At 36.6% G+C, this 60,948-nt stretch overlaps 4 protein-coding genes across 16 annotated transcripts; 1 reads left to right on the forward strand and 3 right to left on the reverse strand.

Moving 5' to 3' along the window:
• Positions 1-5,279: 5,279 nt before the first annotated feature.
• Positions 5,280-9,578, reverse strand: LOC101898879 (brachyurin). Its single transcript, XM_011294172.3, has 3 exons — positions 9,197-9,578; positions 5,674-5,936; positions 5,280-5,609 (listed from the first exon to the last, which is right to left on the reverse strand). Exons 1-3 carry the CDS (start codon positions 9,457-9,459, stop codon positions 5,296-5,298), a joined length of 840 nt encoding a protein of 279 aa, XP_011292474.2. The 5' UTR covers positions 9,460-9,578; the 3' UTR covers positions 5,280-5,295.
• Positions 9,579-17,819: 8,241 nt separating this feature from the next.
• Positions 17,820-45,189, reverse strand: LOC101897810 (E3 ubiquitin-protein ligase Nedd-4). 13 transcript variants are annotated; one of them, XM_059121041.1, is made up of 19 exons: positions 44,858-45,189; positions 44,326-44,589; positions 35,731-35,813; positions 35,573-35,654; positions 35,457-35,495; positions 35,225-35,385; positions 34,542-34,680; positions 34,336-34,469; positions 31,272-31,374; positions 30,294-30,511; positions 27,819-27,941; positions 27,477-27,567; positions 23,296-23,403; positions 22,984-23,224; positions 22,792-22,916; positions 22,576-22,717; positions 19,348-19,504; positions 18,585-19,277; positions 17,820-18,519 (listed from the first exon to the last, which is right to left on the reverse strand). In XM_059121041.1, the coding sequence occupies exons 2-19, from the start codon at positions 44,503-44,505 to the stop codon at positions 18,417-18,419; spliced, it is 2,922 nt and encodes a 973-aa protein (XP_058977024.1). In that variant the 5' UTR covers positions 44,506-44,589; positions 44,858-45,189; the 3' UTR covers positions 17,820-18,416. The 13 variants fall into 13 exon arrangements, with proteins under 13 accessions (XP_058977024.1, XP_058977023.1, XP_058977020.1 ...); XM_059121040.1 differs by having other exon boundaries at positions 35,564-35,654; XM_059121037.1 differs by having other exon boundaries at positions 35,216-35,385; positions 35,564-35,654; positions 44,858-45,188.
• A 2,481-nt stretch (positions 45,190-47,670) lies between these two features.
• Positions 47,671-49,239, forward strand: LOC131801927 (putative RNA-binding protein Luc7-like 2). Its single transcript, XM_059121050.1, has one exon. The coding sequence runs from the start codon at positions 47,788-47,790 to the stop codon at positions 48,856-48,858; it is 1,071 nt and encodes a 356-aa protein (XP_058977033.1). The 5' UTR covers positions 47,671-47,787; the 3' UTR covers positions 48,859-49,239.
• Positions 49,240-55,843: 6,604 nt separating this feature from the next.
• LOC101898541 (enhancer of mRNA-decapping protein 3) lies at positions 55,844-60,371 on the reverse strand. Its single transcript, XM_005183362.4, has 5 exons — positions 59,452-60,371; positions 58,402-59,388; positions 58,176-58,330; positions 56,837-56,921; positions 55,844-56,775 (listed from the first exon to the last, which is right to left on the reverse strand). Exons 1-5 carry the CDS (start codon positions 59,847-59,849, stop codon positions 56,550-56,552), a joined length of 1,851 nt encoding a protein of 616 aa, XP_005183419.2. The 5' UTR covers positions 59,850-60,371; the 3' UTR covers positions 55,844-56,549.
• Positions 60,372-60,948: the final 577 nt, after the last annotated feature.

The raw sequence follows: 60,948 nt of genomic DNA on the forward strand, positions 1-60,948 counted from the left end.
GTCGGGCGGGGCCGACTTTATGATACCCTACACCACTTAGCTAATTTAGTAGAACTCCACATAACAATTAAAAGTTTTTATGGGAGAATTTAATCATACACGCTATGATTATAATTATAATTTAAAGTTCAAAGGACTAAATATGCGAAAGCATTTAGATCTTTTAAATTTGGACTTGTATTGCCCATTCGGTGCACAATTAATTTGAAATCGGATAAAAATATATATGGGAGCTATACCCAAATCGGAACCGATCTCGATAAAATTTGCAAAGATATTTCTGAGCTGTATTTGATATATTTCCCTGAATACCGTTGTTACTGAGTGCATATTACGGCTGTGGGTAACAAATACAACAAATCGGGTGAACAATATATATGAGAGTTATAGCTATATCTGAACCGATCTTCACCAAATTTGGTATACTAGCTTCTAGACTCAATTAGGTCGTATGTGCCTAATTCCATCCCATTTGGGCAAATATTAGACATTTGGTGCACAATAAAAGGTAAATCGGACGATGTTATATATGGGAGCTTTATCCAAATATGAACCGATCTCGATAAAATTTAGCAAAGGTATTTCTGAGCTGCATTTGATATATTTCCACAAATATTGTTGTTACAGAGTGTACATTACGGCTGCGGAAGACAAAAATAACAAATCGGATGAACAATATAGCTATAGCTATATCTGAACCGATCTCGATAAAATTTGGCATACTTATTTTCAGGCCTAATTTAGTTGTATGTGCAAAATTCCATTCTATTCGGGCTGATATTACACGTTTGGTGCACAATTAAGGGCAAATCGGACGAAGATTTATATGGGAGCTATATCTAAATTTTTACCGATTATCTCCAATTTCAATAGGGTTTGTCCTTGGGCGAAACAAATGATTTATGCAAAATTTCATCTCAATCGGATAATAAATGCGACCTGCATTTTATTCACAAGAATACATGGACAGACGGACGGACGGACAGACGAACTGACATGCATAAATCAACTCAGAAAGTGATTCTGGGTCTATTCCGGGTTTCTTAGCAAAATATTCCAAATAAACCTATACCTATAACATTTACTACTGTCCACTTGAAAATGTTATACTGAAAGTATAACAGATAGAATTCGCCTAAAGGTATGCTTTATCAAAATAAATTCTTAATTTTACTGGCATAGAAATTTGTACTAAAAAATAAGGTCTGATGACTCGATCATTGACAGACTATTAAGCTACACCACCACCAGTTCTTTTAAAGATCTCCCAGAAAGGATCAAGGGTACAGTATGTACTTTAACTAGAAAATGTAAAAGCTAATCGGTCTTCTGTTTGAGTGAAATTTTATACAGATTAAAAACATGGGTGATGTTCTCTACAGATAAAATATCTATAACTCCTCTACAAATAAAAAGGTCAAACATGTTTTATTGGATCCCAGTTATAGGTCCTGTTTGAATAGAATATTTTGAAATGTCTTTGGGAAGAACAACCTGAAATCTTGTAGAATAGAATATGTCTTCTGCAGATAGAACATCTCGAAATCTTTTATGTATAAAGTACACTTTGTGCAAAATTTTGATTTTTTCAATAACTACAGGAAATGTCCAGTAGATTTTGAAAATAGAACTAAAAATGGAAGACCCATATTATTACTGATAACAATACCGGGATTATATTGGTAAAAAATATTAAACCACAAGCGAGTCTTTTAGATCATGTTTTTGGAAATATGGCCAAAAACTTCCTTTAAATGGGATTGTAGCAGGTCAAAATATTCTACAAATTTATTTTTCAAAAAATTCTACTATAAGTCCCAGAAGACCTCAGAAATCTAAATATTACCTAAACGCCAGGAATTGATATATATTAAAAACTAATTTAAGGATTAAACCCGTACTTCATGTGAGTTTAGGCAAAAATCTCCCACAAAACTGTATTTTTTGAAGATTGAGGTCAAAGACAAAAATATTCCTTATCAAATTTCACTATACGTCACCTACCGAAAATATTTTTTATTTTATTATACCCTCAGCCATATGGCTACAGAGGGTATATATCATTTGATAGAGGCAAAACATTTCTCATCGAAATAAGGGCTTTAGACCCTATGTCTCTTTGGACCAAATCCGTTTCAGGACATTTGGATTCGATCTAGTGATGTCCGTCTGTCTGGCTGGTGCGCACGAAAACTCTCGAAGGGAGTATCTCATTTGGTCCAAACTTTGTACATCGTAATATTTTTGTCAAACTTAGATCGAGCTCGGAGATGGGCAATATCGGTCCACTTCTTCTGGTACCTCCCCCACAAAATGTCGACATTAAAGAAAAAAAAAAATACTGCACAAAAAGAGAAAAGATGATCCGATTTTGCTCCAACTTTGCAAATCTTAATATTTGTACCGTGCTAGGTCAGGTGAGAAAATGGACAATATCTGTCCACTGCAAGAAGTGCTTCCCCCACAAAGGGTTAAAATTTTGAAAAATTATAACTCTTATTAAATGTGATTTAAGAATGTGATGTCCTCAAATTACACACATCCCATTATTTCTACTAACACAAGATCTGCTGTGAAGATGGGATATATCGGTACACCCCTTCTGGTACTAATCATATTCTTGATCAGTGTAAAATTCTAAGACGATTTAGCACTGTCCGTCCGTCTGTTGTAATCACGCTACAGTCAAAACGAATTAAGATAGGAAGCTAAAATTTTGTACAGATATCTCTTTTGTCTGCAGGCAGGTCAAGTTCGAAGATGGGCTATATCGGTCTACGATATCGTATAGCCCCCATATAACGGTACCCCCCGATATTCGGTATTTTGATGATTTCAGCCACATTTCAATTCAATGGAATTGTCTGAAATTTCACACAAGGAGTCCCTTGTGAGCACTTTACCTCCTGAAAGAGAATTATCTATATAGGTCCACGATATCATATAGCCCCCATATAACGGTACCCCCCCGATATTCGGTATTTTGATGATTTACCCACATTTTTCAACGGAATTTTCTGATAATCCACACAAGGAGTCCCTAGTGGGTACTTTATACCTCGGAAGATAATTATCTATATAGGTCCACGATATCGTATAGCCCCCATATAACGGTACTCCCCGATATTCGGTATTTTGATGATTTTAGTTACATTATTCAAATTTGGTATTTGAAGTTCAAAATGGATACTACAGCCTAAGACAGGAAATTGTCTGTGCAGATCTACGTCTTCGTATAGCCCCCATGTAACAGTACCTTCCGATATTCGATGATTTAAGCGACATTATTCACCGGAATTGTTTCAAATTTGATATTTGAAGTTCCAAAGGGACAGTACAGCCTAAGACAGAAAAATTACTGTGCAGGTCCAAGTCTTCGTATAGCCCCCATATATCAGTACGAGTTTAGGTACAATACCCACCGATATTGTTTGATTCGTCGTATTTAAACTTCGTAATGGATGCTACAGCCTCTGGCAGAAAATTGTCTGGCTGGTCCAGGCCTTCACACAGCTCCGATATAACGGTACCTCCCCATATTCGATATTTTGATGATCTTAGCTACAATATTCACCGTATATTTCAAGTTATCGAATTTGAATATGGTAATAGCTTATGACAAACAATGCCTTTGTAGGTGCACGTCGTATAGAGAGAGTTGGACGCTTATTTCGTTTCGTTTTTTTTTTTTTTTTTGAGCCCTATGTGGGCCTAGTACCAGAAGAAGTGGTCCAATCTCTACAATCTTTATAATAGATTTTGTATTGATGGAAATATTGAGATTTACCAAGTCTACAATGGAATCGGATATGATTTTGCATTTTATAAGCTTCATGAATATTCAAAATCTGACCCTTTGTTTGAAGTACCAGAAGCAGTGGACAGATATATTCCATCTTCACACCAGACCTTGGTTTAATAAAAATATTGTGATGTGTGTAATTTGAAGGCGATCGGACATTTATGTTGACCCTTTGAAGAGAATTAGAGGCTTATTTCGGATTTTATAATATTTTTGGTTATTCAAAATTTTAACCCTTTGTAGGGAAGGTACCAGAAGGAATGGTCCGATCTCTACCATCTTCATAACAGATCTTGTGTTGACGGAAATATTGAGATATACCAAATCTGAATGGAATCTGATAGTAATTTCGTATTTTATGTGCTTAATGAATATTCAAAATGTTGACCCTTTATGGGGAAGGTACCAGAAGGAGTAGATCGATGTAATCCATCTTAACACCAGACCTTGGTTTAATAAAAAATATTGTGATGTGTATAATTTGAAGACAATCGGACTCTTACATCACATTATATAAGAGTTATAATTATTTGAAATTTTGACCTTTGTGGGGGAGGTACATGATGGAGTGGACCGATAGTGTCCATTTTCGCACCCAACCTAGCACTGATACAAATATTATCATTTGCAAGGTTGGAGCAAAATCGGATTATCCTTTTCTCTTTCTGTGCAAAAAAATATTTTCTTTGAAAATTTTTACATTTTTGGGGGAGATCCCCAAAGGAGTGGACCGATATTGCCCATCTCCGAACTCGATCTAAGTTTGACAATAATATTACGATGTACCAAGTTTGGATCAAATCGGACGGACATCGCTAGATCGACTCCAACTGTCCTGTTACGGATTTGGTCCAAAGAGACCTAGGGTCTAAAACCGTTATTTCGATAAGAAACGTTTCGGCCATATCAAATGATATATACCCTCTATAGCCATATGGCTGAGGGTATAAAAAAACCCATTTGTAGACTTCATTCAGTAACAAAACTCATCAACAAAAGAAAAACAATTTTGATTTTTAAAATTCAAAATTTCATTTATTATTTTACATGACAAAATTACACTTTTTCCGAAAAAAACACAAAAGGTTCAAGTGACCAGCACTTCTGTTAAAAACGAGCAATTCATATAAATTTAATATAAATTTCAACAAAAATAGAGATGTTGGCTGTTCACTTAAACGAATATTTTTGATATTTTTAAACTGAGATTATTTAAAGAACCAGCTTTTTTTGAAGTAATCAACCCACCAGGGGTTCAAAATAAGGGCATACATGTTCAAAATGAGTAGCTAAAAAATTAACAAAATACAAAAAAAAAATTATAGAAAAATCAGATTTTTAAAACTTTGCAAAATTTACCAGAAATTTTCCAAAAGCTATGCCCGTAAGACAGAAATACAATGCCCTCTTTAATGTCTCAACCATTTTCGAAGGCAAATTTGAAAACTTTTAAGGATGTTTCTATCTTAAATTCTAAATATTTAAAACTGAAATTAAAAATTTGCCACTCCCGATATCAAATAAATCCATTCCAAATAGGATGTCAAGCGAGTAAATACAGCCGGATATCCTTTGGTACAGCCCGAAGATTTGCCAAACGAAGTCAAACCAATTTGTATTGGACCATCAAAATCATCGTTGATGACCAAAGGACCACCGGAATCACCGCTGCAAGTAGACTGACCACCCGTTGTATCGATGCAAATATTACTCGTACGCACCGAATTGCCATAAACGAATTGACACTCGGCATTGGTGAGCGTATAGCGTACGACATACTTCAGATGAGAGGCTATGTTAGCAGATACTGCAACCAAAGCGACAATGGAAATTAATTATTTTCTTTTTCTCATATTTTTCAGAATACCTACCATCATTTTCACGACCCCATCCCGAGGTGATGGCCTCCCGGTATTCATATTCCGGATGGAAGGAAAAAATGCGTGGTAATTTTATGGGATGTATCGAATCACTGTAGCTGACCTTGGATGGCAAACGCAACAGGGCAATATCATTTATCAGCGATGCCATTTTGAAATGTTCGTGAATGTGAATATCGTTTAAGGCCACCCGATAGGTTTGCTTTGGCTGCAAACGATTCACCGATCCCAAGTAGACAATGACACCTGTGATGCTGGAATGAATAGAATGTAGTTATGTAAGTATGTGTTATTTTTTAATGAAGTAGAACACTGTGCGACAAAATCTGACTTTTTTCCATAGTTACAGGAAACCTCCATTGGATTATGAAAGTTAAGCTAATAAGAGGAGACCCGTGCTCTGGCGTTTTGAAAGATTACCTTGTAATGTAACAAAAAAAAGAGGGCGAAAGGTTCCCCCTCCTCCACAATTTTTGGCAATTTTCGGATTAAGATTCCTTGAAATCCGTTGACTTTAGGTATATAGTGTCTTCGGCAACATTGCAGATAAAAGCTGGAGGATCATTTTGGTGCAAACTTTTAATACTCAAGCGAGTGACCAAACTGGTATTTTTGGTCCTTTTTATAGCCTCAGCCAAAACGTGCCTCATCGAAATAACGGTTTTCTTTGGGCCAAATCCGTTTCAGGACATTTGAAGTCGATCTGGCGATGTCAGTCTGTCTGGCTGTCTCGTGCGCACGATAACTCTCGAACGGAGTATCCGATTTGATCCAAACTTGGTACATTGTAATATTATTGTAAAACTTAGATCAAGTTCGGAAACGGGCAATATCAGTCCACTCCTGCTATATCGCTTGACTCCTTCTGGTATCTCCCACACAAGGGGTCAACATTTTGAGCGACCCAAAAATATTTTGAGATATACTTTCGCAAAATCCAAATATAGCTATGAAAATCTAACTCTGAATTACTTTTAGAATCTGTTTTTCTGTTTAATGTCTATCCACTTCTTGGTATAGTTTCTTTACAGGGTGAGATACAAAAAAACTGCAACAAAGTCAAACGCCATAATTTTTACCTTTTCTTAATTTTTTTGAATGAAAGCAAAAAAAATATCCGGAAATAGCATCACATTTTAAAATAAGTTTAGATTTGTTCGAATTAGTCACCTTTGGCACGAATTATGGCCTTCAAACGGCCAGTGAAACCGTCAGACGCTACCGAATTTTGCTCTGCGATATTTTGGACCATTCCCGGCGAAGCGCTTGCTTGAAGTAATCGACACTTTGGTATTTTTTAGTGCCAACCTTGCTTTCCAAAATACTCCAGACACAATAGTCCAACGGATTGATATCCAGAGAATTTTGGTGGCCATGTGCGCTGGAAATGAAGCGAGGAAGTTCACTTTGTAACCATTCTTGGGTGGCGCGTGCTGAGTGCGATGGTGCTGAGTCCTGTTGGAATGTCCAAGGTCTGCGGCCAAAATGTTTACGTGCCCAAGGCTTTAGTACACCCTCCAGAATAGTTTCGCAATAATATGTGGTATTTATTCTGATGCCACGTTCGATTAATACGAGCGGAGAGCGACCATTGGCTGTTATGGTGGCCCACACCATCACCATGGGCGGCGCTTGAGTTCTGGTGGCCAACCGAAGGTGCATATGTTCAGGTGACCTCTTTGGCAAGTAAAAAGGATAATTTTGTTTGTTTACAAACTGCTGGACAACGAATGTTTTCTCATCGGAGAAAACCAAATTAAGCAGTTCACCACTTTTGGCCAAGCGAAGGAACTCTTTAGCTCTTTTGAGTCTATTTTCTTTCTGTTGCGGTGGAATGTCCGAGGTCTGCGACCAAAATGTTGTTGAGCCCAAGGCTTTAATACACACTCTAGAATATTTTCGCGATAATATTCGGCATTTATTCTGATGCCACGGTATGTTAAAACCAGAGGTGAGCGACCATCGTTATGGCGTTATGTTATGGCCCACACCATCACCATGATCGGTGCTTGAATTCTTTTTGTTTGTTTACAAACTACTGGACAACGAATGTTTTCTCATCAAAGAAAACCAAATTCAGCAGTTCACCACTTCGGCCAAGCGAAGCAAATCTTTAGCTCTTTTGTGTCTATTTTCTTTCAGTTGCGGTGTAAGTTTTTGCACTTTTTGGAATTTACCCCGAGCTCATTTTTCAATATTTGCCGAATGGAATATTGCGATATGTTCTCCTCACGAGCCATTTTTCGGTCACTTCAACGCGCGTTTCGATCAAGTCGCTTCTTTACTTTTCGAACCATTTCTGCTGATGTTGCTGTTTTCTTCCCTACACTTCCTTGACGTCGGGCTACGCTGCCAGTATCACGGTAACCAGCGATGGTACGAGACACAAAAGATTTATTCACATTTAAATGCTGCAGTGCTCCAACGATAGCCACTTGTGGTTTTCCAGCCAAATATAAAGAAATCACGCTTGAGTTCCGAACCACGAATAACTTTTTTTCTGGAAAATTCTCAACAAAATGCTTTTGCACGCTTGTAAACAATATAATGAGCTGTCACTGGAGTAATTTTAACAGCTGTCGGGCAAGTGGCTTAGAAATAACAGCAGTCTGAATTTGCAGTTTTCTCATCTCATCCGTTGGACTATTGTGTCTAAAGAATTTTGGAATTTGATTTAATAAAATTAAAAAAAAATGTAAAAATTATGCCAGTTCACTTTGTTGCAGTTTTAATCTCACCCTGTATAATAGGATAGAGATTTCTTTTCTTTGGTGACTTATAGTGAAATTTGATAATGAATATTTTTGTGTTTTACGTCATCCTTGTAAAATTATACTTTGAAGAAGAATTTTGTATAAAATCAAGAGAAGTGCGGCTTTAACCCTAAAATGTATTTTTAATATTTATGGATTCCTACCGTTCAGGTAAAGTTCAGACTTTTGTTGTTTTCTCGGACGTATAATGGAATTCATGACAAATAATTTTGAATATTTTAAACGGGATCCTATTAAAGGAAGTTTTTAACCACATTTTCCAAAAATGACCAAAAAGACCCCTTTGTTGACCCGATTGAGGGTTAAAATTTTAGACCAAAATATTCTTTGTATTTTCATCTGCAATGTTGCCGACAACACTATATACCAAAAATGCACGGATTCCGAGGAAAATTTCCAAAATTGTGGGAGAGGGGGGAAACTTTCTCCCTTTATTTGGGTTACTTTCCGATATAAACTCTCAAAAAGTTGATATACGTGTCTCCTTTTTTAGACCTACTTTAAAAATCCTAAAATCAACGAATTCTCAAGAATCTTAAACCGAAAAGTGGAAGAGGTGTGGAAGAGGGGGGAACTTTCCCCCTTTATTTGGGTTACTTTCCGATATAAACTCTCAAAACGCCTATATACGCGTCTTCTCTTTTAACCCTACGCGTCTTTCAAAATCTGTTGGATTTTCCTCGTAATTTTTCCTGTTGAATTTTTCCCCCATGAAAAACTTTAGATATCTCCCAACTCACCTCTCAACACAATGGGCAGCGGTCAATACCCATTGGTTTGAAATCAAACTGCCACCGCACCATGTAAACTTGCCCTGTGTTGTTTCGATATTCAAACCAACTTGATAGGGGAATTGATTTTCCGCCGCTAAATCGCCGCCGGAAATACGGCTATTTATTTGCAATTGCCCACTTGGCAAGTCCGTGGCCGTTAAATCAAGTGGATATGCACGGACCGAGTACAAAAATAATCCAATTACGAAAAGTGTTTGTAATTTACACATAGTTGTCTTTCTTCAATTGTAGATCCAACCAAACAACCAGCGTTAGATTTGTCTATGTTTTTGAGGGTTTGACTGAAATTCCGATACTAACATGGCCCTGACACATACTTGTCGTTTTATATGTAAGACATACATACAAATATAAGTACTTCTTTTTTTCGTCTTGAAGACTCCCTCTCAAAGATAGCCTAGGAATTGGCGTATTTTTGGCATTGTTGTACGGCCACCACCTGCCCCCCAAGCAAAAATCATTGAATATGGCACCCCATTCCCGATTTCCATTTCGATTGTAATCTTTTAAATGACGATAATGCCAAATAGAAATATGTTCAGCAGAAGTTTATCGTAATCTAAATACTTGTGTAGCGAATTCAAAATGTATTGCCTTTATTGTTATTAGAACATGACAATTATCATTTAAACAAATTCAGATTAGTTGAGTCCGGCATTCGGTGTAGTGGGAAAATACGAAGCTATCTCGACGCCATGTAGGGACATTTGTTGGTAATTTTCGGGGGTGTTTTCTGATTAGAATTCCTGTCGAATTATTCCTTATGAATAAAATTTTCAGATTTTTGATCCAGAATTTTTTTTAAAAAACATAAGCTTTATTAAAACCGATCAAATTTTTTAAAACTCTTTATTTTGATTTATTTTTAAAAGCATGAATTCATTATCGTCGATTGGAAAATCTTATTTTTTACATATTTGCAGGACCATAAACTATTAATTTTATAGCGGACAGAAAGCGGGTCTGTGGAAGAGTTTCGATTTAAATACCCGAGGACGAATAATCCTTGGACTGACGAAGCCCTGTTTCGGCGTCCCTAAAATAGCCAAACATTTGTTGTGGTGCATGTGTCCCTCAGTGTTACAGGTTTGCAGTCAGTTTACCGTCTGTATTCTAACGCAGCTGCGTTGACACTGGGCCACTCAAAGAATTTTAGGTTTAGGAGGCTATGTCATGGTTGACCCCAGTCCCCTTACAAGACCTCTCCCTCTAAAAACCATTCCTATTTCAAAAACAAGTAAAAAAGCAGTAAGTTCGGCCGGGCCGAACTTTTAATACCATCCACCATTTGGTACAAATTTGGCAATTTCAAAAAAAAAAAAAAATAAATAAATAAAATCCGTTAAAAATTCTGCTAAAATTTTAAAAATACCGAATGCTTATACGACGACGTGGACCTGCATAGGCAACTTTTGTCATAAGTTATTACAATATTTAAATGCGAAACTTGAAGAAAAATCTGTTTATAATGTAGCTAAAATCATCAAAATACCGAATATCGGGGGGTACGGTATATGGGGGCTATACGAAGACGTGGACCTACATGGCCCATTTTCTGTTTTATGCTGCAGTATCTATTACGAACTTCAAATACCAAATTTGGAACGATTCCGTTAAATAATGTCGCTAAAAACATCAAAATACCGAATATCGGGGGGTATTGTTATATGGGGGCTATATGAAGACGTGGACCTACATGGCTCATTTTTTGACTTAGGATGTAATATCCGTTACGAACATCAAATACCAAATTTGAAACGATTCCGGTAAACAATGTCGCTAAAATAATCAAAATACCGAATATCGGGGGGTACCGTTATATGGGGGCTACACGAAGGCGTGGACCTGCACAGATAATTTTCTGTCTTAGGTTTTAGTATCTATTACGAACTTCAAATGCCAAATTTGAAACAATTCCGGTGAATAATGTCGGTAAAATCATCAAAATACCGAATATCGGGAGGTACCGTTATATGGGGGCTATATGAGAACTTGGACCTACATGGCCCATTTACGAACTTAACCTGCCTACTGGCAAAATATACATGTGTGCAAAATTTTAGCCTTCTATCTCCATTTGTTCGAAAGATAGCGTGATTACAACAGACAGACAGACGGACAGACAGACAGACAGACAGACAGACAGACAGACAGACACACAGACAGACAGACGGACATGGCTAAATCGTCTTAGAATTTTACGCTGATCAAGAATATATATACTTTGTTGGGTCTGACATGAGTATTTCGAGGAGTTACAAACGGAATGACAAAATTAATATACCCTCCATAGTATGGTGGAGGGTATAAAAACGGATATGTACACCTTAGCGCACACCCTCAACAAAAGTACAAGTGCGAAGTTTACCTCCATCTGAACAAAAATGATCTTAAAAACGCAATCGGTCTGCTACCCCTAACAGGACGAAGCAGACACTGACTAGGACGAAGACATGGATACTACGGTAGTCAAGGCCTCGAGCTCTAGTCCCAAAAAGACGACCTGAATAGTCCTAGCGACCCAAAATACTGACAAGCCCACACTCTCGAGGAAGGAGGCAATGTGAATAGACAGATGTATACCCTCAGCCAATGTTCGATTATTTAAAAATATTTTGACTTCTCTTATTATTATTCAAACTCGACCCTCTATGGAGTGGGTTTTGAAAAAATGAGCCAATAATTTGTGGGGGAGGTACCAGAAGGAGTGGACCGATATATTCCATCTTCACACCAGACCTTGGGTAAATGAAAATATTGTAATTTGAAGAAAACTGGATGCTTATTTTGGGAGTTTATGTTCGTTTTGGTTATTCAAAATATTAACCCTTTGTGGGAGAGGTAGCATTAGGATTGGTCCGGTCTCTATCATCTTTATAACAGATCTTGCGTTGATGGAAATATTGAGATGTGCTAAGTCTGATTGGAATCAGTGGTTAATTTCGTGTTTTATGAGCTTCGTAAAGATTCAATATTTTGACTCTTTGTTGGGGGAGGTACCATATCTTCACACCAGACCTTGGGTCAATAAAGATATTGTGATGTGTGTAATTTGAGGACAATCGGAAGCTTACATCATATTTTATAAGAGTTATGATTATTCAAAATTTTGACCCTTTGCGGGGGAAGCACTTAATGGAGTGAACCGATATTGTCCATTTTCACACCTGACCTAGCACTGATGCAAATATTGGGATTTGCAAAGTTGGGGCAAAATCGGATTATCCTTTCTCTTTCTGTGTAGTAAATTATTTTCTTGGAAAATATTGACATTTTGTGAGAAAGGTACCAGAAGGAGTGGACAGATATTGCCCATCTCCGAACTCGATCCAAGTTTGACAATAATATTACGATGTACCAAGTTCGGATCAAATCGTATACTCTCTTCGAGAGTGCGCACCAGATACACGGTCGCGATATCGACTCCAAATATCCAGAATTGACCCTGATTTGACCCAAAGAAACCTATGGCACTTTTTGGCCGTTTTAAATGATATATACCCTCCCTCTCTAGCCATATGGCTGAGGGTATAAAAAGGAGGAAATATTTTTGGTTTGGGAACATTGATGCAAATATATTCTCAATGTGCAATGGAAATAGCGATTTCTTTCCTTAGATGACTTATAGTGAAATTTGATGAGGAACAATTTAGTCTTTGACGTCATCATTATAAAATAATGTTTTGTAGGAGAATTATGCATTAACTCACATAAAGTACGGCTTCCTTTAATACTTAAAATATGTTTTTAATATTTGTGAATTCCTGACGTTTGGGTAAGATTTAGACTTTTGATGCCTTCTAGGACCTATAGTAGAATTTTATGATAAATCCTTTTGTAGGATATTTACTTACTAGTATCCCGTTTAAAGGGAGTTTTTAACTATTTTTAAAAAAAGGACTAAAAATACCCCTTTGATGACCCGCTTGAGGGTTAATAATGCACCAAAACAATTCTTTATGTTTTTATCCGCAATATTGCCGAAGAGACTATATAAAATGTAAGAATTCCAAGGAATCTTAATTCGAACATTTCCAAAACTGTGGAAGAAGAGGGAACTTACCCCCTATTTTTGCTTACTTTGTAATGTTAACTCCGTTTCAAGTGTCTTTTGTTTTTAATTCTACTTTCACAATCTGCTGGATATCCCCCATGATTATCGAAAAAATACATTTTATCGCACCGTTATATTTTCAATATTTTGACTCTTTGAGGGGGATGTACCAGAAGCAGTTAACCAAAATTGTCCATCTCCGAGATCCAATCTAAGTTTGATAATTACGTTACGTTACGTTATCGGGTCATGTTGAACGAATTTTTGTTCACAACCCCATACAGGGTGAGATAAAAAACTGCAACAAAGTCAAATGCCATAATTTATACATTTTTTTAATTTGTCGGAAATAGCATCAAACTTTAGAATAAGTTTAGATTTGTTCGAATTGGTCACCTTTGTCACGAATTATGGAATTCAAACGGCTAATGAAACCGTCACACGCTGCCCGAATGTTGCTCTGCGGTATTTTGGCCCATTCTCGGCGAAGCGCTTGCTTGAGGTGATCGACATTTTGGTAATTTTCAGTGCCAACCTTGCTTTCCAAAATACACTCCAGACACAATAGTCTCACGGATTGGTATCCGGAGATTTTGGTGGCCATTGTGCACTGGAAATGAAGCGAGGAACCTCATTTTATAACCATTCTGGGGTGGCGCGTCTGAGTGCGATGGTGCGGCATTTATTCTGATGCCACGGCAGATTAATACCATCGGCTGTTATGGCGGCCCACACCATCATCATGACCGGCCTAGACAAACCAGGGTAGTTTCGGCGCAATTACGTTCAGGATGGTGTAGTCGTCTCAATTCGCATTGGGCATAAATTGATGAAGACAGGACCGCACAATACGCTACACCTCTTTAATTGCACAGCCAATCCTACCCAACCCACTCCAGAAGATCTCTAGCTATAGGCCATCAAAGTAGCCGAATTTCTAAACCTGGAGCTGGAAAAAGATAAGCGTAACGTAAACACTTGCATGTACTACTGCTACAACAACGACAACAACCATGGCGCTTGAGTTCTGTTGGCCAACCGAAGGTGCACATTTTCAGCTGACCTCTTTGGCAAGTAAACACGATCACGATTTGTTTAAAAACTGCAGGACCACGAATGTTTTCTCATCGGAGAAAACCTAATTCAGCAATTCACCACTTTTGGCCAAGCGAAGCAACTCTTTAGCTCTTTTGAGTCTATTTTCTTTCTGTTGCGGTGTAAGTTCTTGCACTCTTTGGAATTTCAATGGCTTTACCCCGAGCTCATTTTTCAATATTTGCCGAATGGAATATTGCGATATGTTCAGTTCACGAGCCATTTTTCGGCCACTGCGATGCTTTTTTACTTTTTGAACCATTTCTGCTGATGTTGCTGTTTTCTTCCGCCAACTTCCTTGACGTCGCTACTGGCCACGCTACCAGTATTACGGTAACGAGCGATGGTACGAGACACAAAAGATTTATTCACATTTAAATGCTGGAGTGCTCTAACGATAGCCACTTGTGGTTTTCCAGCCAAATAAAAAGAAATCACACTACCCCGCTTGAATTCCATCACAAATAACTTTTTTTTTTTTTTTGAAAATTCTCACCAAAATGCTTTTGTACGCTTGTAAACAATATAATTATTATTTTTATATTATAATTATTTTATCAGCTGTCGGACGAATGGCTTAGAAATGATAGCAGTCTTTGAATTTTTTTTCATCACCTTGTACAGAAGGGTATTAAAAAATTTGTGGCTCCAACAGGAAGGCGCTATGCACCACACAGAAAATATGCTGCCAACCCCATATATCCTAAAATTGAGTAATAATTTTATGGAAAATGTTATAGAATTTTGAAAATATAATTATAAGAGCATTCTGCTTAAGAAACATCTGTGTATCAAAAAAAGAGAAATATATCCAATTCTGATTCCAGAAATCGAATCATGATACCATATTTTAGATGTTCCTCCAAAAAATTCCATTAAGTCACAGAAATGTTCTTAAGTATTGGAGTAATCTCTTTTGCCTAATCATACTTACCCCCCAAGGTAAGGAACACCTTATCTAATATTAACGAAAAAAAGTATATTTCAAGAAACAAGTGTTTTGTTTTCTGCAATCTTTCAAATATCATTGAATTCATTTAAATAGTATGGTCGTATGATAAAAAGAATGTATTTTTAATTTAGGCAGAGATTATCACAACATCGAAACTTGATATTATTTCTGCAATATTCTAGACGCCACCGAATTTCTGGCGAATATAACAATGGCAAGAAATATGAAAATATGGTTTGGGCTCACGTAGAGCAGACATTGACGTATAGAGGGTGAAATGAAAAAACTGCAACCAACTTCAGACTGCTGTCATTTCTAAGCCACTCGTCCGACAGCTGTTAAAATTTTTCCACTTACAGCCCATTATATTGTTTACAAGCGTACCAAAGCATTTTGCTGAGAGTTTTCGCTTGGCCAAAAGTGGTGAACTGCCGAATTTGGTTTTCTACGATGAGAAAACATTCGTTGCCCAGCAGTTTGTGAACAAAAAAAATGATCGTGTTGACTTGCCAAAGAGGTCAGCTGAAGGTGCACTTTCGGTTGGCCACCAGAACTCAAGCACCGGCCATGGTTGTTGTGGTTTTAGCACTAGTACATGCAAGTGTTTGCGTTCTGCTAATCTGGTTCCAGCTCCAGGTTTAAAAATTCGACTACTTTAATGGACTGTAGCCAGAGATCTTCTGTAGTGAGTTGGGTACGTTTGGTTGTGCAATTAAAGAGGTGCAGCTTATTGGCGGGCCTGTATCACACGCCGGGCAGGCGTCACGCACATCTTCATAAATTCGTGTCCAATACGATTTGAGACGACTACACCATCCTAAACGTAATTGCTAATAGCATCCGCAACTGCATCGGTATGAATGCCACTCAGACCTGCCTGATATGCTTCTTGATCCAGATGTTCTCTTTTGTAGCGTTGGAACTCCCTCTCTAGATCATGTATGTCCTTCCTGACACGCCTGGGTGGGGAGATTTATCCACCATATGATGGTTGGGATGACTCTCACGATAAAACCCAAGCAGGCACTGCAACGAAAGCATATGAAAGCATATGCTGACGTAAGGGAAGGATTTTCGCTTCCTCATGTAGATGGTCGCAGTTTCAGGGCAGCGCTCTGGCAGGTCTGGATATGCTTCCACTGCGTAGCACTAGTATTCGCAGCCATGGCGATGGTGTGGGCCGCTATAACAGCCGATGGTCGCTCTACGCTCGTATTAATCGACCGTGGCATCAGAATAAATTCCGAATAATATAGCGAAAATATTCTAGAGGGAGTATAAAAGCTTTGGGCAAGCAAACATTTTGCCGCAAACCTTGCACATTCCAACAGGGCTCAGCACGCTCCACCAAAGAATGGTTACAAAATGAGGTTCCTCGCTTAATTTCCAGCGCACAATGGCTAGCAAAATCTCCGGATACCAATCCGCTGGACTATTCCGCTCGTATTAATCGACCGTGGCATCAGAATAAATGCCGAATATTATCGCGAAAATATTCTGGAGGGTGTTTTAAAGCCTTGGGCACGCAAACATTTTGGCAGAAGACCTTGGACCATTCCAACAGGACTCAGCACCATCGCATTCAGTACGCGCCACCCAAGAATGGTTACAAAATGACGTTCCTCGCTTCATTTCCAGCGCACAATGGCCACCAAAATCTCCAGATACCAATCCGTTGGACTATTGTGTCTGGAGTATTTTGGAAAGCAAGTTTGGCACTAAAAAATAGCGATCTGTGGTGGATGCGATTACGATTATAGACAAATGCGATTATAGACAAAGCCATCTGAATCACCATCTTGTGGATAGGCAACCTCCGCCCAGGTACGTTAGGAAAGACCTTCATGATCTAGAGAGAGAGTTACAGAGGTATAAGAGAGAGCCTTTAGATCAACACGCATATCAAGCGGGACTAAATAGTATTCACTCTAATGCGGTCTCAGAAGCCATTGAAGGGTATAGAGTGAATCCTGTGCTAGGAGACCATCCCCCTCCCGTCGCAGCTGTGAAGAACGAGAACTGCCCCGACAAACCCGAGTAGTTTTGGCTCAATTACGATCCGGATGGTGCAGCCGCCTAAATTTCTACTGGGCGACGTGCAGAACATCTGCCCAGCATGCCGCACAGGTCCACATGACACGCGGCACATATTTCGCTGCCAAAAATACCGCAGAGCAACATTCGGGCAACGTGTGACGGTTTCATTGGTCGTTTGAAGATCATAATTCGTGCCAAAGGTGACCAATTGAAACAAATCTAAACTGATTGAAAAATTTGATGCTATTTCCGACATATTTTGCTTTCATTCGATAAAATTTAAAAAAAAGCAAAAATTATGGCGTTTGATTTTGATGTCGTTTTTTATCTCGCCCTGTACGTGCCTTTCTTGGGGGATCGTGGTTCTTCCCTTAAAACTAGTTTAGCCTCTTGAAATATTTTAATATTCCCTGTAATTAAAAACGCACATATTTTAATTTTAGTTATAGTTTGTTTGAAATTGTCAAATAATTTATTTCTCTATAGTTATTGCGTCTGCATTTATTTGTATGTTTTTTGTTTGTTTGTTTGTTTGTAATTATAAACATATTATTAAAAATAATGATTATACAAAAGGAAAATAAAACAAGAAAGGGGAAACAGGCAAATAAATAAGTACAATTTTGATGGTTTGTTTGCTTTTTGTTTTAGTTTTTAGTTTTTGTTTTTGTTTTTTGGAAAAAGGCCACGACTTAATTACGCGTCTATTGTGTTATTTCATTTAGTCTTCGTTGTATGATGATGGTTTTTTATTTTCCGAAAGAAACATTCGTAGACTGCAACATTTATGGGCATTGGCGTTGTTAAGTTTTTGTTTTTATTTTTTGCAAGAATTGCCTTGATTTGTTTTATTTATATAAATATATATAGGAATAATGATTGTCGCTATGTGGTCCACCATAGGAGCGACACCATCACTTTTTTCATTTGTTTTCTTTAGTTTTTCTTTCATTTTCTCTTTTGATTGTGTGAACACCAAAAACGCATAGAAACGTATTGTTATTGTTGTTTGGTTTTGTTTTTTTTTTTTAATCGACACCGGCAAAGCCCTGGCTGCCTTCGATGGCTTTGATTAGTTTATCCTTCAATTGTAAATAGCCCTCATAGGGTGGTAAATCCAGGCGATTGAAGCTGTAATTAAAAAAACAACAAATAATTGAAATAAAACCCAAAACTGTATTAAATTTCCTCCTTACCATGTATGCGCCCGAGGATAATTGTTGGGGGTGCCCCATTTCTCAATGGTAAACATTTGTGGACCATTTGAGCCGTACAATTCCTTGAAACCATTCATGGGGACACGTGATGTACCCGTAACAAATTGCAGCAAACGTGAACGCATTTCATTGGGGAACGAAAGGACGGCACGCCAAAACCATTGAATAATAATATGATTCTGATGATAGTCACCCTTGTAGAGGGTATTCTCTCTCCAATCCTTCACATCGATATTTTGTATGCCACACATCAACAGCTCCAACTCATGTTCATCGAAGATTTTAATTAAATTCAAGGGAATTATTGAACCAAAACCTTGTAAAAACGCAGTCATTTGTTCTTTGACACGGGCCACAAAACGCCACTCGATCACCAGTTTTATGTATTCATCCTTATTTTCATCGGTCACCTCAATATTGGCACCGCCCGGTTTCAATTCATGTTGACTCTTTTGTCCAAACGTGTCCTCATCCACACAGAAGGTCAACTCCAGTTGCCGGGGATCGTTCTCCTTGATCCACACCAATGAATTGTAATATTCAGTATCTACTGATTCCATGTCCTTGAGATCGATGGGTTTCTCCAACATCATTTTGTAGAAGGGACGTATAAAGAAGGCATCCAGTAGTTTACCATGATAGACAGCCATGCCGGCAATGCGACCAATGAATCTATTAAGAAAAGGAAGAAAAAAAGGAAATCAAATGTCTTCCAAAATTAAAAGAATTTCCAAGAACTCACTTGAAATAGTGTAAATGATCCTCATTGCACAGACCACTGCCATTGTTGATTTGTAAAGTATAATTATCCATGGCTGAATACTCAAATAGGCCATAGTAGGGATTGAACATTTCTTTGGATAACAAATAGAACCATTCTCTGGCTAAACCACCATAATCTGTAAAGATTAAAAAAAACTTCATTAGAAAAAACCCTAAAAGTATGCTTCAAAAATTTCAAAAATTCGGGGGAGAAAATAACGAAACAAGGAAGAACACCAAAAGGTCTTTTGTACATGGAAGACAATAGCGAAACGCCTTTTTAGGGATCTTTAATATTTGGAGAGTGTCTAGAGGTCTACGTCGCAGACAGTCAAAAGACCCTTATGAATCCATCTTTCTTAGATAGGAAACCTTCAAAAGAATTGGATAGAAGACCTTCTTCTTCTATGCATAGAAGACCTTTAAAAGGTCTTCCAATGATTAAAGTTCGTAAAAAGATACTCGTGAATAAAAGCCCTTGATATGGGCTTTAATAGGATGGATACCCATGATAAGGGGCTTCATAGGAAAGGGGCTTTAGAGAAAAGGTCTTTATGGATAGAAGTCCTTCATAGGGCCTTTTATGAGATTGTTTGAAGGTAAATCTAAGATAGGAGAACTTTAAAATGAATTCAAATGATAAAATATCGTAAATATCGTAAGATATTCATGGACGAAAACCCTTGATGGGGCCCTCATAGGAAGGAGAACTTCAAAAGTTCTTGATGGATAGAAGTCCTTCATAGGGTAGGATACCTTCAAAAGATGTAGAATAAGATAAATTACCTTCAAAAGATCTTCATGGATTAAAGCCCTTGATAGGGGCTATTATAGGAAGGAGAGCTTCAAAAGGTCTTCTAGGATAGGAGACCTTCAAAAAGTCTTCTATGGTAGGAATGCTCAAAAGGCATTCTGTGGACAGGAGACTTTCACTTTCTAAGATCTTCCTGGATAGAAGTCATCAAAAGGTCTTCTAAGATAAAAGACGAACAATTACAGACTTCATAAAGCCATCTAAGGGTAGGAGACCTACAAAAATGTTTGCATCGAACGGTCTTCAAAGTATAAAAGAAGTTCTTCTGTGGATAGAATATCTTCAAACGTCTTCTATGCATAAAATACCTTGAAAAGGTTTTCTAAGGATATATTACCTTCAAAAGGTCCTATACAGACAGATGACCATCAGGTCTAATACGGATAGAAGACTTTTATTAAGTCCTCTATGGACATTTATAAGACCTTCTATTAACATAAAACATTCATCTACGTATAGTGGACTTTTCAATGGGGGTTCTATGGATATAATATTTTCAAAAAACCTTCTACGGATTGAAAACTGTAAAAACTAAATAAGCTGTAAATTCGACCGTGCCGTACTTTGAATACCCTCCACCACTTGGAATGAATTTAGCTATTTTCAAAAAAAAATAAAATCCGTTAAAAATTCTGTTAAGATCTTAAAAATACCGAATGTACGACGACGTGGACCTTCACAGGCAAATTTTTTCATAAAGCTTTACTATATTCAAACACGAAACTTAAAAAGAAATCCGGTGAATAATGTAGCTAAAATCATCAAAATACCGAATACAGGTACCATTATATGGAACTATACCAAAACGTGGACCTGCCGAGACAATTTTTTGTCATAGACTGTAGTATCTATTATGAACTTTAAATACCGAATTTGAAACCATTCCGGTGAATAATATCTCTAAAATCATCAGAATACCGAATATCGGGAGGTACCGTTATATGGGGGCTATACGAAGACGTGGACCTGCACAGACAATTTATTGTCTTATGCTGTTGTATCCGTTACGAACTTCAAATAACAAATTTGAAACATTTCTGGTGAATAATGTAGCTTGAATCACCAAAATACCGAAAATAGTGAGGTACCATATATTGTGGCTACTCCAAAATGTGGACATTTATGGCCCATTTTCTATACCAAAAGTCCCGCAGACATAATATACATTTGAGTAAAATTTTATCAATCTACTTCATTTCGTTCGGAAGCTAGAGGATTTCCAAAGACGGGCGGACATCGTTAAATCTTTTTAGGATTTTACGCTGATCCAGAATATATACTTTGTGGGGTCTATCATAAATATTTCGAGGATTTACAAAAGGAATGACAAAGCTAATATACCCTCGATATAATTAATGGTGGAGGGTATAAACAGGTCTTCTAGAATAATGAAAAAGTCTTCTAGTAGAGGAAACCTTTAAAAGGCCGTTTAACGATAAAAGGCCTTCATAAAGCTCTCAATGGACAGAAGACCTTCCAAAGGTATTCTTCAGATAGAAGAAATTCCAAGCTATTCTATGAATAGAAGACCTTCATAAGTCTCTCTATGGACTGAGTGCTTGAAAAATGGGTTCTAAGGATAAAATGCTTCCATGGCCAGAAGATCTTCAAAAGGTTTTCTATGAAAAGTAAACTTTCAAAAGGACATTTAAAATGTCGTCTATCGACCTTCGAAAAGTCCTCTACTAATAAAATACCTTCAATAGTTCTGTCAAGCATGACAGGCATTCTAGAGGTTTTCTATCGATAGAAGACATTCTAACAATCCTCTATAAATAGAAGACCTTCTAAAGATATTTTATGAATAGTATACCTTCCAAATGTCACCAAAAATATCTTCTACGGATAAACGATCTTCGAAAGTTCTTCCAAGGGTGTAAGATTGTCTAAAGGTTCTATGGATGGAAGACCTTCTAAAAAACATCAATGTGTACAAGACTAACTAAAGGTATTCTATGGATTAAAGGCCACGTGAAGGACTTATAATGATAAACTGTCTTTTAAGGATGTAAGACTGTGCAACGGTCTCCTATATTCTTCAAAAGAACTTCGAATGCGTTGAAGGCTTTGTTAACTACATTTTGAATAGAAGACCTTTTAAAAGGTCTCCTATGGGTAGAGGAATTCCTTCCAATGATGCAAGACTGTCTAGAGGTCTTCATATTCTATAAAATACCATCTAAAGCGTATCTATGTGTTGAAGACTATTTTAAATGACTTTTTGAATATAAAAACCTCGTGAAAAGGCCTATTAAAAAACTTCTATGGTCAGACGTATTAAAAAAGGCCTCATGTATAGACAACTTCCCTAAATAAGTTCCTCTGGAAGCAAACCCTTCGAGAGTCCCTGAATACAATGAAGATCTTTTTGAATACGATTTTTTGGCCACTTACCCAAACCCGTTTCTCCCTCGAATTCTACCCATAATTTGGTTTTTAATAAATCCGTTTTGGTTACTTGGCTGATAATTCTATAAGAATCTTCTAATATTGATGTACGGCGAACACGAATTTCAAATTTGTTGGGTACATTGGTCTGGAAAATAAAAAAAAAAAAACAATGTGGGTACATTAAATGAATAACTCCATAACAAATAATTCAGTACTTACAGGCTTCCTAAGATGATTCTTAAAGTATTCGTATTTCTGTTTGTAATCCCTTGAATAGGGTACAGCTTGTCCAGCAATATTGGGATTTGATAGGCGTGGATCTTCCCACTGGGTTGTTCGTGTATCTGCAAAATGGGAAATATTTTTTTTTTAAATAAAAATTCAATGTATTAGTCAATCTGTAAAACCTACTATGATCAATGTAAAATACACGACCATCTGTGTGTACACGCTCCTCCCAGCCCTCGGGTAATGGTCCCAAATCATCCTCAACACGCCGGGTTTGATTTGGCATTGGACTGGCCCGGCCATTACGTGGATCTATCCATGTTGTACGCCTCGAGGCATGATCTATGAAGAAGGTACGACCATTGGGCGCCACCTGCATGGACCATCGTGGCGGTAGGGGCTCCTCGTCTGTGTTGGCAGCAGCCTGGCAAAGGGAAAGGGGAAATTGAAATTATTTTGTTTTATTGTTAAAAATGGATTGCTTAGAGCTCTTACCGGTTCTGTTGTAGCTGCATTATTATCCTCCACCGAATTCCGTCGTGTCGATGATGCCGACGTCTGTGAACGATTTCCGCTATCTGTTTGATCACCATCTTCATTCTGCTGGGAATATTAGAAAGGATTTGTTTTATTAACAAAATATTAGAAAATATTGAAAACATTTTAAGCAATACTCAGTAGCGATATTTTAGTAACTAGCTTCATCACGTTTCAAAACACGGTAGACAAAACAAAAGTAGATCTCTTCGATGGACGTTATTCAAAACTACAAACCATTAGAATAATGATACAAAAAAGCTCGACATCATTACATTTTCTACTGGGATGGATTTCGAAGGTTTTCCACCATATGATCTCCTCGTTGGTTCAATAACAGACGACAGACACACACACACAGTACATTAGGAACATTTTTTAATCAAATGCAAATATACCAGGTTTTCTCTAACAATGAAAGAATAACATAGCGAATTTTCTACTTCTACTTGAGATCTGATGAAAGGGAGCGATATGTGTGCAACAATTTCCGAAATTTGTTAAAGAGTGCAAAATGTTATTGTGACAAAGTGGAAACACCCATATTTAACATCTGTTTTTCGACGACAGATCAAAATGAATTCATTTCCAAATTGTTATTGATTTCAAAAAAGAAATTAATGAAAATTAAAAATGTATGTTTTTGAGGATGACGAACTGGGATTTTAAATGGTATCTTATGACTTTGGAATGGAGTAATTGGTAATCAAAATGGAATTTTTTCAAAATAGCAAATGACGAGGAATTTTTATAAATATTTATAAAACAATTAAATTAGTATCAGGTCCGGTTTATTAGTATCCGGTTTTGCCGACAGATTTATACCTCCAGCCTTGAGTTATGATTATTCAAATTGTTGACCCTTTAGGGGGAAGGTTGTGAAGAAGTTGGACAATATTGACTAATTCGTATCTGACTGATAAAAATATTACAACGTGCCAGATTTGGACTATATCGACTACTTCCTATCTACTTTATATGAGATATGTGCAAATCTTTGAAAATGTGGAAATTTTGGTGAGGTAATAGATATAGCGGACCGAAGTATTCATCTAATACCCCAGCCCTGAGTTATGATTATTCAAATTGTTGACCCTTTATGGGATCGGTTTTGAAGCAGTTGGCCAATATTGATCAATTCGTAACTGATCTAAGACTGATAAAAATATTACAACGTGCCACATTTGTACTATATCGACTAATTCCTACTTACTTTATATGAGATATGAGCAAATTTTTGGAAATATGCGTGAGGTATATAGATATAGCGGACCGGAGTATTCATCTAATACAGATAAAAAATATTGGTATGCGCTAAATTCGAAGCAAATCGAACATTTATATCCAATTTTATGCAAAATCAAAAATTCCGATAAATAACATATTCATATCAGATTTCTGGTTAAGAGAAATATTTAGATATAGCAATGTGTAAAGAATCGTCGACTTGTTTCGTAAGTTATGATAGATATAAGTATTTCAAATTGTGACCCTTTGTGGGTGAGGGTGCCAAAAGGGATTGGCAGATATATATCATCTCCACAACAGATTCTGTGTTAGCAAAAATATTTCGATGTGTGAAATTTGAAGAGAGTTGGATGCTTATCTCGCTTTCTTTGAGCGTTTTGTTTTTTATAAATCTTGAACCCTATGTGGGGGAGGTGCCAGAAGAAATGGTCCGATCTTTATAGCAGATCTTGTATGGATGGAAACATTGAGATGCAACATGTCTGAATGGAATCGGATGTTAATTTCGTGTTTTATTAACTTCATGGTTACTCAAAATGTTGACCCTTTGTGGTGGAGTACCAAAAGGAGTGGGTTAACAAAAATATTGTGATGTGTGTAATTGGAAGAGAAACGTATACTTATTTCGGATTTTACGATGGTTTTGTGGAAGGTACCATAAAGAAAGGTCTGATCTCTACCATCGTTTTAACAGATCTTGCTTTGATAAAAAAATATTGAGATATGCCAAGTCTGAATGGAATCGGATGTTAATTTCGTGTTTTATGAGATTCATGAATATTCAAAATTTTAACTCTTTGTGGGGGAGGTACCAGAAGGAGTGGATCGATATATTCCATCTTCACACCAGACCTTGTCAATATAGGTCCAAGTTTTTTAATAGCCCCCAAGTATTGCATTCATACTATAATGGTTAACTACATCAGCGACTGCATCAGTATGAATTTCAATCATTATCAACGTTCTTCTGCTGCAATGATTAACTTAATCAGCGACTGCAACAGTATTAATGCTATTAATAGGCTTCCTGATCTAGAGGCTCTCTCTTGTGCCGTTGCACCTCTCTCTGGATCATGTAGGTCCTTCCTAACACGCCTGGGTTGTTCTGTCCACCATATAATGGCTATGATTACTTCCACGGTAACACCCAAGCAGTTACTGCAACGAAAGCATATGATTATGCTGACGTAACTCGACACTCGACCATGCACTCCCTTTTTCCCAACGCCCTATCGCTCTAAGGTGCACAACATACCGTCCGCGAATCATCTAAGATCACTTACGGTTCGCTGTTATACGTGGCTGAGGTCCTGTCATTATTTTTCCCAGCATTCGCTATGTATTTGTTGTAAACGATTTACTCATATCAGTTACCAACCACTCAGTTGGGCTATCGACATTTTCCGCTCATGCTCCTCTATCAATGTGTTGAGCTCCAACAATGTCAGATCCCTGACTTTGAGGTCAATAGGCTTAAACCGGGGAAATTCATCACGTTTATTCGCTAGTTCCGATACATTATCTGAGAAATTTGGCCTTATTGTGGTATCTGATCGCTCAAATTCAAGTAAAGAGTGAAATTAGCTCTAATATGAGCGGGAGCCCTCCTCGGAGCAGAAAAAATCGGCTACATAACATACATAAGTTTTTATGGGGAATTGGTGAGAATAAAAACGTAGCAACTATAATTATAGTCTTAACTTAAAGTCCAAAGGACTAAGTTCGTCGAGACATGTGTCTATTCAATTCGGGCTTTTATTACCCATTTGGTGTCCAATTAACTTGAAATCGGATAAAGATATATATCGGAGCTATATCCAAAACTGAACCGATCTCGATAAAATTTGGCAAAAGTATTTCTGAGCTGGAGCTACGGAGTGCGTATTACGGCTGTGGAGAACAAATATAACAAATCGGATAAAAAATATGTATGGGAGCCATAGCAATATCTGAACCGAACTTCACCAAATTTCACATAGTAGTTTCTAGACTCATTCTGGTCGTAAGTGCCAAATTCCATACCATTTGGGCTAATATTACACGTTTGGTGCACAATAAAAGGCAAATCGGTCGAAGATATATATGGGAGTTATATCAAATTTATATATATGGGAGCAATCAAATAAAAATGGAGAGGTGGTTTCAGTCGCGAGCCTATCTGAGCACTGGATTCTTATAGCATAACATTATTTCATTAGAGACTGTGAGACTGAGAGAATTGTTCCTAATTTGACTGAGGTCGATATATTTTTAGGAAACCCTTTCACAATTGAAGACTTCTATCACAAAATTGATCAGATAGATCCATGATGGGAAAAAGGGTGTAGGAGCTGGGGTTTTTAAAACTGATTGGTTAATAAAAAGTGCAGTCAGGGATTGAAATACAGAAATCTTTGGACACAGAACTTTGTCCCTCCCTTACTCCAGAATTACCACCACTGACACATGCACTAGTATATGGGCTCAGTAAAGGTGAGGCTCTAGATTTTTTAAAAGAAGACACAAACTCCTTTTCCTTAAAACCTACGGCCTTTGCTATGAAATAGGTCTGGCTGAAGCACTTCTTAAATTACAATTGCAAAATATTTAAATTCTCACTTCCTTAGTCTCTAAGTCATACTGTGCTTAGGCTCCCTCTATGAAATCCATGGTCTTAAAATTCCAAACATCTTATAGTATTAATAGTATTAACCGCAAAGGACATTTTAGTATTGACAAACAAGTATGAAAAAAATACGACGAGAACACATTTCTTTTGAAAATCAAAATAAAAAAAGACAATGAGACAACGGAGAACAGAGTTTGTTTTCATTAGTGGCGATTTGGTTTTTAAGGTGAGTTCAATGGAAAATATTTCACAAAAAATAAAATAAAATAAAAATTTTACAAACCGATGACTCTCTAAATGTTTGTCCTGACGAATTATTGCGATTGCGTAAATTTTCCAATGCCTGTCGAGATAAGGGTTGGCCGTTTGGAAATCTAATTAAAGCAAAAATTTATTTAAAACTATCGGTGTTAATTTTGGTGAAAAAAAAATCTCCCAAATTACACTATTCACATAAAAGCTATTCACAATCAGTTGTTCCAAATCGAGTGATACGTTATTGTTGTGCAAGTTTATAAAATATTTAAAGTGCATTTTGAAAATTTCGAAAAATTCATTTATGCGAAAAAATGCCATGAGAGAAAAGTTTGTGTTCTTCGATATTGATTCATAGAATCCAACCAACCTTATCCGCTCTATTATATAATCGGGATCGTTTATTTGACGCACAGGCCTTAAATCATTCTGTAAAGATGTTGCCGAAATTTCAAGACGGCTTGTCGGATGTCGCAGGGAATTGTATAAATATCTATTGAAATTCAGTTACCACTCTCAGTTATTAAACAGAAATTTAAAATAAAAATAAAATTTCTTAAGATCGACTATTCACAACAAAGTCATGGAAAAACAACATAAAAAACGGCATTAAATTATAGCCTCCACTCATGGTACAAAACAAGTAAACTAGTATCAGTCGGTTTTGCCGAAAGATGTATACCCCCAGCCTTGACTTATGATTATTCAAACTGTTGACTTTTTATGGGGGAGGTTCCGAAGCAATTGTCCAAAATTGATCAATTCGTATCTGACCTAAGTCTGATATAAATATTACAACGTGCCAGATTTGGACTATATCGACTAATTCCTATTTACTTTTTATGAGATATGTGCAAATTTTGGAAAAATGTGGATATGTGCGATAGGTAACAGATATAGCAGACCGAAGTATTCCATTTTCATACTTCATCAGAAACAGATAAAAATATTGATATGTGCAAAAATTGATGGAAATCGAACATTTATATCCAATTTTATGCAAAATCAAAAATTCCGATAAATTACACATTCATATCAAATTTCTGGTTAAAAGAAAGGATCGCCGACTTGTTTCACAAGTTATGACAGATATAAGTATGGGAAATTGTAACGCTTTGTGGGTGAGGTACAAGAAGGGGTTCGCAGATATATATCATCTTCACAACAGATTTTATGTTAGCAAAAATATTTGCGTGTGGGAAATTTGAGGAGATGGATGGATAGATTTGGATGCTTATTTCGCGTTTTTTGAGCGTTTTGTTCTTCAAAATCTTGAACCCTATGTGGGGAAGGTACCAGAAGAAATGGTGCGATCTCCACCATCTTTACAACAGATCTTGGGCTGATAAAAATATTGAGATGTGCCAAGTCTGCATGGAATCGGATGTTAATTTCGTGTTTTATGATCTTCATGAGCGTTCAAAATGTTGACCCTTTGTTAGGAAGGTCCCAGAAGGAATGGTCCAATGTCTACCGTATTTAAAAAGATCTTATAGTAATAGAAATATTGAGATGTGTCAAGTCTGAATGGAATCGAATGTTCATTTCGTGTTTTATGAGCTTCCAGAAGATTCGAAATTTTGACCCTTTGTGGGGGAGGTACCAGAAGAAGTAGACCGATATATTCCATCTTCACACCAGACCTTCAGTTAATAAAAATATTGTGCTGTACGCAATTTGTAGATATCCAGATGCTATTTCAGATTTTGTGATCGTTTTTGTTATTCATATCTTTGACCCTTTGTAAGGGAGGTACCAGAAGGAATGGTCCGATATCTACCATCTTTACAACAGATTTTTTGCTGACAATAATATTGAAATATGCCAAGTCTGAATGGAATCGGGTGTTAATTTCGTGTTTTATGAGCTTCATGAAGATTCAAAATTTTGACCCTTTGTGGGGGAGGTACCAGTAGAAGTAGACCGATGTACTCCATCGTCACAACAGACCTTGGGTTAGTGAAAATATTGTTATGTGTGTAATTTGAAGACAATCGGTCACTTACATCACATTTTATAAGAGTTATAATTATTCAAAATTTTGACCCTTTGTGGGAGAGGTACTTAATGGAGTGGACCGATATTGTCTATTTTCGCACCTGACCTAGCACTGATGCAAATATTAGGATACCCAAAGTTGGAGCAAAATCGGATTATCCTTTCTCTTTCTGTGCAATAAATTATTTTCTTTGAAAATATTGACATTTTGTGGAGGAGGTACCAAAAGGAGTGGACCCATATTGCCCATATCTGAACTCGATCTAAGTTTGACAATAATATAACTATGTACCAAGTTTGAATCAAATGGGATACTCCCTTCGGGAGTTATTGTGCCCACCCGCCAGCCAGCCAGACAGACGGACGGACATCCCTAGATCGACTCCAAAGTCCTGAAATGTCCTGAAACGGATTTGGTCCAAAGAGACCTAGCTGTCTAAAGCCGTTATTTCAATGAGGCACTTATCAACTGATATGTACCCTCTCTCTAGCCATATGGCTGAGGGTATAAAAATATAATTGACCACACTTTAAGGAACAGGTAAGACTCTCTTAGTGGGCTGGAAAGTATCCAAAAAGTGTTTCTTTTCTGATCTACAAAATAATAATTTTTCTAATATCTTCTAAAAATATTCAACTTAGACCGCTTTGGAGCCCAAGGAAAGTTTGCCGATAGAGTTCTTTACATGTGATCTAGCAGTGGTTAAATTCCAATTCTTATCCATGGTGGAGGATATAAAAACCGTAAGTAAAATTTTCATTGAAATTAGAACTAATTATAAAAATTGACTTCTTAATGTTGTGAATAATTTGCATGTGAATAGTGTAAATATGGGTGCTCAACAACCTGATACGATGATCTTCCGTCGTGGGATCAATGACAGCATCATTGTCATTTTCATCATCATCAGCATTATTGTTACCATCATTATTATTATTATTTTGATGGATGGGACAGGTGGAGGAGGAGGAGGATTCATTGGTGTTGGCAGATCTTAATGGTGTAATACTATTTGTTGTTGTTGCGGTATTCTCTTCGGTACTACTAGCCAGGCTTAATGTATCCTATATAAAATGGAAATGTTCACAGCATCAATTACATATTTCAGAGGCATGGGGGAAAACTTAGCAATACAGAAAAACAAGGAAAATATCTATTAGCCGAGCAGTACAGTAGAGTGAATAAAATGTCATAATAACACCGAGAGAGAGAAAAAAATGAGAAACTTCCACACATACAAAGATACGATCCAGATGTAAATTTTTGTCGAGTATATCGCTATGTGATGCTCTACGATTGCGATGATGCGACGACGATGACGACGACGAATGTTGTTGATGGCCACCATGGCATGTCATTAGTGCATTTGTCCTCTTATCACCATTATTATTATCCGAATCCAAGCCATCATCATCAGAGCTATAATGTACCATACCACATTCGCAACAGATTTCACCACTGGCTGCAGCATCACTACCACCACTCTCATTGCTCGTACTGCTTTCGGTGCTCAACGAACTACATAGATAAGTACTAAAACGCCGAACGCTTGTATCGGAAATACTGCCTTGATTTAGGGTATTGGCACAATCATTACTATTGCTAACATTGATGCTATTGCCGAACTGATTTGCAAAATAAATGTTAAATAAAATAATTTGCTGCTTAAAAATGCGCTGTTTTGAAATGTAAAAAAAATAAGTCATATTTTATCCAAATACCTACGAACTCATTTCTCCCTCTTAAATACTGTATTTCCTGTTAATCACCTGTGTTGTAATACCATTCTCCCTTAGTTGTATATTATTAAATTTATATACTTACATTTGAACGATTTGTCTCTGAATCATCCACACTAATGTGAAATCGTCTTTGGAAATCTGAAGCTGCTGCTTCCATATTTATATTAGCATGATTGGTATTCATTCTGAAAAGAAATAAGGTTATTTTAAAAGAGTTTTAAAATCCAAAATAGACTTCTTCGGACCTAAATAGACTTAGAAACCAGTAAAGAAACTCCTAAAGTCGGACGGGGCCGACTTTATGATACCCTGCACCACTTTGCTAATTTAGTAGAGCTCCACATAAAAATTAACAGATTTTATGGGAGAATTTAATCATACACGCTATGATTATAATTGTAATTTAAAGTTCAAAGGACTAAATATGCCGAAGCATTTGTATCTTTTAAATGCGAACTTGTATTGCCCATTTGGTGCAAAATTAATTTGAAATCAGATAAAGATATATATGGGAGCTATGTATATCCAAATCTGAACCGATCTCGATAAAATTTGACAAAGATATTTCTGAGCTGTATTTGATAAATTCCCCTGAATATCGTTGTTTCGGAGTACATACTACGGTTGTGGGTAACAAATACAACAAATCGGATAAACAATATATATGGGAGCTATAGCTATATTTGGACCGATCTTCACCAATTTTGGCATACTAGCTTCTATACTCAATGCGGTCGCATGTGCCAAATTCCCATTTGGGCAACTATTAGACGTTTGGTGTACAATAAAAGGTAAATCGGACGAAGTTATATATGGGAGCTATATCCAAATCTGAACCGATCTCGATAAAATGTAGCAAAGGTATTTCTGAGCTGCATTTGATATATTTCCCCAAATATTGTGGTTACAGATTGCATATTACGGCTGCGGAGGACAAAAATAACAAATCGGATGAACAATATATATGGGAGCTATGGCTAATCTGACCCGATTTCGATCAAATTTGGCACACTTATTTTCAGGCCTAATTTGGTTGTATGTGCAAAATTCCATACTATTCGGGCTGACATTGACGTTTGGTGCCTAATAAAAGGCAAAGCGGACGAAGATATATATGGGAGATATATCTTATTTTTTTACCGATTATCTCCAATTTCAATATTTGATTTGACCCAAACTGGGAAGACTTTATTTGAGCCGAAACATTGGATTGGATGAACCAAAATTATACCTAAAAAGACCAATGTTACATCAACATCAAGTTAGAGGGAAATACAGGGTGAGATGAAAAACTGCAACCAAATTCAGGCTACTGTCATTTCTAAGCCACCGTCCAACAGCTGTTAAAATTATAAAATCATTATATTGTTTACCAGCGTACAAAGGCATTTCGGTGAGAAATTTCCAGAAAAGAAGTTATTCGTGATGGGTGGAGTACTCCTGCATTTAAATGAGAATAAATCTTTTGTGTCTCGTACCATCGCTCGCTACCGTGATATTGGTAGCATATCCCCACGTTAAGGAAGTGGACGGAAGAAAACAGCAACATCAGCAGAAATGGTTCGAAGAATAAAGAAGCGACTTGATCGAAACCCGCGTCGCAGTGCCCGGAAAATGGCTCGTGAGCTGAACAGATCGCAATATTGCATTCGGCAAATATTGAAAAATAAGCTCGGTGTAAAGCCATTGAAATTCCAAAAAGTGCAAGAACTTACACCGCAACAGAAAAAAAAATAGACTCAAAAGAGTTACTTCGCTTGGCCGAAAGTGGTGAACTGCCGAATTTGATTTTCTCCGATGAGAAAACATTCGTTGTCCAGCAGTTTGTAAACAACCAAAATGATGGTGTTTACTTGCCAAAGAGGTCAGTCAGCTGAAAATGTGCACCTTCGGTTGGCCACCAGAACTCAATTGCCGACCATTGTGATGGTGTGGGCCGCCACAATAGCCGATGGTCGCTCTCCGCTCGTATTAATCGACCGTGGCATCAGAATAAATGCCGAATATTATCGCGAAAATATTCTGGAGGGTGTATTAAAGCCTTGGGCACTTAAACATTTTGACCGCAGACCTTGAACATTCCAACAGGACTCAGCACCACCGCACTCAGCACGCGACACCCTAGAAGGGTTACAAAATGAGGTTCCTCGCTTCATTTCCAGCGCACAATGGCCACCAAAATCTCCGGATACCAATCCGTTGTACTATTGTGTCTGGATTATTTTGGAAAGCTAGGTTGGCACTAAAAAATGCAAAAGTGTCGATCACCTGAAGCAAGCGCTTCGCCGGGAATGGGCCAAAATACCGCAGAGCAATATTCGGGCAGCGTGTGACGGTTTCATTGGCCGTTTGAAGGCCATAATTCGTGTCAAAGGTGACCAATTCGAACAAATCTAAACTTATTCTAAAATTTGATGCTATTTCCCACATTTTCTGCTTTCATTTAAAAAAAATAAAAAAAAATTCAAAATATTAAAATTAAAATGTAAAAATTATGGCCCTTGACTTTGTTGTAGTTTTTTTATCTCACCCTGTACTATAAACTCTAAAGTTATACTGGATTGGAGCCTTGCTCTTAATGATATAAGAGCTTTGTTTAAACTATTCAGCTCGTGAAGAATCTCAGTAAACCGGTATGCGGATTCAGAAAGCTGTAAATCCACAACTGGGGTATTAGGTGTTTAAAAATGTTAGCTCGAGAAGACCGAGCAGGGATGGCAAAACGCCATTCTCACTAAGTAATTTAGAGATATGGATTGCAGTGGTTTTGATCACTGGTCACTCACTGTATGGTCTGATCTGGCCTCGAAATGGGATGAAAATGGAATTGACTACTGTAGTATACAGAAGTTCTCACAGGGGTAAGGAGGAATAAGAGACGCGCAACGTTTGCTTTTGTAATTGGCCTATACTACATCGTATATTAGATGGATACTCTAACCTGTTTATCAGACGCAGAATCCATTAACATTCTAAAATCTTCCAAAATGTAATTTCTCAATCCTTCTTTTTTCAAAAATTCAATTTGCAACCTAATCTAGATCCCCACAAGTAGCACTACACCCAATTTTTAAAGTCCATAAAGCCTTACACCACTTATTGGAGGGTATTTTAAACTGAAATAATTAATTTTAAATTATACGTACGTTGTAGGCCTTTCCCATTGTGTTGTACGAGCGGTGTGATTTACATAATACGTTCGACCATTGGCATCTTGTCTCTCCTCCCAGCCGGGTGGCAATGGATCGTGATGGCTGCCGCCGTTAGCAACAAAGGCATTCTACAATGAAACAAAAATTTCATTATTTACAAAAAATACTAAAAAAAATGAAAACAAAAATCGTATACTTACCGCCGGTGCTGCTCCTGTCATTGAAACATTTTCCACATGTTCCCATTCACCTGTACTGGTATCCGGTTCAACCGTTTCCCTTTGCTCATGTATAAATGCATGATAGATTTCCAAGGTTCCTTTGATGCGGGATTTGGCGCTATAGTTTTTCAAAATTTTTGTTTTGGGGGTTGATAAGATTGATTGATTATTTTTTTTATGTTTTAACATTTGGAACTAACAGACAATTATTTTATTTCCCTGCCCAAGTGTCAAACACGGAAATATTGCATTGGGAATTTTTTCAGGTTGTTTAGAGCACAACACATTTTTCCTTTGCAACATTTCAGCGTCGGACATAGGGCAAATAGGTTCAACTATGACATTAATTAAATTAATTATAACAAATAAAACAAAATACACATTTTAAACAATAAAACTAGATGGAAAATCATAATGAAGGAAATGATAAGATAGGATGATTTGAGACAAACCAATAAAACACGAACACATAATTCAACTAAATACTACCCGTTTTGAATAAAAAAATTATTTATTATTTTTTTTTTTGATTTTTGGAAATACTGGCTTAGATAGATTTTGTTTCAACACTCGCTCACAGTGGAACAAATCAATAGGAAAAAAGAAAAAAAAACAACAGAAATTAAATAATAAAAAATCCAAAATAAACATACCCTACTGACCTTCTAGGCCTCAAAGGATAACTTTGGGGTGCTATCGTGCGACCCTCTTGTTCTGTTGGCAGATTGACCAATGTAAGTTCGACCATGCCAAGAAAATCATCTCTTGTTAGGCGATTTTCATCGAATACTTGAAAAACTAACTTATGCTCTGTGGGTTTTACCTGAAAGCAAACGGACAAAAATGGAATATATAATTAAGGCTTAAAGAAAAAATTGGAGATTTTCAACCTACCCGAAATACAAATTCTTCATTCCATGTTGGATTTAGAGTCTATGTGTGCAATGTAAACGATATTAATTTTTGTTAGAATACACAAAGTGGTCCAATATGATATTCACCTTTCTTACCTTCTTTTTAGTTTTGGTTAAAACTGAATCTATGTTAATGTCTCCATTTATGGTATTCAAATCTATTCTGACATAGGGATCACTGGAAAGCAGAAGAATCGAAAAAACATTAGAGTTGTTTAATTGAAAATATTTTCTGTGTGATCTCCAATAAATACCTTGCTCCAAATATATCCTTTTTGGCCAGTGACTGTCCATTTATTATAACTATACGTAAGTGGCATGTGTCAGTGGTGTCATTCTGAAAAGAAAAAAACCAATTAATATTAATTAGAAAGAATAACGATGGAAGGCATACAAATAGAATTAAATTTCATATATAATCGGCTAGGTTTTCTCTATTCCCCTGCTCAAATCTGACTGAAAAGCCAAAAAACCCAAAACCATACACAATCCCCACCCAAAATGTGATCTTGTAAAGTTCGCTACCATCAGATATTTTGTTTATTATAAACAAATCAACCTTGAAAATTGTTTGTTTTTTAATTCGTTTGCCGCAGTTAACAAAGAACACCGATGCTTCCTTTACACGCAAAAGATCAATAACATTTCCATAACATAGTTCTCGTCAGATATATCGAAAGTGTGAAATGATTTGGTGAAAAAAAAAAACACACACACACACAATGTATAGATACCTATGTTTTGTTGCTTCAATTAATTTATTAACTTTTTTTGTTTACTTAATTTGCTAATAGCAATTATAGCATTTATTATTAGGTGAATATGAAAAAGCCACATTTACACGTGGTCGTGTTCGGAGTTTATCTTGATTTTGTAATGATGTAAACAAACAAAAACCTAAAGATTTGTAAACAGAACAACAATATCTTTTGGTAACATTTGAAATGATGGAAATTTACATTTATTTATGCTAAATTCCAAGGCAAAAGTGATAAGAGCTGTGGGCCAGCATTAACAAAATTTAAAAAAAGAAACAAGTAAAAAAGCTCTAAGTTGAATACCCTCCACCATATGGAACTAATTTGGCAATTTTAAAAAAATAAAATCCGCTAAAAATTCCGTTAAAATCTTAAAAATATCGGATGTAGCCGTTATATATGGGTATAACGTTATAAGCCATTACAATATTCAAATGCGAAACTTGAAAAAAATCGGAGAATAATGTAGCTAAATTCATCAAAATACCGTATGGTATAGAAGGTACCATTATATGGGGGCTATACCAAAACGTGGACCTGCACAGACAATTTTCTGTCATAGGCTGCAGTATCCATTACGAACTTCAAATACCAAATTTGAAACAATTCCGGTGAATAATGTAGCTAAAATCATCAAAATACCGAAGATCGGGAGATACAGTTATATGGGGGTTATACGAAGAAGTATACATGCAAAGACAGATTTCTGCCATAGGCTGCAGTATCCATTACGAACTTCAAATACCAAATTTAAAACAATTCCGGTGAATAATGTAGCTAAAATCATCAAAATACCAAATATCGGGAGGTACTGTTATATGGGGGCTATAGGAAGAAGTGGACCTGCACAGACAATTTTCTGTCATAGGCTGTAGTATCCATTACGAACTTCAAATATAAAATATGAAATAATTCCGGCGAATAGTGTCCCTAAAATCAACAAAGTACCGAATATCGGGAGATACCGTTATATGGGGGCTATACGAAGACGTGGACCTGTACAGACAATTTTTTGTCTCAGGCTGTAGTATCCATTTCGAACTTCAAATACCAAATTTGAAACCATTCCGGTGAATAATGTCGCTAAAGTCATCAAAATACTGAATATCGGGAGTTACCGTTATTTGGGGGCTATGCCAAAACGTGGATGTACATGGGCCATTTTCTATACCAAAAGTCTTGCAGACTAAATATATATTTGAGTAAAATTTTATCAATATACTTCATTTCGTTCGGAAGCTAGAGTTATTTCTACAGACGGATCGGCGGAAGAACATCGCTAAATCGACATAGAATTTTATGCTGATCAAGAATACATATACTTTGTGGGGTCTAAAATGTTTATTTCAAGGTGTTACAAACGGAATGACAAACTTAATATACCCTCCATACTATGGTGAAATAGTAGCATTCGGTCTTGCCGACAGATCACCCTTTATGGGGGAGGTTCCCAAGCAGTTGGACAATATTGACCAATTAGCTTCTGACCTAAGACTGATGAAAATATTACAACGTGCCAGATTTGGACTATATCGACTACTTCCTTTTACTTTATATGAGATATGTGCATTTTTTTTTTTTTTTTTGGAAAATGTGGAAACATGCGAGTGGTAACAGTATAGCAAATCGAAGTATACCATTTTCATACTTCATCTAATACAGATAAAAATATTGGTATGTGCAAAAATTTAAGGAAATTGAACATTTATTACCAACTTTATGCGAAATCATAAATTTAGATAAATTTCATATTCATATAAGACTTCTGGTTAAGAGAAATGTTTAGATATACCAAGTTGTAAAGAATAGCCGACTTGTTTCGCAAATTATGACATATATAAGTATTTAAAATTGTGACCCTCTGTGGCTGAGGTACCAGAAGGGGTTGGCAGATATATATCATCTTCACAACAGATCTTTTGTTAGCAAAAATATTTGGAAGTGTGAAATTTGAAGAGAGTTGGATGCTTATCTCGCATTCTTTGAGCGTTTTGTTTTTTTTTTTTTCAAAAATCTTGAACCCTACGTGGAGGAAGAAAGAAACGGTCCGATCTGTACCATCTTTATAACAGTTCTTGTGTTGAGTGGAATCAGATGTTAATTTCGTGTTGTATGAGCTTCATGGATATTCAAAATGTTGACCCTTGTGGGGCCAGAAGGAGTCGACCGATATATTCCATCTTCACGCCAGACCGTGGGTTAATAAAAATTCTGTGATGGGTGTAATTTTAAGAGAACCGGATGCTTATTTCGGATTTCATAATCGTTTTTTTTTTTTTTTTTCAAAACATTGACCCTTTGTGGGGGAGGTACCAGAAGAAATGGTCCGATCTCTACCATCTTTATAACAGATCTTGTGTTGATGGAAACATTGAGATTTACCAAGTCTGAATGGAATCGGATGTTAATTCCGTGTTTATGAGCTTCAGGGATACTCAAAATTTTGACCCTTTTGGGGAGGTATCAGAAGGAGTGGACCGATATATTCTACCTTTATACCAGACCTTGGGTTAATAAAAATATTGTGATATGTGTAATCAAACATACACTTACATAACATTTTATAAGAGTTATAATTATTCAAAATGTTTCCCCTTTGTGGGGAAGGTACTTGATGGAGCCGACCGATATTCTCCATTTTCGCCCCTGATCTAGCACTGATGCAAATATTACGATTTGTATAGTTGGAAGAAAAACTGGATTATCCATTCTCTTTCTGTGCAGTATATTATTTTCTTTGAAAATGTTGACATTTTGTAGGGGCGGTACCAGAAGGAGTGGATCGACATTACTTGTTTCCGAAGTCGATCTAAGTTTGACAGTAATATTACGATGTACCAAATTTGGACCAAATCCGATACTCCCTTGGAAAGTTATCGTGCACCATAGCCAGACAGACGGACGGACATCGCTAGATCCACTCCAAAGAGACCTAGGGTCTAAAGCCGTTATTTCGATGAGGCACGTTTTGGCCGTATCAAATGATATATACCCTCTCTAGCCATATGGCTAAGGGTATAAAAATAAAATTAGCAGAGCGGAACGAGGAAAATATTAGAAAAAGTGAAGAGCTGAAGTAATCTAAACGACTAATAGCTAACAAGGGAATGGACAACGATAGAGTTCCCAAAAGTAATTTCCTGTCGCATCTCTGATGAATACAAAATTGTAATAGTACGTTAAAATACAATATCAAGAAGACCTAATGAAAATCTTTGTGTAGCTGAAGTGGATGTGGCAATGGGTCGGTCATCCGTAATTTTTTAAAAGCAAAAGTCACACTGTGGTGCTCCATATTATGTCTTTTAGCATTTTTTGCACTCAAAAGGAAACTCAAAAGGATCTGCATAGAATTTGAGTAATTTGTGCATGTATTTTTGTAAACAAATTATGCATCTTATTTAATGTCCGATTGAATGATGCTTAAATTCCAGCAACTGGCATTTCTAGCACTGTGAGCAGCAATGAGAGCTCTAAGGCTACTGAGAATACAGGAGTATTGCTTTTTTGCATTTTGGTTATGCACAAATCCTAGACATACCAATAATTCCAAATACCTTAGGTTAAGGTAATAAAATTAGTGATTTAGAGTAATTTATGTATAGAAGTTTTTGGAGCCGTCCATCGTGCTATGGGCTAGGTAACTGTATTAATTGAAAATAAATATAAATGACCCCATTATTTAACTTCAACTTCATAATTGTGAAGTGACCTGATAGGGACGTTTGGGTTGGTCGGAATCCCTTTCGAAGGTTTATCTATTTACACAAACCAATTCAAGATGGATGATAGCACCGGTACTGGCGTATTCTGTCCTTATTTCACTATTAGAAATATAAATACTGATGAGTTGTTGTTGCGTGTTTCAGGCAGAGATTCCCAACAAGGACAATGATCATATATGTCGTTAAATACCATTAAAACGGGAGCCATTTTTGATTGCAAGGAAGCTCTTTTGGAAATACAGGGTAAGATGAAAAAACTGCAACCAACTTCAGACTGCTGGCATTTCTAAGCCACTCGTCCGAAAGCTGTTAAACTTATTCCAGTGACAGTGACATAGCATTTTCTTGAGAATTTTCCAGAAAAAAAGTTATTCGTGATGGAATTCAAGCGTGATAGTGTGATTTCTTTATATTTGGTTGAAAAACCACAAGTGGTTATCGTCGGAGCACTCCAGCATTTAAATGTGAATAAATCTTTTGCGTCTCGTACCATCGCTCGTTACCGTGATACTGGTAGCTTAGCCCAACGGCAAGGAAGTGGACGGAAGAAAGCAGCAACATCAGCAGAAATGACTCGAAAAGTAAAGAAGCAACTTGATCGAAACCCGTGTCGCAATGGCCGAAAAATGGCTTGTGAGCTGAACATATTGCAATATTCCATTCGGCAAATATTGGAAAATGAGCTCAGGGTAAAGCCATTAAAATTCCAAAAATTGCAAGAACTTACACCGCAACAGAAAGAAAATAGACTCAAAAGACCTAAAGAGTTGATTCGCTTGTCCGAAAGTGGTGAACTGCCGAATTTGGTTTTCTTCGATACAGCAGTAAACAAACAAAATGATCGTGTTTACTTGCCAAAGAGGTCAGCTGAAAATGTGCACCTTCGGTTGGCCACCACAACTCAAGCGCCGGTCATGGTGATGGTGAGGGCCGCAAAAAACAGCCGATGGTCGCTCTCCGCTCGTATTAATCGACCGTGGCATCATCGCGAAAATATTCTGAAGGGTGTATTAAAGCCTTGAGCACTCAAACATTTTGGCCGCAGACCTTGGACATTCCAACAGGACTCAGCACCACCGCACTCCGCACGCGCCACCCAAGAATGGTTATAAAATGAGGTTCATAGCTTTATTTCCAGCGCACAATGGCCACCAAAATCTCAAGATTCCAATCCTTTAGACTAATTTATCTGGAGTATTTTGGAAAGCAAGGTTGGCATTAAAAAATACCAAAATGTCAATAATCTCAAGCAAGCGCTTCACCAGGAATGGGCCAAAATACCGCAGAGCAACATTCGGGCAGCGTGTGACGGTTTCATTGGCCGTTTGAAGGCCATAATTCGTGCCAAAGGTGACCAATTCGAACAAATCTAAACTAATTCTAAAGTTTAATATTCTTTCCGACATTTTTTGCTTTCTTTAAATAAAATTTAAAAAAAAATTGGCTTTTGAATTTGTTGCAGGTTTTTTTATCTCACCCTGTATTAATTATCGCAAAAAAAGGAGCATAACTTGCTCGTTTATAGATCTAAAGATAGTCTTCCCTAGAACTTTAAAAGGCCTAAGGATGACCTACGCAGTATTTGCATAAATATTTGCACAGTAATTGCTTCAATATTCGTATAAAATTCAGGATTTTCATTCAGGTTTCACGTGATAAGATCCATAATTTTAGGTCGGATATAGGGCTTAAATCCTCAAGCCTCAAGATGAAATAATATATAGCACTCACAACTCATTCTGAAGAAAGAAGCGGCTTCCTTGGATTTCTATTCAAATATTCCCTAGCGCAAAATCGCCTAGACTAGACATCAATCGAAATAATTTAAAATTACTATGCAATTTTCTGCGTTTTTTATTTCCAGACATAAAAATGTCTCCTCCTTCCAACCCGTATAAGGTCATGTTTAATTCCATTGTTCATGAAGAGAAACGAAACGACGAAAAACAATTTTCAACCAAACAGGGTAATTAAATACCAATATCAGCTATCACCTCTGGGGTAATGTTGACACTGTTGATGATGGCTAGTAGCTAGCTATATGGCTGACAATGGAAATGAGATTGGACAGACGGGTGTTGTTGACATTTCTCATTTTTTCATTTTTAATTTTTAATGAACCTGCCACTCGTATCTTCCGAACTATGAAAAAAATACTATAGCCAATATAGGTTGGTAGTAGGTACTATGTATTATGAAGTTGGTCAAGGATAATGAATTTTGTTGTTGTTATCGTTTTACTTACATCACTGTAACCATGAACTTGTCCTTCGGCTAAAGCTTCAGCCATGTTCAGTCAATTTGCAAATAAGTTTCCTTGAAACTTAGATTGTTGAAAATAATAATAACAATAGTAAAAAAAAACCAATTTAAAATTTGTATTTGTTGTGAATTTGTTGGCGTTCTTCTCTCACTCTCTCTCTCTCTCTTTTGTTGTGTTTGCTTAGTTCTCTTTTTTTGTGGAAGAGGGGGAGGGATACCACCTCCTTCTTCTGCTGGTTTATGATGGTACCGACCGTGTGTGTGTCGTTGCTCTCTTTTTATTATCGGAATTAAGAATTAAAAAATATAAAAACGCATTCATAAAACGTAATACAACAACCGACAACGACGACGAACGTAGTAAGTAGAAGTAGTAGTAGAAGGTAGGTACTTCAAAAATCTGGGCTGGCTGGCTGGCTGGATGGTTGACTGACTGAGTGCCTGCCTGGCCTGGCCTGCCTATGTAGCTTCCCGTAAACGCCTGTTGTTTGTGGGGAGAATAACAAAACTGGTTTATATGGCACGATGGCGGCGGTGGCTAATTCTGCTTGCAGAGGCGGCAATGCGTTGTCGTCGATGATCAACAACAGCAACACGACCAAGCAATGTAGGACAAAGGGGGGGAACTACAAATTATTTTAAAGTCTCCCTCTCTCATTGGAATGTGTTATTTTTCAGTCGTCTTTGCTAATGACTTTTGTCAATTCTTTTTTGTTTGTATATTTTTGTTAATGTAAAAATGTAGGTTCTAATCAGGCACACACTTTGGGGATGACTTTGTTTTATGGCCCACCGACCACCACCCAGCAATCAATCAATCGATCAATTTTTTTCCCAGCAACAGTTCTAGACCACTAATTTGTAGATTTCCGATTTCCACCTATGCGGTGATACCAAGTTCTTAACTCTGTCGAGGGGTGGCATGGACTTTGGATTTTATTATCCAAATTAATTTCATAATTTAATTAATATTCCACCGTGGGGGGGGGGCTGTCATTGCACAGTGTCAACAATGATGATGATGGCATTACTTCTTTTACAAATCCCTCATTAGATACGAGTTGGATGACTAATTTTCCTGTTAAAAATCCCATACGATTTGCACACTTCTTTTTTGACGAACGGCCGACAGCCACACAAACACATATACAATTTAATTAATTTTTTAATGGCTAGCTAAGGGACTTTTTCTTTAAATTAAATTTAATAAAACATTTCGTTTGCCTTCGCTTTTTAATTATTTCGTATTAATCTTTCAAGAGCAGAGACGACTTCTTTTGACAAATGGCACTCGCACACACACTCACTCAGGCATTCATGCCAAAATAATACCACTTATTTCTCGCTTGCACAAAACCGTTTAATCAAATTCTTTTCTTATTACGTTTAGGAGGGGCAATATGGTGAAATCATTTTAAGTTGGCATTAAACAAATCCTCAATGGCTCCATTAAACTATTAACATTTTTTGTAACAATTTTTCTTTTCTTTTTTTTTTTCTTTATTAATTTCGACCGACAAAACTCACAAACACTCGCGCAATGATAGGAACAGCAGCACTTGTTCAAAAAACGACGTTATTACTCTCTCGGTGAACTTAACTAAACTAAACGACCACAAAAATGACTACACAAATGTCATCTGTCATGTGAGCTGTTGCTCGCTCTCTAATTGTATGAATGAGGGAAACTACGTCGCTCACTGATTATTTTGTTATTGCGGAGAAAGAAATGGGGGAGCATTGTGGTGCTTGCTTAGGTGGTTTCCACCCAAAATAAATAATGCCCCCTTGTTAAATTTTTTCATTGCTTTCGTTTGGGGGGTACTAATAGTGAACAGCTGTTTTTGCTACACACGAAACATGCACACGCACACACTCTCACGACTGTCACTGGGCAAAAACAAAAGAGGAAAACAAAAAGCCCAACTACACTACACTTGACATCTGCTGATTGTTTATGCTTAATGCATCTTCTTCTTTTGATGTTTTCTTAAATGCAACAACAATTAAATGCCACACTCCCATACATTATCAAGAAAACAATTGGGGGAAGGGGTAGAAAAACATGTACGAAAATTAATTCTTTGTTTTACTCAGTACTTACCACTGTTGCTAAAGATCGTCTTGGTGTATGCCCACTGCCACTGAACTCTTGACTTGATTGTGATGAAAAACGTCTTTGTTGACCTGCAACAGAAGCTGCTCGCCGCCGAGGTGGAGGCCGTGGAGCATTGTCACTGTCTGCTGCTGGCGGCAAAACGGTATTGGCAGAACGTGCAGACATTACAATGCTTTATTTGTGTTATTTGTTGTGTGACAATTAAAAATGCAACATTTAATGCAAAGGCAAATCGTATTGGATGATTTTCTGCAAACGTCGTTTAAAGAACAAAAAAAAAGAAACACACATTTTATTTCAGGCTCAATAAAATAAGAACACAGACACACGCACACAAACAGACATCTCTTCATCACCAGGCATTTAATCATTAACGATAACAGTTAATCAGAAACTAATATAAACAATTCGCAAAACAATTTTATTATGGCAATAATAATCAAGGGTGCTTTCGCTCACACCCCCCACTTGAATAGTAATTTAAGCAATTTTTAAGTCATTACTTTCATTAACTTACAGCTGGTTATTATTTGGAAGATTTTAATAGACTTTTTGATTTTTTAGTTATAGTTTCCTTCTTGTATGATGTTTCTTCGCGACGTATGTATTCTTCTGGCAATGAACGCTTCTATCTGCACATAGTATGTATTATCATTGTTTTATTGCATGCCTCGATTTCACCTTGGCAATATCATTCAATTTGTATGCACTAATTTTTGTGTACTTAATAGCTAGCTAATAAGATATTTTAAATAAAAAATACATTTCAAATATTACAAACAAAATATAAAGAAATAATATCCAATAAATTCTCGTTGGAAATAGACAACGAAGCGGAACGATTTTTTCGACGCCAGCAACTTATCAGATGTATTTAAAACGACGGCGGTGCGCTATGATATCTGCGTACTCTGTACAGTTGAATAATATCGTGCGTCTTGGGGAACATGGTCGAGTGTTGCTATGTTCCTATTAGCATTTGAAAAGTGTTGTTTGAAAGTACATGAAAAAACAAAACTTACAGCCTGTTTTTGTAACAGTATATTTTCATTCGTTTGGAATTTTGGCGAAAGAAAATATATTTTGTAAAATATACTAGTTGACAAACACAATAAAGCTTTTTCCAATGTATTTTTGGTTTTTGTGCCGAAAAAATACAAACGAAAATGTCAGAAAAGACTATGGGAGGAGACCCATTCCTCCTAATGAAATTAAATAAAACAATAAACAAATGGTCTGCTCCAGAACTTCAAGAATATAAAAGTTTTTACAAAGATAACCGATTTTCCCTTTATAAAATCTAAGAAAAATTGCAAAACTAGTAGATTTTTACAGGTACTGGAACAGAATTTATATCCTCCAAAGGGTGTATTTCCACACAAGGTTTACCCACGAGATCTATTAAGCCCACTCGCTTAATCTTCAATAAAACAAAAGCGCTATAACATTACTTTTAATAAAACTCAGTAAAAACTGCTACATTAACATTGAATGTGCCAACCACGACATTTTATGTAACGTCGTACCATTTAAAACATCTGGCACCAAAGTTTGGCAACACTCATGGTAGAAGAATATAGGTAGACGCATCGACACAGCTGCTGGGACAATAAACTGTCAAACCAATTTTGGAATTGAAAATGTTGAATGAAAAAATATTTAAATTTGTAAAAATTGTTGAAAAATTGTTATAGCATGTTTCCATTGGAAACCGAACAACGTTGTTCGCTCTCAGAATTATGTACACGAATTAACCCGTTCATACGGCACGATTCGTAATTCATAGTAAAATAATTCCTTTTTTCAAAAATTTTGTTTGTTGATTTTAATGGGAATTCATACGAAAATACATGAAATTCTCACTAATATGAATAGAAGAAATGATTGTTTTTCTCCCAAAGATTTATTATATCATTAATTTTGTAATTTTCATTCACGTTTTCAACTTTTTGTGCAAATGTTGACATTTGAACATATTTTTGTATTTTTCTATTTTTAAATTTTGCTGGAGAGACACTTGTCAAACATTTTTTCTGCCGATACAAAGTTTTTGAAAATATTGCCTCTTTTGTTTGCAGTTTTCTGTGGAAATTTCAACTCGTGGATAAAATGCGTACCTCGAATGAGAGAGAAAACAAAATGTACTTTCGTTTGAATGTACATACGCCATTCAATATTGTAGTTTTCATTCATAATTTTCAGTCTTCCCAAAAATTTTTAAAATTTCATTAAATTTTTCTATTTTTAATTTTTAAATGTCATAATTTATTTTTTCGATAAATGCTCTCATTTGTTAGGGATGGGACATATTTTTTCGTTGTTCTGAGAGTAATTTGATTTGAACAACGTACAAATATGAGTGTTCGCTCAGGAAATTTTGTGTGAAGAATAATGTAGTTTTTTCATAGTTAAGGGTCAAACAACGAATAGAGAGCGAATCAAGTGCAGTGGAAACGCCACATTATAATAATCTCCGAATTACATTGTATAATAAAAACATATAAAACCTACTTATATTTGAAAAGACATTTAATTTTTTTGATATATCAATATTCCCATGCGTTGGTGCATCTGTATTTTCGATCATGGCAACACTGTTGCTACTTGCGCACTTTACTTGCTGTGGCAACGCCGCTAACTTACCACTCATGTCTCATTCGTAAATAGAGTACCCCGGGATTTTGCCTTGTCTTTATTTTTTATCAAATATTCCTTTTTGGTCTCCATATTAGCTTCGTTGGAGATGGCTTTTATTTTGGTTTCCCACGCGCGTTCGCTCTGTTCTGCTACAACATAACAGGACAGAAGTGCGCTCGCTTTAGAAGCACAACCAAGTCATCTCACCTTAACAAGAACATTGGTATTGGACACATTAGTTGAACAGGAATTTAAAAATAAATACAGTGAGTAAAGTAATGCTAAGTTCACATGGCACGTGATTCGATCAATATGTACTTGATTCCCCACACAAACATTTCTGAGCGAACAAATCATTCTCAGAGCTACGATGAAATTACGACATTTCAAAATTGAAAAAATCAAAGAAATATATGATATAATGTTGAATCTCGAATGTGCATAGCTATTTGTCATGTAATTTCTTACACACAAAAATCAACAAACGAAAAATTTGAAAAACGGAATTATGTTACTATGAATTACGAATCGTGACATATGAACGTGATTGAAATTGCAATGAGAACATAGCATAAGTCGAACACTCAATGATGAATTGTCGAATACTCGCTTTTCACCAAAATCCGAAGTCGAGTTTCAGAGCCCTGAGTACTAAATGTCGATTATTCGATTAATCAATAGTCGACCTACCTATCCCTATTTCTCCATTTTTTTTATGAAAAAATCGACGAATAGACAGCTTATAGAATTGTAATTGCTGAAAAATACTAAATAAAAACTAGTAATCTCTTTAAATTGTAATTAACCAAGATGTCGGCAACGGATCAAATGAGGGCTATGCTTGACCAACTGATGGGCACAACTAGAAATGGTGACGACGGTCGTGGCTTGAAATTCTCCGATCCTCGTGTGTGTAAGAGTTTTCTTTTGGATTGTTGTCCCCACGACATCTTGGCATCGACACGTATGGATTTGGGCGAGTGCCCAAAGGTACACGATTTGGCATTTCGTGCTGACTACCAGAATGCGGTAAAATCACGAGATTATTACTATGATATCGAGGCAATGGAACATTTGCAGGCCTTCATTGCTGACTGTGACAGGCGTACAGAGGCGGCCAAACAACGCCTCAAGGAGACACAGGAAGAACTTACCGCCGAAGTGGCGGAAAAGGCAAATGCTGTACACGCATTGGCCGAAGAGATAGGCAAGAAACTGGCCAAAGCCGAAGCATTGGGTGAGGCGGGTGAGGTCGAAGAAAGTATGTCACTGATGAAGGAAATCGATGAGCTGCGAGCAAAGAAAATCAAAGCAGAACATGAATATCGTACATCAATGCCCGCCTCAACGTATCAGCAGCAAAAGTTGCGAGTGTGCGAAGTGTGCTCAGCCTATTTGGGAATACACGATAACGATATCCGGTTGGCAGATCATTTCGGCGGTAAGTTGCATTTGGGCTTTTTAACCATTAGGGAAAAACTGGCTGAATTGGAGAAGACGGCGGGACCACGCAAGGCAGAATTAAAGCGTACCGGCAAGATACATGAACGTGATAGTGAACGATCGCGATCACGTTACTTTGTGGGTGGTCGTGAGTTGGATAGAAGGTCGCGTGTGCACCGTTCGAGATCACGAGAGAGACGCCGAGGTGGTGGTGGCGGCGGCGGCAGCGGCGGTGGTGGTGCAGCTGTAGAAGGGGGTAGCTCCGGCACATCTGGTGGACGATCCGATCGTAAAGATCGCAATGAATCACGTAGAGGTGGTGGTGCTGGAGGCGGTGGTCGTGGTAGTCCCGATAGAAGAAGATCTCGTTCCCGATCACGTGGACGCAGTTATAATTCCCGCAGAAGGTCATCTTCAAGGGACCGGTATCGTCGTTAAGCTACAAAACCCTCCCCACCATTAGGGCAAGATCAATCATCATCAACGTCTGTGTGTGGAGAGAGCAAGAGGATGTCACATCCACAGCTATGGGCGATGGCTTGGCTTAGAAAACTTCATAAGAAAATCATAATTTTAAGTCTAGACGACAATTCAATAGCAGCACGTATGTAAACTTAAATTTTGTTTTCCATTTTCCAATGATATTGTCTTATATTTTTAAATATATAAATTAATTTCTTTAATATCCCAAAATTCACTCAAACAAATACATACACAGACTTACACACATACAACATAAACAACAACCCACAACATACAAAACAAAACAAAAAAAGAATAACATTAATTTTAGATTTAAATATAATGTTTGTACATTAATCAATGCTATTTGTTTCTTTCTTCTTTAACTATTTGCGGGATATTAACCACGAAGAAAAGAAAAAGAGAGATATTTAGAGAGGTGATTTAAAAATAAAATCACAAATTTTCTCGCTGCTGTCTCCCAATCTAACCAAACCACACACAGGTGGTGCTGGTGGTGGTGGAGTGGTTGCTGGGTGGTGGTTAGCAAACAAACGAGACCCATTGAAGTATATATTTCGTTCGTTCGTAGAGACGGCCTGAATCGAGTTGCATCTAATGACGGGTACGTAGTGTCAGAAACATTTTAAAGTAGTATAGCATTAATTTCAGGCTTTGAATGAAAGCGCATGAGAGGCCCAAACAAACGACTTCCACCAAACCGATCCATTCGATTCTCAGTCATGTAGCAAATACAAAAAGAAAAAAATTCGACCATAGTCAACCGATCCCGCTTTATTTCTTGGGTAAGAGCAAATAATAAAAGAAGAGTGAAATCAATTTGCAATCATTTTATAATGTTATTTCCATGATTTTCAGAGATTTTTAATTGAATCAAAAAAAAAAAAAATAAATAAATAAAATAAAATATTTATTTCATTAATTTTATTTTTTTGAAAGTTTAAATACTACTCAGAATGTATGTGATTTGCATGGAATAACATATAAATGATGGCTTTTTCGATCACCTCAAGTACGTTGTTCTTTCGATATTTCTTTTCTCACCAAAAGATGTATATCTTCCCCACCCTGTTGTACTGTTAGATTTTCGGGTACGTATTATAAAAAATAATAATATCCAGCTGTGAGGAGATGACCGACCACGTTCCACTTGAAATTTTGGTGAGCACAGTATGCTATACAATATTGTTGTTAGTTGATTATTAAACATTACGTACAAACAAAAACAAAAAAAAATACTTCACCATTTTCTTTACGATACACATTTTTACAGCTTTATCTTATTAGGAGATGCGTGCGTGTGTCTGCGTTTCAATAATAGTGTCAATTTTGGTCCTTTTTCTCCACAACCAAACACCACCAAAATAGTTCCACCACGATCACCAATCACCCAATCAATCAATCATGTACGTATGCAATATATCATCGCCACCACCTCAATTCTTGGTACGTATTTTTTTCCTTTAAATATTTTCTTCGTTTGGTGGAAATTTTTTGCGATGGATCGTCGTTGTTAGTTTGGAATGATCCCCCACTCCCCCAGATATTTAAGTGAGTAGAGAACATATGTATCAAAACAAAAAAATGCCCTTTCATAACACAAAACAAAAGGCAGTAACACATGAATTGTTATTTCCACAAGTTATATTCTCTCTGAAGCTGGTTGGGTACGTATCACATTAAAAATTGACATATGTTGTTGTTACCAATTTTGGTTGAAAAGAAGGAAGGAGCATGCTCGAAAAAAAATATCCTTTCGAAATATCTAAGCGGCATTCAGTTTTGTCACAAAAAATGTATGGAATCGCTGTTCAAAGTGGAATATGGAATTTCTTTTGAAGCAACCACTTGGGCAAAGTTGTTTATAAGAAAACCTCAGCAAAAAAATTACTTCGAAAATAGTTCATGGTGAGAACGTATTGAACTGATTTTTGCATGAAAATACCAACTCCCTTTTGTTGGGAAAAATGGGTTAGCAACCATTGTTTCCTTGAGAGCGGATAGTCTCTTACCTACCCGAAGACTGAGTGAACTCTAAAATATCGCGATGACTTTTATACCCTCCACCATTCTATGAAGGGTATATTAACTTTGACATTCCGTTTGAAACATCATAACGGTAGCTCCCGCTTTTCGGTATTTTCATGATTTCAGCAACATTATTCACCGGAATCGTTTCAAATTTTGTATTGGAAGATCCAAAAGGGTACTACAGCTTATGAAAAAAAAATTATGCAGGTCCAAGTCTTCGTATAGCCCCTATATAACGGTTCCTCCCGATATTCGGTATTTTTATGATTTTAGCGACATTATTTACCAGAATTATTTCAAATTTCGTATTTAGAGTTTGTAATGGGAACTAGAGTCTGTGACAGAAAATTGTCTATGCAGGTCCACGTCTTCATATAGCCCCTATATAACGGTACCTCCCAATACTCGGTAGTTCATGATTTTAGCGACAGTATTTACCGGAATTATTTCAAATTTTGTATTTGAAGTTCGTAATGAGTGCTACAGGCTATGACAAAAATTGTTGTCCACGTCTTCGTATAGCCACCATGTAACGGTACCTCCCGATATTCGGTATTTTCATGATTTTAGCGACATTATTTACCGGAATTATTTCAAATTTCGTATTTGAAGTTCGTAATGGGTGCTACAGGCTATGAAAAAATTTTTTGTATGCAGGTCCACGTCTTCATATAGCCCGCATATTACGGTACCTCCCAATATTCGGTACTTTGACGATTTTAGCGACATTAATCACCGGAATTGTTTCAAATTACGTATTTAAAGTTCGTAATGGGACCTAGAATCTGTGATAGAAAATTGTCTATTCAGGTCCAGGTCTTCGTATAGGCCACATATATGTCAATACCTCCCTATATTCGGTATTTTGACGATTTTAGGTACAATACTAATCGAAATTGTTTGAGATGTCGTATTTAAAGTTCGTAATGGATGCTACAGCCTGTGACAGAAAATTGTCTATGCAGGTCCAGGTCATCGTATAGCTCCGATATAACGGCACCTCCATATATACGTATTTTGATGATTTTAGCTACCTTATTCACCGTTTATTTCAAGTTTCGAATTTGAATATGGTATTGGCTTTTGACAAACAAAGCCTATGCAGGTCCACGTCGTCGTATAGACCCTAATATAACGGTTACATTCGGCCCTTTTTAAGATTTTAACAGAATTGGTAACGGATTTTTTTTTTTTTTTTGAAAATTGCCAAAATCGTTCCAAATGGTGGAGGGTAAGGCCGAACCTACGGCTTTTTTAATTGTTTATCCTTTGGCGGAGTCGGGTTACATCGGGTTTCTCCATCCCCCAGTTGGGATAAGCACGCTACCACTTTCGGAAAAAATCTACTTCAAAATTTATGAAGTCTAAACATTTATTTCAATGGGTTAATTAAGAAATCTTAAACAAATCCGGGAGCCTCTTTGTTTTGTATGAGATTTCTGATTTTTCATAAACGCTGGATCCTTGCAATGGACAGCTCCCTTCGCTGCATGTGATTTTTCGAAATATTAAACCTCACAATGTGGATCAGCATCTTACTTGATTTGAGATTAAAAAAAATATTTTGGGGTGGAAAAATTAGACTTTTACAAATATAAATTGAACGGAAAATATACCCTTGAGACGGATGAAAGAGTTCGATTTGAATTGGATTACGGCCGCTTTGTTTTTATCCCCGAGCTTGAGTTTCTGTATTCTCTACATTTTCCCACAATACTGTTGAAGTTTTCAAGGGGACTACTTAATGTCAATTCCAAATGAATAACGAAATCCGATTCAAATTGAAAAAATTATATAAATAAACCCACTCATCGAAAGAAAATTCGACATTCCAAACACTTTTTTGTGACAAACCATATAATTATGCCTCCGTCGTCTATATTTTTTTTCACATCGATTTCTACAGAAAGAACAGGGAATTTAATACAAATATTTTGTATCCAGTTATTTTTGAGCGTCTTTGGGTACGTATTCGGTACATTTGTCATTGAAATAATGATAGTCAATATTATTTTTATTTAATTTTCCTTTCTTTCCCCCATCTCTCTCACTCTCTACTTATCTCGTAATCCTTTGCTTCACTTGTAAACAAAATTTGAGCTGAGAACATTATGACGTGAGTATATTTTATTATATCTTTATTGTATGACATTATTCCAAAAACTTTAAAAACTGAATGTGTAGAGAAAAATTTGGAAAGATGTGTATTTAAGTCGGACAATTTTCAAGTACACTTAGCTTATTTTTGAGATGTCTGTGCTATGCTAAGTAGTAAAAAAGGAGACAATAGTGTCAAAAATCAAAGAGAAGGAGAAAATATGGAGCTGAATTTTAAAAACATGGTCTTAAATTCGATTTAAAAAAGCCCATTTAAAACTTCATAAAGATTTCTAGGAAAACATAATTTAAAAAATGGTTATATGAAATCGATTTAGAAGAACATTCATTTTGTATACAAATTAGTACAATTTGTCTTTAAAGGCAAATACGCACATACCCCCATACATCTGAATAGTTTTTGAATATTAGGTTTGAATCTACAATACCAAAAACTGTATTGTAATTCAAGTGAAATGTCTGCTATCTAGAGTAAAATCATATAAAAAAATCTCACATATACAGGGTGAGATAAAAAAACTGCAAAAATTCAGATTTTTATATTTTTTTTTTTTAAATTTTATTGAGTGAAATTTAAAAAAATATCGGAAATAGCATCAACTTTTATAATAAGTTTAGATTTGTTCGAATTGGCCACCTTTGGCACGAAGTATGGCCTTTAAACGATCAATGCAACCGTCACACGCTGCCCGAATGTTGCTCTGCGGCATTTTGGTTCATTCTCGGCGAAGCGCTTGCTTGAGGTGATCGACACTTTGGTATTTCTAGTGCCAACTTTGCCAAACCAAATATACTCCAGATACAATAGTCCAACGGTGCGATGTTGCTAAGTCCTGTTGAATGTCCAAGGTCTGCGGCCAAAATATTTACGTGTCCAAGGCTTTGATACACCCTCCAGAATATTGTCGCGATAATATTCGGCATTTATTCTGATTCCATCGGCTGTTATGGCGGCCAGCGCTTGAATTCTGGTGGCCAACCGAAGGTGCACATTTTCAGCTGACCTCTTTGGCTAGTAAACGCGATCATTTTGTTTGTTTTACAAACTGCTGGACAACGAATGTTTTCTCATCGGAAGTTTACCAAATTCGGCAGTTCACCACTTTCGGCCAATCGAAGCAACTCTTTAGCTCTTTTGAGTCTATTTTCTTTCTGTCGCGGTGTAAGTTCTTGCACTTTTTGGAATTTCAATAGCTTTACCCCAAGCTCATTTTTCAATATTTGCCGAATGGAATATTGCGATATGTTCAGCTCACGAGCCATTTTCCGGGCACTGCGACGATCAAGTCGCTATACTTTTCGAACCATTTCTGTCGATGTTGCTCTTTTCTACCGTCCATTTCCTTGACGTCGGGCTACTCAACCAGTATCACGTAATCGATACCGAGCGATGGTACGAGACACAAAAGATTTATTCACATTTAAATGCTAGAGTGCTTTAACGATAGCCACTTGATGTTTTTCAGCCAAATATAAAGAAATCACATTATCACGCTTGAATTCCATCACGAATAACTTTTTTTCTGGAAAATTCTCATCAAAATGCTTTTGTACGCTTGTAAACATATAATGAGCTGTCACTGGAATAATTTAACAGCTGTCGGACGAGTGGCTTAGAAATGAAAGCAGTCTGAATTTGGTTGCAGTTTTTTCATCTTACGCTGTATATAAACGATTATTTTTTCGAAAAAAAATACACCGATCGTTCAATTTTTTAAAATCCAAGTCCATAGTATTGATGAGTTCAAAATATCAAAATCGGGACGCATTGGTCCTACAAATAACTCAACAAAAAGGCCGATGGCTCTTCACAACAAAACTCTTGTAAACATAAAAATCAATTCTAAAATCTTGTGACCCGCCCTGGTGATGCATAAATATCCTTTAAAAAATCTAAGATATAGGTCAAGCTATTCTCCATAATTAAACCCCGAACATAATTCAGATGGTTTTCAGAAAAAAAAAAAAATAAAAAAAATATCCAAATCCAAAAAATGTTTTTAAGTTCCACATTTTTTTTATCATGTGACCCTACATAAAATTGTTCTATGGTCCTTTATAACAATTGTTTGGTAAAATATTCAAATTATTCAGATGAAAGGTAGTGATATTTTTTAATGAATTTTAAATTGTATTTCCCTCGTAACAATCAAATGCAAAGTCTTACATTTTCCTCCTTCTTCTTTCAATTTTTACTTGTTTTCCTGTGAAGCGTTAGGGTCAAATACGAAATTAAACCTGAATATGAAAAACAATATAACTTTAATCATTTAGCCCTCTCTCAAAAACGTATGGCTTATTTTTGGAAAACAATTCCAACGAATTGTGGTAAAATGAAAAATAAAATGAATTACTAATTGGGACCCAATCGCTACATTTGGTATCGAATAATTTCTCGAGAAAAATGTCATTTACTATGACACGGGTCTCGAATAAGTGTACATAACAGTTAGAGATACCCCTCAGAATTAATTTGTTGTCCCTATAAGAAAGTCCCTACAGCCTTTAGCAACTAAATACCATGGATGTTTACCAAAAGACGTATTTTCCGGTGCCCCATAAAAAAAGCCACTATGACGGACGACTCGATGATGATGATGATCGATCGACAGACATGGCATGTTTTCTAGAGTAATTTAAATCTAAGATTCTATTGCTAATAATGTGTATAAGTATAATTATATTATAAACAAAATAACTTTTAATTATTGTGTTGTTAAAATTTGTAAAAAAAATGAAATAAACAATCTTTTTATTTAAAAATAAATAAAATAAAAAATAAAACAAATGATTGAAAAACCATAATTTGGAATCTTGTTGTTGATGTTTTATTACTCAGATTTTTTGTGGCAATTTCTTTTTTTTTCCAATATTTTTCTTGGGGGGGATTGATTGCATTTCCATGGAAAAGTAGGAGAGAATACAAATTTGATATTAAGTTTAATTTTTGTTTAGGAATTGTTCTAAGAGGGGAATGTTAATTTGAAATCAACATTTAAAAAGTGGCAAATTGTTTTGATTTTTGGTACATTCACTTTCTTTTTTTTTTAAAAAAGACAACAAACAGATGTATAATTTAAAATATTTGCTTAGTTAAAATTAGATTTAGTTTTGGCTGCAATGATATATTTTTTTGTTGTTTTACTGCTATTGTAATCATCATCAGTGTGGTGGCAATGCTCTGCTTGCCTGCCTTGTTGTATTCTTGTAATGCTCTCCATGATCTTTTTAAAAGTTTAAAATTGTAGTTTATATATTTCCACTTTTGGTCTGTCTGTGTTTTGTAAAATTGCCAAAATTTGTTTAGTTTTTTTTTTTCGAAGATTCCATTTTGCTTGAGTTGCATTTTATTGGTTGGTTGATTTCAATCTCCACAGAATTTTTCTTTTTTTTTTTTTTGTTGATGGCTTTGTTTTTCATTGTTTTGTCGATTTGGAAATTCTGTTGTTTTGGGGGTTTTGTTTTTTTTTTTTCTGTTATTGTTATATTAATTAGTTTCAGTCCTTTGAGTGGATTGGTATCACAAATTTATGCCCAAATGGACTTTTGTACTTAATGCCAGCATCACGATAAAATTTATCCGGTATACCCAGATTACATAAATACAATTTGCCACAATTATTCGATGATATGCCATTTAATGGTAAGATTGGTATAATTGAATATTTGATGGATACATCATTAATGCCACTTGGTGGCGGATCAATGGCCAATATAGATGCTCTGTAATGGGAGGAAAGATTTAATAGGTTTACAACATTTTTAAAGGGTAATCGAGACTCACCGGTTTTCACTTAACCACTTCTTTACGTCGGTCGACAAATTAGCAGAATTTGTCGACAATATCACAAGATCAGGTGTAGGGAGTGCTGTAAGAATTGAATAGATAATCATTAGAGGACATACAGGAGACAAACAAAGAAAAATTAACAAAATTAGGCTTTTAAATAAAAGCTATTTTTATACCCTCCACCACAGTATGGAGGGTATATTAAGTTTGTCATTCCGTTTGTAACACCTCGAAATATACATTTTAGACCCCACAAAGTATATAATCTTGATCAGCATAAAATTCGTCCGTCTGTCCGTCTATACGTCTGTGGAAATAACTCTAGCATCCGAACGAAATGAAGTAGGTTGATAAAATTTTACTCAAATGTGTATTATGTCTGCAAGACTTTTGGTATTGAAAATGGGCCATGTAGGTCCACGTCTTCATATAGCCTCCATATAACGGTACCTCCCGATATTCGGTATTTTGATGATTTTAGCGACAGTATTCACCGGAATTGTTTCAAATTTGGTATTTGAAGTTCGTAACGGGTACTACAATCTAAGACAGAAAATTGTCTGTGCAAGTCCACGTCTTCGTATAGCCCCCATATAACGTTACCACCCGATATTCGGTATTTTGATGAATTTAGCGACATTATTCACCGAAATTGTTTCAAATTTGGTATTCGAAGTTTGTAATAGGTACTACAGCTTATGCCTAAAAATTTCGTATGGAGGTCCACGCCTTCGTATAGCCCCCATAGAACGGTACATCCCTACATTCGGCATTTTGATGATTTTAGCTACATTATTCACTGAAATTGTTTCAAATTTGGTATTTGAAGTTCGTAATGGATACTACAGCCTGAGACAGAAAATTGTAGGTGCAGGTCGACGCCTTCGTATAGGCCCCATATAACGGATTTTAGCGACATTATTCACCGGAATTGTTTCAAATTTGGTATTTGAAGTTCGCAATGGATACTACAACCTATGATAGAAAATTGTCTGTGCAGTTCCACGTCTCCATATAGCCCCCATATAACGATACCTCCCGATATTCGGTACTTTGATGATTTTAGCGACATTATCAACAATTTTTTTTTTTCAATTTTCGGATTTGAGTATTAGGCTTTTGGCAAAAATGGCCTATGCAGATCCAGACCCTAATATAGCGGCTACATTCGGTATTTTTAAGATTTTAACAGAGTTTTTAACGGATTCTATTTTTTTTTTTTTTTTGAAAATTGCCAAATTTGTACCATATGGTGAGGGTATTCAAAGATTTACTTGTTTTTCTTTCAAAGTACTTGGAGATTTGGATTGCAGAGTTATCATTTTGTACTCACCTTCAACGGAATACACCACCGTATTTCCAGTTGCTTTAAAAAGCGATATTTCTATACTTTTTTGTTCAATATTGGAATCTTCTTCCAGATAAAGTAATACCCTTAAACCATGAGATGCCAGCTGGCGGCCAGTAGCAGCACCAACGTTACTTGACCTTTTTCCAAAAAAAGAAAGCAACAAAATTTTCACCAAAAAATCCAAACTCGTCGCATATTTTATATTCACCTAAAATTCTCCGATTTCTCACATATTATTGCAATCGTTGGCCATTGATGACGATTATTGGGCGTCAGGCGACGAGCACCGCCCAACAGCAGTATGGCCAAATCTGTTGCACCGCGTGCCAGCAAATCCAATTGTCGCTGCAATGATAGGCCACACTTCTGGGCACACATTTCAATTTTTGTGCGCACAAATACGGGTATTGTGGGTATTATTAGACCCTCGTCGGTGACAAAATCTTCCGAGCCACCCACAAATAACGATTCGATTTGCCGCATCTGGGCCGGTTCACTAACCAAAATATTCTCATCATGTCGATATTTTTTCTGATTTGATGCCGAAACAGCATGTTGTACTAGATCTGGTTTTTTACCAGCCTCCAGGGAGTCCCATATGGCTTGTTTATCGAACAAAGCCAGGTTGCCCTCAAAATCGAAATCTTCATGCAGCAAAGGATCATCAATGGAGGCGCTAAACGTTTGACTGTGTTTGATGCTGTTCTCACGTCGTACCTGCTTATTGCGCTGCTTGTTGCGTGTGCCATTACCATTGCTGCCGCCGTTTGTGTTGTTGCAGCTACCATTGCCGTTTATGGATGAGTTACGTTGAGATCTGCCATTGTGTGTGGGACCAACGCCGCCGTTACCACTCGAGTATGAGGCTGCGCCACCTCCGCCATTCTCTTTCTGGCTGGCGTAATAGGAACCGCCACTTGGAACAATGTCAATGGGTTTACTACAATTTAAAGCACCGTTTTCAATACCAACCCCACCGCCATTGCTGCCGTAACTTTCGGCATTGCAGCTATTCGATGTTGAGCAGACGGAGGCCGAGCAACTGGCGGCACCCATTCGCACCTCAACTTTAGGCGGTATAAGATTGCCAAAAAAGAGGGCCACACTACTTGAATGTTGCTGCTGCTGTGGTGAATTTGATTTCTTGCCATTGTACATTGATGCACTGGGTGCCCTTGACGATGAGGGTGATTGTCTGCAAAAGAAATAGAAATAATTATTGACTGATTCCAAACTTCGAAACCAATGTTTTACTTACATATTTCCTTCCTGTTTTAGGCTCATGCTTTGCTTCATTTTGTTACTGAGTGTTGAGTTGACATCTTGTTTTGGAACAGCCGCTGTTGCTGCTGCTGCTCCTCCACCATTGACGACGGCTACATTGGCAAAGTTGGGCTGTTTAACCGGGGTGGGCTTATTAATTACGGTCGGTGTTACAGTGCTCTGATTATTGTAAGATGGCAATAAACTTATTTTGGTAATGTCCGTGGAACGTAGAGTTACTTCCGCGTCTTGTTTGCGCAGTGGCACACCATTGCGAAATGCCCGTACTATTGTGATCTCGGTAGGCGTACACTGTGAAATGATACCCTGAAATACGCCTAACTTTGCATCGCATTCAATGGAGACCGCTTTGCCTGTCCAATCGTCTTCCATGTCCTGCTCTCTTGATGGCTACGCTACCTTAGCTTGAGTGGAAAAATTTCAATTTCTTTGAGACAATAATCGCTCGGTAATATTACTAGTCAGTCTTATGCCCTCGTTTGTTGTTTTTGCTATGTTTTCTTCAGTATTTCAAAATTGTTGTTCAAATTGCAATTTCCTTTGATGATTCCTTTGCTTTGCTTCTTCGCCTCGGGATGCTGCCACGACTTCTTGCGATCGCATTCAAGAATTTTGTCGTCGTTGTTTTGTTACTGCCTGCTGTCGTCGCCGTCCTGAATTATTTTCAACGCAATTTCTTTTCCTTTCCAATTGTTCTAAATTTTCTTGGCGTTTCTCTTTTTGTGTGAAATTAAAGCAGATTTCTTTTGATTTGTATTTGACAGGCGTAGAACGTGCTGATGTATCTTTTTTTCCTCTATATTCGCAATTGTTTAAATAAATTGCACGTTGTAACTTCAGTTTTTTTCTTCAATAATTTTTCCTTACTAAATAAATGTAGGGATATGTAAGTCGACTTTTGATTAATCGAATAATCGACTTTTAGTGCTCTGAAACTTGAACTCGTCTATGGACTTGGGTGAAAACCGAGTACTCGACTATTAGTAGTCGATTGTTCGACTTATACTATGTTCTCATTGCAATTTCAATCACTTTGTTCGCTCTCAAAATTAGGTACACGAATTAACCCGTTCATATGGCACGATTCTTAATTTATAGTAACATAATTCCTTTTTTCAAAATTTTTGTTTATTGATTTTAATAGGAAGTTGTACAAAAGTACATGAAATTAGCATTGATAATAAAAAAAATTATTGTTTTTCCTCCAAAGATTTATTTTATCTTTCATTTGACGATTTTCATTCATAAATGATTAAAGACTTTGTGTTATTGGGCTTTTAGGTCGTATCATTTGGGTCATTCATGTTATGAACTTTCTGTATAAATGTTGACATTTTACATATATTTTTCTGTTTTTAGTTCGGTTGAATAGTATCTTGTTAATAAATTTTTGCCGATAAAAAAAAACATTTGAAAACATTTCCCCTTTTGTTTCCAGTTTTCTGTCGAAATTCCAACTTGTGGACAAAAA

Source organism: Musca domestica, unplaced genomic scaffold (genome assembly GCF_030504385.1).
Source record: "Musca domestica strain aabys unplaced genomic scaffold, Musca_domestica.polishedcontigs.V.1.1 181, whole genome shotgun sequence".
Classification (NCBI taxonomy): domain Eukaryota; kingdom Metazoa; phylum Arthropoda; class Insecta; order Diptera; family Muscidae; genus Musca; species Musca domestica.

Coding starts and splice junctions, on each gene's coding strand:
- LOC131801927 (XM_059121050.1), top strand. CDS start 47,788: ATGTCGGCAACGGATCAAATGAGGGCTATGCTTGACCAACTGATGGGC.
- LOC101897810 (XM_059121037.1), bottom strand. CDS start 44,505: ATGTCTGCACGTTCTGCCAATACCGTTTTGCCGCCAGCAGCAGACAGT. Junction 22,917..22,983: donor TGTATTTTACATTGATCATA/GTAGGTTTTACA, acceptor CCCATTTTGCAG/ATACACGAACAACCCAGTGG. Junction 19,278..19,347: donor GATCATTTACACTATTTCAA/GTGAGTTCTTGG, acceptor TTTTCTTAATAG/ATTCATTGGTCGCATTGCCG.
- LOC101898541 (XM_005183362.4), bottom strand. CDS start 59,849: ATGGAAGACGATTGGACAGGCAAAGCGGTCTCCATTGAATGCGATGCA. Junction 56,922..58,175: donor GGTGGTGTATTCCGTTGAAG/GTGAGTACAAAA, acceptor CAATTCTTACAG/CACTCCCTACACCTGATCTT. Junction 56,776..56,836: donor AAGTGGTTAAGTGAAAACCG/GTGAGTCTCGAT, acceptor CTCCCATTACAG/AGCATCTATATTGGCCATTG.
- LOC101898879 (XM_011294172.3), bottom strand. CDS start 9,459: ATGTGTAAATTACAAACACTTTTCGTAATTGGATTATTTTTGTACTCG. Junction 5,937..9,196: donor GCTGCCCATTGTGTTGAGAG/GTGAGTTGGGAG, acceptor TATTCATTCCAG/CATCACAGGTGTCATTGTCT. Junction 5,610..5,673: donor ATGGGGTCGTGAAAATGATG/GTAGGTATTCTG, acceptor CTTTGGTTGCAG/TATCTGCTAACATAGCCTCT.